General features: G+C 42.4%; 1 protein-coding gene and 1 long non-coding RNA gene across 3 annotated transcripts; one reads left to right on the top strand and one right to left on the bottom strand.

The window, feature by feature from the left end:
- Positions 1-42034: 42034 nt before the first annotated feature.
- Positions 42035-44483, bottom strand: LOC143269610 (uncharacterized). Its single transcript, XR_013046157.1, has 2 exons — positions 44395-44483; positions 42035-42641 (listed from the first exon to the last, which is right to left on the bottom strand). It is a non-coding gene; the product is annotated as an uncharacterized LOC143269610 (long non-coding RNA).
- Positions 42437-62134, top strand: Mc2r (melanocortin 2 receptor). Of its 2 annotated transcripts, XM_076555425.1 has the most exons (3): positions 53439-53970; positions 55457-62016; positions 62113-62134. In XM_076555425.1, the coding sequence occupies exons 1-2, from the start codon at positions 53941-53943 to the stop codon at positions 56444-56446; spliced, it is 1020 nt and encodes a 339-aa protein (XP_076411540.1). In that variant the 5' UTR covers positions 53439-53940; the 3' UTR covers positions 56447-62016; positions 62113-62134. The 2 variants fall into 2 exon arrangements, with proteins under 2 accessions (XP_076411539.1, XP_076411540.1); XM_076555424.1 differs by lacking the exons at positions 53439-53970; positions 62113-62134 and adding an exon at positions 42437-42580 and having other exon boundaries at positions 55457-62076.
- Positions 62135-72089: the final 9955 nt, after the last annotated feature.

Raw genomic sequence — 72089 nt, 5'->3', positions numbered from 1 at the left:
CCTGTGAATACATTGTAACAGGTGTCAGCGAGGATGATGATGGCTCTGCCCCAATTGTGCTCTACAAGGTGTGCACTGTGAAGGTGTGCACTGTAAGGATGGTGTGCACTGTGAAGAAGGTGTGCCCTGTGAAGGTGTGCTCTGTGAAGAAGGTGTGCACTCTGAAGAAGGTGTGCACTCTGAAGAAGGTGTGCACTGTGAAGAAGGTGTGCACTCTGAAGAAGGTGTGCACTCTGAAGAAGGTGTGCACTCTGAAGGTGTGCACAGAGAAGAAGGTGTGCACTGTGAAGAAGGTGTGCACAGAGAAGGTGTGCCCTGTGAAGAAGGTGTGCACTGTGAAGAAGGTGTGCACTATGAAGAAGGTGTGCCCTGTGAAGGTGTGCTCTGTGAAGAAGGTGTGCACTCTGAAGAAGGTGTGCACTCTGAAGAAGGTGTGCACTGTGAAGAAGGTGTGCACTCTGAAGGTGTGCACAGAGAAGAAGGTGTGCACTGTGAAGGTGTGCACAGAGAAGGTGTGCCCTGTGAAGAAGGTGTGCACTGTGAAGAAGGTGTGCACTGTGAAGAAGGTGTGCACTCTGAAGAAGGTGTGCACAGAGAAGAAGGTGTGCACTGTGAAGAAAGTGTGCCCTGTGAAGAAGGTGTGCACTGTGAAGAAGGTGTGCACTGTGAGGAAGGTGTGCACTGTGAGGAAGGGGTGCACAGAGAAGAAGGTGTGCACTGTGAAGAAGGGGTGCACAGAGAAGAACGTGTGCCCTGTGAAGGTATGATGTGAAGAGGCCATTGGTCTGGCTCAAGAACCAGAGAAACATCTCGTTGGTTAGTCTAAGTTCAACCATCAGGCACTGGGTTCCTTCCACCACAACCTCAAGAAGAACATGAAAGAAAGGCAAGGTTAATGAGAATTCCTCACCACCATAACTAGCATAAGTCTATTGAACAAGGTGAAATGTAATTGTGCAACTAGCTGAATCATACACTAGAGCCCTGCAAGGAAGACAGAATGCTTAGAAAGGTAACATACGAAGTCAGTGAGAGTCAGTGTCATTAACAATTCCTTCCACCAATATATGCCAGACATAATTCTTTGTGGGAGTAGACAACAGAGTCCAAGCTTGGGAGAATTTGGGCCCTGTTATTGGTGAGAGAAAAGCCAGATGCCATCCTCCAATTGACCATTGAAAAGGGAGAGATAACCCCACTGTCTCTTTGTTGTAGAATTGCCCAGTGATGTCCCATGTCGATCAAGTGCTTTGAATATTAATCCTGTGAGTTTGAAATTATAGAATCTAATCACCCACCCCCACAGGGAGAACATGGATGGTAAGAACATAGAATGTTAAGGTAACAGTTGTGAGAGGCTTTCCTCCAGGATGGAGGTGTTCCACAAGTGGTGAAAATCAGGTAAGATTCAGCCTCAGCACTCAGCCCATAGTCGGCTCAGATCCCACTCAAATAAGGATGTCTGACAGGTCTTTATTGAGCCTGCATACCAGCTGCCTCTTGGGTCATGGTAGAGGCATATTCCTGGAAGATCTGCTTTTTAATCCTAAATTTTCCTCAGTCAAACTATTCTAGTCTTTCCCACCCTCCCAGAATAGTAAGGCAACTTTATACCTATCTCAGACACAGAGACCTTTTCTAATGAGTGTCTCTTCTCTAAAGTGGTCCATTCTCACTGGCTCACAATCCCAGACCCCTGCCAACTTCCCTGAGCATGTGAACCCATGGGGATTGAGTTTTGCAAATTGATTTCTTTGGGAGGTTATTAACCTTTTCTCCTTTTCCAGATGACTGGGGCTGCCAAGCCCAATATAGATGATATTGAATTCCCAACTCTTTAGTGAGACCCTGAGTTATTTCTGCTTGAACGTGGGCCTGTTGTCACTCTGGCGACTTTCAAATAGCACAAATTTGGGGGTTATTTCGGAGTGTAACATACTGATTGCTTCTGTGACTTTTGCTGTTTTGCACAGGAAAGTTATAATCAAAGTGCAAGTGTCTACCAAGACTGGGGTATATTTGGAATTATGTCTACCGGGCATGGGAGTGAAATCCAATTGCTAATCTTCCTTAGGGTGGGTTCCCTGCCTTTAAGAGCTTGGAGTTGGAGACACCTGTTTGAGGAGTTATTGTTCTAACATTTATTACCTGTTGGACTGTCTCCTTTAGGTTCTGTCCTGTAAACACCCTTTTGCCAAAATGATTCTTTTCCTGTCCAAGGTGATACATCATAAGCTTTCCATTGTAGAGCTTTTGGTAGAAACAGCTGCTCGGTAGCTATTAGCCACCATCCTCAGGAGTCCAGACAACACCTGATCTTAAAGGCAAAGGCCATTTCTTTTGAGGAATAGTGGAGTCTCTGGGAGTAAGAAAGGATCCCTCTCGGGTGTTCTGTGTGAGCAAATGCAATCCTTGTGGCCGCAGAGTCAACCATCCCAGATCCCTTTGTCATTGGACTTTCTTGTGCCTGGGACATGGGATTGCAGATGCTTGAGGGGGCAAAAAGACTCAAGAATTTTCTTGAGAATGCTTTATAGGAGTCCCAGCATTAGTTAGGAGACCTCTTTCCTTCCATTAGGAGGCCTCTTTCCTTCCAATAGGAGGCCTCTTTCCTCCCATGCAGCTACGTGGCCATGGGGGATGAGGAAGACATGTTGGAATCTGTCCAAATGTGGATCCTTTCGTGGGGCCCTGCTTCGGGGCTCAAATGAGAACTATTAGCTCATCCAGTTGAGCTTTTGAGTTTCTGGGTTTGGGTCCTGATTCTAGCACAACAGAATCATCACTGCCATAAGTCCTGCTTATCAAATTCCTTCTTCCATAAAGGAACTTCTGTCTGCACAGGCGATCAAACTAGGTTTTTCCAGGGGTTGATCTGAGAGACTAGGATTGGCTGCATAGTTCTCCGTGAGAAACTGCTCACGGGAGTGGAGAGCTTCCCCTTCCTCCTCTGGCGGTAGGGATCTGTGTTTAGGTTTTGACGAATCTGAAGAGTAATTTTAGGTGGCTCCTGCATGAGGGCCTGCTATTTAAAGAACCTGCTGTCAATCAGACTTAAGTTTCCCTTAGCATTCAGACTGCCCCTATGTCATGAGGCATACAAACCACAAGGGGGCGTGCAAGAGTAATCTTTTGGCCTCCAGGAATGGGGACTGGCAGTTCCATCTTCCTGCAGGCATCTAGGCTATCCCTTTGCGGCAGGCTGTAAAACCTTACTTAGGTATCCTGCAGACTGGGGAGAATGGCCTGTGAGCTGAACAATTACACCCCGAGTCACGTGCTGCCTCTCAGTTACACACGGTGGGAACTAGGCTGAGCAGTCAAGCCCGAGGAAGGAGCCTCAGTTAATGCTTCTTTTCTGGAATGCCCCTCGAGAGACTCAGGGATTCGATTTTTGGCGGGTCTTTGACACTGGGCCTCCTCGAGGGTCTCTATAACGCTGACAAATTTCACAACAAGACTGGGTCTCTCGAGGAAAATGAACATTCCTCTCTATTGTCCATGGCAAAAATAGGCAACTTCATGGCTGTATAGAGGTATCAGAGGTATAGCTACTTCTGCGTAACCAGAGATCCAAATTCTACCATATTCCGTAACTCCTGGAAATGCCCTCATCTGCTTCATGACAGGAAACAGTTGTCACTCTTGTGGGACCAGGGGCGAAGCGTCATGCTGAGAACTGTACTCCTGCATCAATCATGAATTTGACCTTCTGGTCCCCTATAGTCAAATTCCCCGGGCTGCCTCGAGATTGACAGGCACAGCTGGAGCCAGTTTGGGAGTCCATAGGACCCATCAATTGTGAGGAAGATGTTGACCCAGGACCCAGTTGGCTTCAAGGGTATTGTTATTCCCAGTGATTTCCCTTGCAGATAGAGGAAGGTGCGGGGCAGGGGGTGGTGCTGAGGGCATCCTTGACAGAAGCGGCCTTCCTGTTACAGACAAGCAGCTTACAGGTTTGGCTGCCTCAGGGGGAGTAGAAGCCTCATTAGGTTGGCCATCTGTCAAAGAAGCTACCAACTCCTCATCTCCCAAGGCATCTTTCCTCCTCTCTCTCTCCTCTCCACCTCCCACCTCCTCTCTTGGTCCTGCTTATAAAAGTAACTTAATTCTGAGTCTGTCTGCTGTTGTGCCCAGTATCTTTTGGGAAAACAAGAGAGACAAAGGAAATATGAGGAATACAGGCATTTAGCAAAGAACCAAAGTCGTGGTCTATCCCTAAGCTGACCATTGCTATTCACGAAGTTGCCTATCTTTGCTATGGACAATACAGAGGAATGTTCATTTTCCTCGAGAGACCCAGTCTTGTTGTGAAATTGTCAGCGTTATAGAGACCCTTCTTGGATACTAGTGGGTCAATATAAACTCTAGACCAGAGTCTGTGAGGATCACCTCATACTGTGTGAAAGTGGGTTCCGGATCTTAACTCCCAGGAGGAGTTTTCTCAGATTTTAATTTGCCTTCTTTTTTTCCTAGTTATTTCTAGTTTTAGGCCAGTAGGGGGAGCTAGCCAATCTCTACTCACAAGGACGATGCCAACTGCCATCCAGGTTCCTGGGATGGTTGGTTTTAATGTCAACTTGCCTCAAGTTAGAATCAGCTGAGTGGGGATCGTCCAGCTAAAGAATTGTTCTGATTGTCTTAAATGATGTAGAAAGATGAGTCCTAAGTGTGGGCCACACCACCCGGGAGCAGCCCAGATCACAGGAGGGTGGGAGAAGGGAGAAGATTCCGTTTACCTGCTCAGCGGTCTCCTTTGCTGCCGAGATGAGCCGTCCTGCTGCTGATGCTGATGCTGTTCCCTTAGCTGATGCCAGCATTTCCAGGCCACCATCACTGACTAAGGACCAGTGCCTCTCCAGGAACCTTATGGGGCTTCAGACTGGGATAGCAGAGGCAACCAGCCTCAGGGACTTAACAACGACAAGGCTGTCAGCCTCTTCAGAAAGAATGGGATGACTCCAGCTGCAGAGGCAACACCAGGAAACTCCCAGATCCTAAGCCTCTCGGATATGAGACAACTGTTGTTGCTATTTTAATGGAATTTAATAATATTTTATTATATATATATATATATATATATATATATCAGTTCTGTTCCTATAGAGAATCCTGACTAATACAGTTACCAAGTGGCTTAATTTGTTTCAAGAGCCCTCATTTGCATATTATTAGATGCTTTCTCAATGGCCCCTTTCATTTGGATTTAGACAGGTAAGATACGCACAGAGATGAAAGATAAGACACTGAAAAAAAAAGTCCTACTGCTAATCAGAAGCGATTATGATTAACAGAATAAAGGTGAAAAACTCAATCTCATCAGGAGCAAAACTCATGAAGTCTCCCTGGAGTCAGATATCAGTAATTAACTCCGAATTTGTGGGCCTCGGCTCCAGGGCATGGTTGCCAGCCTGAGGTTTCTGTCTGAGCTCTGTGAAAAAATTATCTTACTCATTTAACATTGGCATTATAGCTAACATCTAAAGAGACTTCTCCCTATCAAAGAGAAGTGAGAGATAAAAATCACCCATCCTGAAATTTCTATGTTGCCTAGAGCGTGCTAGGGGGAGGCTCCCATTCCATGATGAGGTGGGCGGGGTGCCAGCCACGGGATGGTTGTACCTTCCGGTCCTTTCATGGTTTGACTTGGTCTATACTGAAGATAATTAGTTGGTGGTCCTCCAAAGACATCCTGGATGACTGCCCCCCAAATGTTGCTTTCTGGGTGTCTGAATCAGCTTCATTCCCTCTGCCAATTAAAGAACTAAGATGGGGGGGGGCGTTCACACAGCAAGCAGCAAGAGGCAAAAAACTTTATTAAAAGGGAAGGAACAGAGATGGGGGAGGGAGGGGGAGGGGAGGGGAGGAGGGAGGGAGGGACGGGGAGAGGGAGGGAGGTAGACACACAAAGACAAAGAGTCTCCACAAGGGGATTCAGAAACCAAACTCCAAGCACCCCAAGAAGGCTTGAGTAAGCATTTTTGTCGGTAGATGACAGGTTCCCTCCTCCATTTTAGATTAGCAAAGTTAGACAAGAGACTTCCAGTGGGCCCAGACTTCATGCAAGCTTATACATGTTCATGACTGGCCTTGAACACATCTGGATCAGTCTGGACCAGAGAGCTAGAAGGGGCAGTCTTGCTGTTAGAGGGGAAAAAAATAAATGCTCAGCTTCCTCTTAGGTAAGGAGGGTAACAGAATCCAGAAGTTTGCCATCTTTGCAGTCTGTCTGTGGCCCTTTTCCTTACCTGTCTGTCGGGGAGCCGTCTAACTACTAATCCTTCACCAGGTCACTGTGAACCAGAATTCTCTCAGGCTCAGGGCCTGGTCACTGTGAACCTGCACGGACCTCCTAGGCTTAATGCTGAGTTGCTGTGAAGCCACATGGGCCTCCCAGGCTCCATTCTGCATCACTGTGAATATGCATTGGCCTCCCTGGCCCCATGGCTGGACAGTGTGAATCCTCATGGACCACCAAGCAAAGTGCTGGTCACAGCACACCAGTGCTGCATTCCGTGCTCAGCATTAGACAACGGCAAACCTGCATGGATTTTCAGGCTCAGTGACCAGTAACTGAACCCACGTGGCCTCCAAGGCTTAGTATGGGTTCACAGCAGTCCCCCAGGGCATTCCAATCTTTTGCTGGTTCACTTTGGAAACCCCTGGCCTCCAAGCTCAGATTTGTACAATGTGAGCCCACTCAGGAGTCCCAAGTTCAGTGTCAGGTCACTATTGGCCTGAATTGATCTCTTAGACTCAGTGCCTGGTCACTGTAAACACATATGGGCCCTGTACCCCGAGACTCAGTTCCAGGTCACTATGATTCTATGTTGCCTTTCAGGCTCAGTTCTGCGTCACTGTCCGCATGGCCTCCCAGGTGATATTAATTGTTCTTCTGTTGCTATGATATAACGCCATTACCAAGGCAACTTAGAGACGGGAGGGTATATTTGTACTTACGGTTCTAGAAGACTAAAAGTGTATCGTCGCTAGGAGGAATAACCACAGGTAGGCACGGAAGCAATAGCATCGAGGTGAGAGCTCACATCCTTAGCTGCAAGCGTGAAGCGGAGAGAATTGGGAATAGGGTAAGATGATAAAATCTCAAATTCCAGCCCCATTGATGTACCCCCTCACACACTCAAGGGTCACGCGCCTAAGCCTCCCCAAACAGTACCATAAACTGAGTACTAACTGTTCAAATTCTGAGCTTATGGTGGACATTTCTCATTCACACCACCAGACAGACTCTGGGACCATTCCCTGGGCAGAGCTGTGGCCTCTAACTCAGTGTCAGATTCCTGTGAACCTGTGTGGTATCCCAGGCTCGCTGCCAGTTCACTGTGAATGACATGACCTCCCAGGCTCAGTGCCAACACACAGTGGACCTCATTGCCTCAAGGTTCAGTGCCACGCCATTGTGAAGGCGCATGGCCTCCCAGGCTTAAATGCCAGGTCACTCCATACCCACACGAGTTCTCAGGCTCCTCCGTGTTTGATCACTGTGCACTAACTAAAATTGCTTTCCCAGTCTCAGTGTGGTACCTCGGTGAACCCACACCACTTCCCAGGCTCACTGCTGAGTCCCCCTGAACTCATGGCCTCCCAGCCTATGTGCAGGGTCACTGTGAACTACATACAGTCCCCAGGATCAGTTCCAGGTCACTGTGAACCACACGAGTCTCCTACATTCACTGTGAGATCACTGCATAGAATGTGCCCTCTGGGGACACTGCTAGGCCACTGTGGAGCCATGTGGGCCTCTCTGGCTTACTGCTACATGGCTGTGAATCTTCATGGACTCTCAGTGGATCACTGTGAACTCCATGGGTCTCCTTGGCTCAGGGACATCTCACTGAACCCGCAGAGCCCTCCCAGGCACAGTGCAGGGTCACTGTGAGCCCCAATTAATATCATAGTTCCAATGTGGCGTCACTGCTAACTCACATGGCTTTCGGTCCCAGGTCACTGTGGACACCTATTGTGGAAGTTTGGATAAGGAAAAACAAAAACAAAACAAAAAACCTCATAATCTTGGGCATTTAATCACTTGCTCCCATGGTTGGTAGTGCTGTTTGGGGGAAGGTTGGATGGTGTAGCCTCCCTGGATGAAGTGGAGGTGGGCTTTGAGATTAAAAGCCTCACACCATTTCTAGTTCTCTCTACTGCATGCTTGTGATTGAGTTTAGGAACATCTGGCTGTTCTGGCCATCATGTCTGATACTTGCAGTCACTCTTCTCTGCCATGACGGACTCTTAATCTTCTGGAACCTTAAGGGCAAACAACCCTCTCTCCTGTAAGTTGTGTTGGTCATAGTGCTTTAATACAGCAACAGAAAAATAACTAACAATGCCATGGACCTACCAGGTTCTATGCCAGGTCCATGAGACCCACGTGGGCCTCCAAGGCTCAGTGGCCATTTCACTGTGAACCACGTGACCTACCAGACTCGGGGTAGATCACTGTGAATTCCCTTGGCCTCCCTGTCCCACTCTATTCCATTGATCCGTCTGTCTTTTTTTTTTTATACAAGTGCCATGCTGTTTTTATTAGTATAGTGTTGTATTATCACTTAAAACTGGTAGTCCTTTTATTGTTCAGGATTTTTGGCCGCCCTGAGTTTTTTGTGTTTCCAAATGAAATTAAGTTTCTTCCATTTCTGTGAAGAATTGCATTGAAATTTTGGTGAGTGTTGCATTGGACCTATAAATTGTTTTTGGTAGGATTGCCTCACAATACTACCCTACCCATCCAGGAGCATGAGAGGTCCTCCATCCCGATCTCTTCAATCTCTTTTTTCAACACCGTCAAGTTTTTGTTTCACAGGTCTTTTACCTCCTTGGTTAAGTTTATTCGAAGATTGTTTTTAGGCTATTGTGAATGGGATTGTTACTCTGATTTCTTTCTTGGTGTGTTTGGTCTGTTATATAGTAAAGCTACTGGTTTTTGTGTGTTAATTTCTATCCTGCTACCTTTATGGATGTGCTTATTAGTCAGAGTTTTCTGTTCAGGGTCTTTTACTTTTTCCTTTCTTATTTGTGTCCCATTTATCTCCTTCGTTTGTCTTACTCCTCCAGCTAAGATTTCAAGCACTATATCGAAGGGAAGGGTGGAAGGGTGGATATGCTGTCTTGTACCTGCTTTTATTGAAAATTCTTTGAGGATTTTCTCATTTAACATGATGTTGGCTGTGACTTGCTGTATTGTCTTTATTATATTAAGATAAAAATCTATATCACTAGATTCTTCAATATTTTATCCTGAAGAGATGCTGGCCTTTGTCAAAGGTCTTACATGCATCTGTCAAAATTAATGCATGATTTGATTTCTCTTGAGTCTGTTTATGTAGCAAATTATACTTATTGATTTATGTATGTTGAATCATCCTTGAATCTCTGGTATGAAGCCAATTTGATTGTGGTGGATAATCTTTTTGGTATACTCTTCAAAGAGATTTGCCTGTAAGTTTCTTTCTTTCTTCTTTCTTTTTTTTAATCTTTGTCTTGTTTTGGTATCAACACTACTAGCTTTATAAAGAGAATGTCGTGGTTGGGGATTTAGCTCATTGGTAGAGCGCTTGCCTAGCAAGTGCAAGGCCCTGGGTTAGGTCCTCAGCTCCAGTAAAAAAAAAAAAAAAAAAAAAAAAGAGAAAAGAAAAAAAGAGAATGTCTTTCTTTTCTATTTTAAAGAATAATTTAAGGGGTACTGGGGCCAGTTCTTTGAAGGTCTGGGAAAATTCTCCCCTGCAAACATCTGGTACTGGGATTTTTGTGTTGGGAGATTTTAATTACTTGTACTATCTCACTGGTTGGTGAGGGGTCTATTTAAATTGCTTTCCTCACCTTGATTTAACTCTTTTAGGAGTATATATCTATAAAGTCATCCATTACTTTTAGATTTTTCAAGTCTAATGTAATATAGATTATTAAAGTATATACCTACAATTCTCTGAATTTCCTCAGTGTCCATTGCATTCTTTCCCTTTTCATTTCTAATTTTATTAATTTTGGACTTCCCTGAGTATATTTTGGCTAATTTTACTAAGTTCGTCGATCTTGCTGACCACAATACTGTATTGCCAGGAAACTATGGTCTAGAATGCTTCCACTGTGCCTATCTGTACCAGCCAAATCAACTGAGCAACCATGTTTTGCCTTTACCTGGGTAACATGGGCTTCCTAAAATGCCTTGAGTGTGTGCTAACAGAAATGACCACTTGTGCAGCAGAAGGGTGGACCAGAGAAGTCCAGGTCTGACACACTGACGTTGTAAAGGGAATGTCTTGCTCTTAAACATACTTAAGAAACGTCTAGGAGACTTGGAGTCACTGCCACGGGAAGTCCAAAACAACTAGCCTGATTTTCTACCACTGCTCTCCCCTCCAGAGGGTTTTCTTAGCCAATCAGCAAGCAAATCTTGCCTGCTCTTGGCCTCCACCATCATGTGCCTCCACATACCCCAGTAACTGACTGTAGGTGACGACCGAAGCTCCAAGAGTAGCAAACCCACCTGAACCCAGAAAAGATCAAAGTACAGGTATGTAGGCAAGGCGGAGAGGCACCAAGAGAGCAAGGCACCAAGGAAGAGGCGCAAACTCTACCTCCTAATCCTTCCTTCATCTGTCTGTGATGCTCCTGGCTTGCAGAATGCAGCCTCAGCACCACTTCACACTGACAGACTGACTCTTCTGCCCGGTCTCTTTTGGAATCTCGTGGCTATTGAAATTCTGCGACATTAATTTGACATATCAATTCTAGTGACAATGAGGACCTAGAACAACTGTGGCTGCTAATGTGTTTGTAGGAAACTCTTCGTGCTTGAGAAAGATAAAGGATATTAGTGCCTTTCTGATCCCAGTGAATGTTTTGTAGAGATAAGAGGTTGAGAAGAATGAATTGGGGGAGGTGGGTAGAAAGAAGGTAGGGGAAGAGAACAGGAGGAGAGGAGGGAGGAGAAACTGTAGTTGGTATGGAAAATTAATAAAAAAGTGAAAGATCAAAAAAATTTTAAAAACGTTATATTTTTATTCAAAAGCAGAAGTTGAGAAGAAATAAAACTATGCATAGCATTCCATTTGTATACTCCTGAGTGACTTTTGCACTTTTGTGTTCAGTTATAACACAAATTATGGTCACTGATGTTGAATCCATTATGTAAATAAACAAGCCAGAGCAATGTATTCATTCACTCCTAAGGAATGAACAGGCATAGTCGGGGACCGTGGCGAAATAGAATTAAACTTGATCACCCCCTACACAAGGCTGGAAACGCCATGCACAGCTAATTGGGCCACCTCTGAGTTGGTCTTCCATCAGAAATGTTCATCAGAGTTCTAGAGACTTTCCAGTAAAGTACCCATGACTTGGGAGGATAAGAGTATCTCAAAGCACATGCTTCTTTTCTCAAATCTATAAAAGATAGTCCCAAATGGGAGTCCATTTTCAATAGTATAAAGGACCACATCCTGAATTTTTTCTTTTGTTGCTGGCCAGGGTTTTCATTTCTTTTCTTTCTTTCTTCCTTTTCCTTCTTCCTTTCTTTCGTTCTTTCTTTCTTTCTTTCTCTCTTTCTCTCTCTCTTTCTTTCCTTCTTCCTTCCTTCCTTCCTTTCTTTCTTTCTTCTTTTAATTTTTATTTCCTGTGCATTGGTGTTTTACCATGAGTGTCAGGTCCCCTGGAACTGGAATTACAGACAATTGTAATCTGCCGTGTGGGTGCTGGGAATTGAACCCAGGTCCTTTGGAAGAGCAGTCAATGCCCTTAACCACTGAGCCATCTCTCCAACCCCCTCACATCCTGAAATTTTAAGACAGCTTCTAAGAGAAAATAAAAGGCAGAGCCAAAATAACGTTGAAGAGTTGCCAGGTAGGAATAACCTCTGGCCAGCCTGAAGGTGTATATAGGAGTTTTCTGGGGCCTCTACAGCAGCGTATAACCAACTGGGTGACTTTGATCAACACAAATCCCTTCCCTTCCAGTCTGGTGGCCAGCGTTCTAAATCCAGATGTTGGCAGAGCCACCTTCCTCCTGGGGCTCTGGAGAGAAAGAAGCCTTCTATGACTTCGAGATTCTGGAGGCTCCTGGTGTCACTTAATCACAGCTGCATCTCTCCGACTGCTATCTTCCTGATCACATGGCTTCTCTTCTGGACCCATGCCTCCTCTTCTTTTCTTACACAGACACACGTGGCAGTGGGTTTAATTAGAGCAGATTCTAATCCAGAAGGACTTTAAAGGCCATTTTCCAAATAATGTCACAGTCTAAGGGACAGAGCATGACCCACCACTCAAGTCACAACAGTAAAACAAGGCTAGAAAGCCAGCAGGACAGGAGTTCCCCATAGCTGTGGCCTCCTCTTTTCTGCTTGTATTTGGTCTACAGTCAAAGCCTACACTTGAAAGAAATTATAAAAATTCGCTTATGCTGATAGTTCACAAAATTAAAATGTGCTTTCCCAAAGTTCAAGAGGCTTTATTTACATTCATCTACAACAGCATTTTCCCAAGAGCCTGTTTCCTGTGTGCTGCTGGAGTCCATCAGTATGACAGCCTTTTGAGGGAACGGCTTGACAGAGGCTTCAAGTCCCTTCCTGTGTCCCTAGCCATGTGTTCCACCTCCCATTTACATACCCCATTGCTTAATGCTCAGTTCTTAGAATCATTCTTGAGAAATCCACCAAAGCACTTGCTTAAGGCATTGGACATGTTCACGCTCTGAGCCCTGAAGTCTGTCTATCAGGAGCACCAAGGAGAGAACTCGCACAATAGGAACTCAAAAGATTATTTAAAAGAAAAAACTTAATCTGGACAAGCCCATTATGAAATATGAACATAATAATTGCCTCAAATAGGTAAAAGATGCTAATACTGTCTTCTTCCATTTGACCCAGGCTTTGTATCCCAGAGGCGTATGTAGAGGTTAACATCTTACCCTTATCAGATGTCAGGGAAAGAACAGAAAGGCATCAAAATGCCAAAACTTCCTGTAAAGTTAGAATGCTATTGTTAATATTTCACCATATGGTCCTTGAGTAAAATGAAAAATAAAAAAAAAAGGTAAGGGTGTATACCAGCAGTGGAGTATTTGTCTGCCATGAAAATAGGTAAGAGTTCATCCCTGGCACTGTGTAAAGAAAGAAAATAACTTAGATAGGTTTATTAGGAATGCTATAATTTGGATCTAACATTGTTTGAGTGTGTCTCCCAAAGGGCTTTGGTTTTGGTTGTGGTTGTTGTTCCAAAGTATCAATCCTGTTTGAGGCAATATTGATGAAGTAAAATGTGTGGTTTGGGGCCAGGGGGGGGGGTCTCTGTAAACACCACAGCCAGCAGAGTATCGATCTAAGCAAGGCAAGAGGGAAGTCCCATTCAACAGACTCAGTAGCTGGCATTGGTTCAGACTTCAAGAGTCTGACCCCAGGCAATTTATTTCAGCGATATTTATTCATAACACAATTCATTTTTTAAAAAAGGAAGAAGTAGTTTCCTGATGATAATTAACTCAATCCATGTGTACAAGAAAGCTTTTGACAGGACTACAATGACACTCTTTGTAAAGTACAGGTGACCTCTTCAGTAAAGGTGGGTTCTTTAGAGTGACTGAGAAACAGTCTTCAAGATAAGGCTCTGGGGAGGATGTCTGAGACAAACATAAGAGTCTGGAGGAGCCAAGTGTGGCCTGGGCATTCAGGTAGTGCAGAAGTCACCAGGCAAGCACCTCCCTTCCCAGCCGTCTGCGTGGGAAACAGGTTCTGCATCTCTTCCTTTGAAGAGGACCTCTAGGTGTCTAACATTCCTGTTTTCCCTAGTGCTTGTCTGTGAACACAAGGACCCCCGTGTCTCCTACAGTAGACATGGTATCTGCTGCAAACTGGTTAGGTTATGAGGCTCAGTAGTGACAAGGAATCGGGGCTGGTCTCACAGAGAATTATTAGTTCTCAAGAAGGTAGATTCATATACGGACCAAGGAGAGTAAGTGCCTGCTTTGCGAGAATAAAGACCTGAGTTTAATCCCAGGAGTTTGATCTATATTTTATATATATTATATTTCAAAATTATAATATAATTACATCATCCCCCCCTTCATCTTTCCTCCATCCGACACCATCCAACCCCATTGTGTTCTCTCAAATTCATAGCTTCTTTTTCCTTAATTGTTGTTATATATATATATATATATATATATATATATATATATATATGCATATGTATTCCCAAATATGTGAATACCACCTTCCCAGGCCCTGTAATGGTACCTGTTTGTATATGACCTCCGGGATGAACACTTGTTATTGGATAAGCAGTTGGGGGCAGGGAGTGCTATGAGATCGCGTCTCTTAGAAATACCAGAGAGACTGTACCCGTTGAAGTCTCACCAACGTGGCTGACTAAGCAAGACCTGAACAAGGATGACACTGATGGACATGCTGACATGGAAAGGGAAAGCCTTGCGGCCTCAACCCAAGACCGTGAACTACAGGCAACCGGGGAAGGCTGAGAGGGAAAGAAATGGTCTTCCTTAAGGTGGAGTCTCACATTTTTTAAAAAGATGGGTGCACTATTGTGATTTTATGAGCCCAGCATTGGGGAAATGAAAACAGATGGATCTCTGGCTCATTGGTCAGTCAGCTGCCCCCCTTGGCAAGTACAGGGCCAGTGAGAGAGCCTATCTCAAAAAAAAAAAAAAAAAAAAAAAAAAAAGATAAAATTTTATAAAGAGAATGATGTCTGAGGAACAAACTCTAATATTGCCTGGCCTTCTAGCTGACATGTGTACTCACAGGTGTGCCCAGAGCTGCACAAACACACCTGAGCACACGTGGTCATGCACATATACACACACATCAGGCCGGTTTAAATGTAGACCACTCCAAGACTATGGCCCCTTCTGTACATAGTTCCCTTTCTGTTCTCCATCAAGTTATGATAGACCCAAGGAGCCCTTACTAGAATGCCAGGTTGTTTGGATCTTCCATCTACCATAGCTGTACTCCAAGAAAACCTGTTTATAAAGTATCAACCCTCGGGTGCATTGTATAGCAATAGAAAATGAACCGACGTGGGGTAATTTGTGATGTAAAGATAAATTAAGAAGAGCAGAGGCTATGGGAGAAAAGCCAGGTAGGAGCCTGCTGAAATCATCTCTGTGGTATGCAGAGGAATGAGCAATGCTAACGCCAATGGGAAGAAGAAAATAAACAGTGGAGGAAGGGAAAGGCTAATAGTCCATGCTGAGATCCTTTCACTAGCTTCAGGGGTACCTGACAATTTGATGCTGCTTTGAGATCGCTTGCCAATCACCCTCCAACACTGACCTAAGGAGTTGTTAGTAACTAACTGCACTCAAGATAACCAAGAAATCAACTGAGGGTTGCATGTCAGAAAAAAAAAAAAAAAACAACAACAAAAAAAAAAAAACACCTGTACCACACTGTCAAATTACTTAGTAATACAAATTGCTGAGATGCAGGTGCTCATAGAGTCAAGGGCAGTTGCATGAACCTTTGGGAATTCTAACATGCCGGGTGTAAAGATGAAGGAGGTCAGCTAACAGCCCAGAGCTCAGGCTATGATCACATGCTGCGCTTCACCTCTCACTCATGTGCAGGGAGACTGTGCTACCGCTGGGCATCAGCCTAGGCCTAGAAGGCTTGAGACCTACATTGTGCTATCAGGGCTTGAGCTGAGCAGCTTTTAGGCCTGTAACTTACACAAAACTGGTGAAGGAAATGCTTGTTGTGTCTCCTAAGAGTAGTCTGTACCTGAACTATGTCTGATAGGAAAGGTGGACAGGCATTGAGATATGAAAAAAGCATGCTAAAGGAAAAGTGGATAAAACTCACCTATGGGTTGGATGGGTATCAACAGGTCAAAGGTTGCATGGAAATTACTGGAAGAGTAGTGATAAAGCTATCTGATAAGATAGTGGCCTGTAGGATACCATCTCATTAACTCTGGCTCATGTCTACTGTGAAATGTTGAGGGTGACCAGATCTCATAAATGAATAGGAGCTGAAGACATGGAGTAGAAAAGTGATGAGGGGGCCAGGCAGTGGTGGCACATGCCTTTAATCCCAGCACTGGGGAGGCAGAGCCAGGTGGATCTCTGAGTTTGAGGCCAGTCTGGTCTACAGAATGAGATCCAGGAAAGGTGCAAAGCTACACAGAGAAACCCTGTCTTGAAAAAAAACCAAAAAAAAAAAAAAAAAAAAAAAAAAAAAAGGTGAGGAGGGTAGCCTTGAAAGAGCTCAGCTGTGAAAAGGATGAACAGAGAAGCAAAGATTAACCTTTGAGCAATGCTAGCAGAGGACAAGAAGAGGAAAAAGGAGATACAGGATACAAATATTCTACTCTTTTGCTTTTGATAAATAATTGAGCTGTTAATAGACACCTGTGAACATTACCATATCATTGTGGAATAATCGTTTGGAATGTTCTTGAGTTGCAGAATGATCCCTGGATAATCAGATAGTCAGTGGTAATAGATAATCAGTGAGGCCCATGCTGGTGCTTTCTTTTGTCAGTTTGTCACATGCTAAAGTTGTCTAGGAACAGGCAACCTTAGTTGAGAAAATGTCTCCATCAGCCTGGCCTGTGGGCAAGTCGATAGGACATTGTCTTGATTGATTATTGATGTGGAAGGAACCATTCCCATCGGGGTGCCCTATCCCTAGGCAGGCAGCCCCAGATTGTGTAAGAAAGCAAGCTGAGCGAGCCGTGGGGAGCAAGCCAGGAAGTAGTGTTCCTCCATGGTCTCTGCTTCAGTTCCTACTTCCTGGCTCCTGCCCAGGCTCCTGCCCTGACATCTTTCAGTGATGGATTGTGACCCAGAGGTCATAAATGAAATAAACCCTTTCCTTCCAAGTTGCTTTTGTTCATGGAGTTTTACCACACCGGTAGAAGCAAATGAAGACCTCCCCTCCCAGAGAAGGGTATACACATATCACTGTTTCACAACTTCTGTTGGCTCAACAGAAAGTCCTTGAAAGCTATCCAGAATCATCACAGAAACCTACAGAGCCCTAGGGTGAAACCTATATTCTGAGGACACTTGGAGGCTAGTTTTCCACAGTGCTTTTGACCAAGCCTCTCCACGGGCCTAAAATGCTCTCCTTTCTCCTTTCTGCCCTCCATGACAATACCCATTGCCAACCCTTTCTAAGCCTTGTAATGATCCTACTCTAAAATTGCTTCTCTTCCCAGAGTCCCCTATTGTAAATACATGCAGCTCTGGATTATCATGAGAACTCCTTGCTTTTCAGAATACACATTGTATAATATATCTTCTTAGTTTTTAGATGTATCAATGCCACTTCATTCAATTATCATTCCCTGTGTACCTAATGACTTTTAAAAAATATCTATTTCAAACCAGCAAATTCCTTAAAATTCGCTTGCTTCTCCTTTTTCTTTGCTGGCATTTCATGTGTATTATACAACACAAGCCCCACCTTGGCCACTCTAGAAAAAGAGTTCTGGTAACTTACTCCCAAAATAGCTTTTAGGAAGAAAACGGAAACAAGTAGAGAAAAATCACATCTCTTTTAACAACAAACAGCTAGTGTTTAGTTAACTGAAACATGCACACATCATTTTTATTTCTATACGCTAGCAGAGAAACTGAAGCATATAGATACATTCTGTCCCATCACAGATCTACGAGACTGTCTCAGAAGAAACACTGATGTAAGAGAGGGGCAGACAGCATGAGAGGTCCCAAAAGGAAGGCCACAATACAAAGAGAATGCTTGCTTCATACGTAAGTGGAATAAAGGGCTTGTAAAATCTAAATGACCTAAGTGTCTGACAGAAAGACACACAGGTGATTCCTTCTGGTACATAGAGACACAAGTGACAGGCTCACCTTAACTAAGCCTACCACAAAAGAGAACAGCATTGACCACTGGGATTCAGTGAAGCCATCATCTAACTAGTCTTGATGCACAAATGTAGTAAACATGAACATAGAACACACTGTAATGTTGTAATGATGTTCAGTAGGTAGGAGGCAGAAGTGTCTCCTTGACAACAGGGCCAAGACAACTGATAAACACTAGGATGTTGTTGTTTAATGTTTGCAAGCCTGATTCTGTGTGAGGACCAGAATATCTACTACAAGCATGTGTTCAGAGAACACAGCGTACAGATTCCCACTTTCATATGCTTGAACCTAAACATAAACTAGGGGTCACAGTTAGATCTACCATTTGTGGTGCACAAACACACATGCAGACAAAATATACATAAAATAAAATGAATACATCTTTATAAATTAATTTTTTAAAATTGTACAAATGGCCCAGATAGTGCCTTTGGGTGACTCTCAAACTTCCTCCTGAAATTCCACAAGCCAAACCTCCATTATCTTCATTTCTGTCAACATTATCTTCCAAAGTTCCATAGTGTCTCAGTAAGCACTGAGAATTCAATGGCTTCTCCAGCCCAAAGGTCCAAAGGCTTCCACAATCCTACCCAAGACACCACGGTCAAGTCCATCACAGCAACATCTCACTCTCTGTTACCAATTCCTTGTTTACATCTCTGTTAGTGTGATAAAACATAATGACCGGAAGCAACTTAGAAAGGAAACGGTTGATTTAAACTTACAGCTGTCCAGCATTGAGGAAAGCTAGGGTGAGAACCTATAGGCAGCAACCAAAGCAGAGACCATGGAGGAAGGCTGCTTCCTGGATTGCTGGTCATGGCTGGATCAGCTTGCTTTCTTAGACAGCCAGTGACCATTTACCCAGGGATGGCCCCATCAATAGCGGGCTAGGTCCTCCCACATCAATCAATGAAATGTTCCACAGGCCAATCTACTGGAGGCAATTCCTCAGCTGAGGGCCCATCTTCCAAGGTGACTCTAATTTGTATCAACTTGGCATGAACTAAGCAGCACAACAAGGAAACAGAGAAATTCAGTAAAAGGTTGTTTTTATACACAGCTCAAGGGAGATGTGATAAGAAAGGGTACTTAGTGAACAATGGGATATTATACTCCTCAAACTCTAAAATGATACCTAGATGATGGCTGAGATTACTCATTTATGCCTTACCAAATGTGTATATACTTTTAATTTTTAAATTATTTTTATTACTTTGTGTGTTTAGGTGTTTTGCCTGTATGTATGTCAGTGTACCATGCATATATCTGACCCTCAGAAGCCAGAAGAGGGCAGAAGATCCCTTTAGATTGAAGTTACAGATGGTAATGAGCTACCATGGGGGTGATGGGGACTGAGCCCTGTCCCCAGGAACAATAGCCAGTGTACTTGACCACTGAGCCATCACCTCAGCCCTAAGCATACACTTTAAACATCACTCTTACTACATGTGGGAAGATTTCTATAGCTTATCACAGTGAAGGAGAGAAGTCCCGGCCGGGCCGTGGTGGTGCATGTCTTTAATCCCAGCACTCAGGAGCCAGAGGCAGGCAGATCTCTATGAGTTCAAGGCCAGCCTGGTCTACAGAGTGAGTTCCAGGACAGGCTTCAAAGCTACACAGAGAAACCCTGTCTTGAAACTGCCCCCCCCAAAAAAGTCCCTGAATATACATCAAGCATATTACCTGAAAAAATAGATTTCTACCATGTATTGAATAAATAGATAACTGTTCCCTTAACAATGTTATTTGTGAGATAGGATCGAACTTGTGGATAAGTAAAATTTCACAGTACTTTTCTCATTCTCAAGATTAAGAATGTCCAGGGTCTCAGTTGGCCTGGAGACATTCACCTTTGGAAAAATAATTCACAAATTGTCATCATAATCACTGACCCTATATCTGTCTTGAAAGATCAAAATTCCCCCTAGTCTTGATTAATCCTCCCTGTTAGTTGTTTGGAATTAATGTTTAAGATTTACAGAGATCCTGAATTCATTTGTAATCCCTTCTTTTATATTTATAAAAATCAACTAGTATTTCATAACTGCAAGAGCTTGAGGTAAACAATATGTAATTAAGTACAGCTCTTGGCAAAATAAACATTCTACAAAGGGGCAAAAAGTTTCAATCAGGACAGTTGGAAAAGTTGTCACAATTGGTGGTAGGGACAGATAGTTTGCTGCTCCACAATAGACCCCAGTCACGTGAGCCTGCTTATAAACTCAAAGACAAGATCAGATTCAAACAGGACAATGGCTCCTAATTGCTCTAAACTGTGTGAAATTGGAACATTCAGATGACTTTGCATTGTTAGAAATCTTGAGGAGAAAGAGATGAGGAAGAAACAGGGCTTTTTGTTATTTCATCTTATTCTGGAGAGTTCCTTTCAACAAAGCAAGGAAAGGCATCAGTAATGAAGAGATGGAAGTGAGTGGGAGAGGTACCAGAGATGGATTAAAACATGCTCATGCCAAGTGAAATGAACATATTACACCCACATACACTCCACCTCTCCCACTCTTTCTCAGTTTGGACACACCTACTCAGATCAGCAGCTTTCCCTTTCAAATTCTTTATCATCATCATCATCATCATCATCATCATCATCATCATCATCATCATTATCATTATTATTATATGCATAATGTGGGGAGAGTGCACAGGAATGGGCGTCAGAGGACTTTTTGGGATAGGTTCCCTCCTTCCACCTTAGTTTGGGTTCTAGGGATCAAACTCACGTTGCCGGGCTTGCCAGACAAGTGCCTTATCTATTGGGTCATCTTGCCAGTACCACATATTAGCAAAATGTTTCTATTTTTCTGGTCATGGGTTAAGCCATTGCAGAATATGAATCCCTGTATGTTTTAGTTATGTTTCACAGGGACACTGGTAGGTAACATTAATATATAATGTTAACAGACACCCTCATGCCACACAATTTCATATTTCAAGGATGTACTCTGGCACAAATCAGTGTGTTTATAACCAAGTGAACAACAGCTTCTGTTTGCTAGGATTCATTTTTTTTTCCACCATTGTGGACCATATCACATGCAAATGGGACAAGGTGCTCATTTTCAGTACTGAAGTCCAACTTTACCAGTCCCTCTCATTCTGTGGGTTTGTCATCCCTACATCACACTCCATACTTTTTTATTTCCAAATTACAAGATATTCTATTTAAATAACAAAACTTCCATCTCCAAAGGATTTTCCTTGGAAGCAGATCAGAAGTCTCAAATTAATCAAGTTCAAGTTCTACAATTATATATTCAAAACTTAAGACCTCTAGAATTATTTGGTTCCTAAAATATACTCAAAGTTCTTCTATGTGCTCCCAATTTGTTGGTTGACTTTTATTTTTAATTGATAGTATTATACATATTTGTGGAGTCGACAATGATGTTCCTACAAAAGAATAAAATCCTGTCACTTGAGGCAATATAAATGGACGGGAAGATCCCATGAACAGTCAATGAGGGTTCCCTTTCCCACACAACCTCCTCAGAACTTGTCAGCTGTTTTCTTGACCTTAGACATTCTAGCTGGGGTAAGACAAATTCTCAAAGTAGTTTTGATTTGCTTTTGCCTAATTGTTACTGATGATGAACATTTTTTTCTAGCTATAAAGCCTAAGAATCAGAAAATTATAACACAAATCTTAAGAGGTCTTATAAATAAAAACCCCAGAGCCAGATGTTGGGATGAAAGCTGAAAGATCAGAGGGATAGAACAAGCTAGCCACAAGTTCTTACTGCTAGGAAATCCTCAGCCCAAGAGAGAGCTACTTCTCACACCTATATACCTTTCTGTGCCCTGCCATCTTACTTCCTCTCTCTGCCCAACTACATCACTTCCTCTTTCTGCCCAGCTCTATCACTTCTTGTCTGTCTGTATGGACCTCCAGACCTCTATGTTTAACTAATGCTGGGATTGAAGGCATGTGCCACCATGCCCGGCTCTGTTCCCAGTATGGCCTTGAACTCACAGCGATCTGATGAATCTCTGCCTCCTGAATGCTAGGATTAAAGGCATGTGCTACCACTGCCTGACCTCTATGTTTAATATAGTGGCTGGCTTTTTCCTCTGATCCCCAGGCAAGCTTTATTTGTTAGAGCACAAATAAAATATCACCACAGGAAATGACCAGCCAGGCAAGATCTACCCAATGTGCAATAGTGACACTATTGGTTATCTTGAGGATAACCAACCGCTGTCTAATTAGACTCAAGGTCTGCTCGGTAAGAAGGGATTTATGTGTGTGAATCTAGCCAACCACCCTTTGCTGGAATAGTCACGTACCCTAGCAGAGAACCTACTACTGTCGCCTTCCTAAACTAATGTAATTTCTAGCTGTATTTTAAATACTTATCATTATACCCACAAATAAGTGTAGCACTCACCTTTCATCAAAGAGGCTTCCTTTTTACACCAAATGTAGACTATTACAAGATTCACAACCGATCAAAACGCAGTGGTCACGGGTTGCTCAGCCCCAACTGACATATCTACATGAGTACAACAACTCCTACACTCAGGGAACATTGTGGAAGATGGACTGAAAGACTGTAAGGACCCAAGGACGGGGATGCCTGCTGCTAGGTAGATGTGTCTTCTAGACATGACAGGAAAGCTGAATCCATGAAATCTCAACAATATGCAGAATGACACCATCCGCTGACATGCCAACATGGGTGGGAGATATCACAAGGCTCCATTCCTAGATGAAGAGCTATAGGTGATTAATGACTGAGAGAGGGAGGGTCTGTTTTATCCAGGGTCAAGCTCCCTTATCCACATGGGAACAGGAACAATATTAAATGGACTCAGTGGGATATATATGCATATTGATATAAAAGAAGAGGTTATGAATTTTAGAGGAAGTGGGAAGGACATGGGAGGAGCTGGGGGAGGGGAGTGCAAATGATATCAATATAGTACTCATTAATGGAATTCTCAAAACAAAAAAAAAATGTAAATAAAATAAAAGCATACAGGTGACCAATGTTCCACCCTGTCTTTTCTTGTGCAGGCCGCTCGCCTAACAGGTGATGTTGAAAACCAGTCCTTGAAAAGCAGTGTCCACAAAATCAAGTGAAGAGGTATCACTTTCCCCATTCAGTTAGAGGAAACGTCTGTCTTCTCTCTCCCACTGAAAATATGATGAATAACTCACGCTGCAGAAGATAAAATGGAAAGGAATCTCTCCAGTCTGACCCAAACAAATTGGTGTCAGCCAATAGGAAAGGAGGAAATAAAGTGCCTAAAAGGGAAGTGACTAAAAACTCCAAAGCCAGAAGAACTGCCTAAGAACAGTGTGCTTTGTGATGTGCTAAGACGCCAGAACCCAGGGGACTGCCAGACACACAGTGAACCTCCAGCAGAGGCCAAGTGAACAAACTGCAGTCTGGCACCAAGCTGAGCTTCTGTGCTGCCAGGGTGTTCTCGCTTTCACAAATCCTCTGTGCCTCATGATCCCTTGCATTGCCAGAGACTGAGCTCCAAACAGGAGTGGGGCAAAGCAGTATGGGAAAGGTCAGTCAGCCTCCAGGCAGGACCAATGTTCCAAGGCAAAGGTGAGGTGCCAGCGACACCAGTTCCCGCATTCAGAGGCTGGAGTAGCCAACACGAGCTGGTTACAAAACCCCCGGCAGTCGGGTAAGGCTTCCAGATCATCGCAGAAGCACAACCTGAGCAAGTTCATTTTTATAGCAAACAGAAGAGAAATTAGGACTTGGATGAAATGTGTGTGGTGTGGGAGAGACACCCCAACCAATGGACACTGTGGGAGTCATTTCAGTCCATTAGCTCAATGTCTATATCTGTAAGTCATACTTTCTAAGTCAATGGGTCTCCAAGTGCCCTTCTAATCCCAAGAGCCTAAGATTAGCCAAAGGTTTCCTACTGGATGGAATAGTGATTGGTCCTATGCATGTGGGCTGCCTGAGTCAACACCAAATATTTTATTTTCAATTGTGAGGAAAAATTCTAAAACCAAACAAAATTGATAGCAAACTGATCCCAATCCAGATAATTATTAATAGTTCCTCTAGCTTCTAAAGTTCTTGGAACCTAGTTCTTTTTTTTCCATTTGCATTAACAGAATTGGGCTGTTCTGTGACCAATGAAACCTCTCTGTAGTGAAGACAGGGTGTGCCAAGAGATGTAGTTCAGGAATTGGTTCCAAAACAAAGATGAGGTACCAGGTGTGAGAGGAATATCCCAGGATGCTATGTGAAATATGAAAGCACTGCTCCATGCCCCCATCTCCCAGGAGCACAGAACAACCTCTCCCCATTGAAACCCATTTAAGCACTACCCACAAGGTTAAGCCATAAGGACTACATGGGATGCTTTTGCTACAGAGCTATTCTGTCGCTGTGTAATAAGGGAGCCAACACAGCACACATCACACTGGTCAGACACACAGCTGAAGATAGCATTCTTACAGGATTAATGAAGAAGAGACTTGTATCATGCCAATAGAATCAATGGTTGTAAATCTCCTGGGGTTTGGAAAATCGGTCCGTTTCTAAGTTCAGTGTAGTTACACAGCACATTGACCAACTGAAAAACTAAACAACTTCATCCCGGTTTGAGTCAGTCTGTTGGGTCACAATGCAAGAGTTTAGGCACTGTGGGATGTCGTTTTGTATGCTGTGAATATGTGTTTCTCTGATTGGTTGATAAATGAAATCCTGGGATTGGCCAGTAGCCAGGCAGGAAGTATAGGCAGGGCAGCAGAGAGGAGAATGCTGGGAAGAGGAGGGCTGAGTCAGGACTTGCCAGCCAGACACAGAGAAAGCAAGATGACAAGGTAGAACTGAGAAAAGGTACCAAGCCACATGGCTAAACATAGATGAGAATTATGAATTAATTTAGGTGTAAGAGCTAGTCAGTAATGAGCCTGAGCTAACAGGCAAGCAGCTATGATTAATATGAGCTTCTGAGTGATTATTTTATAAGCAGCTGCAGGACCACAGGTGAGAGAGCTTTGTCCCAACCACGGGCCAGGCAGGACACAGGAAATCTTCCAACTACACTTAGGCAAATCACTGGATTTCTGGAAAATTATTGAGCAGTTCAGCAATGTCTTACCTACCCCCACCTCAGTTCTCCTGTATATTGTCTCCCTTGGCTCTGAAGTCCAAGAGGTCAGCAACTAACCTGTTCTCAGGCCTCTGATTGGAGTAGAGGGTGTTATCTCACCTTCTGCTAAGGTGCCCTTAGATCCAGGACTGCTAGTAAGCTCTGCCACGTCATTTTAAAGCGCTCTTTTGTTTAACTCTTTCTTCTCAAATAATCCAGGCCGAATGAGCCTTCTATTCCAGGATCCTGGGTGTTACTATGTCTATGTAAGCTCTCATTTGTTGCCGGAGGGCTTTTCTCCAGGTTCCACCAAACCCCGCAGTCCCACAATCCACTTATAAAATAATCACTCAGACGCTTATATCACTTATAAACTGTATGGCCGTGGCAGGCTTCTTGTTAACTGTTCTTATATCTTAAATTAACCTATTTCTATAAATCTATACCTTGCCACATGGCTGGTGGTTTACCGGTGTCTTTACATGCTGCTTCTCCTGGCGGTGGCTTCAGTGTCTCTCCCCTCAGCCTTCCGCTTCCCAGAATTCTCCTCTCTCCTTGTCCCACCTACTTCCTGCCTGGCCACCTACTTCCTGCCTGGTCACTGGCCATCAGTGTTTTATTTATATAGAACAATATCCACAGCACTCATTTGTGAGACAAGTGAGAATACTAGGAAAGCTCGGGAAAATAAACATAGACAACTGATGGTGGGAAACGGAGACATGGCTGTTAGAGAACAGACAGGGAAATTCAGATGTCAAAATCCTGATCTCTCCATGTTGATTAAGTTACATACAGCGCGTAATAAGACTTCACTTAGCAGACATGGATGAAAAGAGGAGTCCAGGAAAAGAAGAAAGTTACAAAAGCACATCTTTGAGGTCTGGTAAGAAGCATTGCTTTAAAAACAGTTAAAGAGGATGGGCCACACTTGTTCCCTTTCTTTGCAGAAGAATCTCAGCCGAAAGTAGCTCCTTTGCCAATAAATCAGAAGAGCTGAAAGCCCACAGACGGAGAAGCACTTGCCCACCTCCCTACCCCAGCCAGCTTCTCACCATGCTGTCTCTATGTCCTTAGCTCCACCAGCTAACACATTGTTCTGCATGATGGGGGTAAGACACAAACTATTATCAGAGATGCCTACCACTCTCATTGTCCAATCAGTGTGCCTCATCTTGTTAGGAGCATTTCAACTTGAGAGAGAGTGACTGGCATCATCCCTCCCACTGAAGGCGCTCAGAGTCACTCACACTCTTCCCTACTCACTAGTCAGGAGCATCTGTGATTATGACACATCAGGAAAGCAGCAAAAGCAGCCCTCGCTGAACCTTTACTATGTCCTAGGCGCTTCCTTTACTCTTTCTGCCCACAATGACCATATTTACCTACTGTCAATGTGTTCCTCTATTGAGAAGTTGGGTTTCCAAAAGCTTTGACCCATTCATTCCTGGTGCTGGGATCTTTATTTGTTAACCTGTGGTGCCACTGTTGCCCTGTTAGAGAGCTGTTCCATCTAAACTATATTTACATGTGTGTATGTCTGTAATTTGGAAACTTCCGCAGTAATAGTTTTTTTATATGGCATTTTGAAAGGTCTTTTATGTTAGTTATCCTTCCCTGTATCCCTTCTTCTACCCTGCCCTCTCACCTCCCAACCCATTTAGTGCTTTTTGTTCCGTTTTCCCTTTTTAACCTTTTATACCACTATGTTCTCTGCCTTCCTTCCCTTGAAAGTTTCCCTCATGGTCCCTTCATAATTTTCTGACCTCTATGGGTAGTCCAAACAGAATACATATGTCAGAAGATTCACAGTTAACATCCACAAGTGATAGAAAACATGTGACATTTGTCTTTCTAGGTCCCAGTTACCTCACTCAGAATGATTGCTGCCAACTCTACCCATCTACCTGCAATTTTCATAATTTCATTTTTCCTTTGTATAAATGTACAACATTTTCATTATCCATTCATCAGTTGGTGAACATCTGGCATTGGGAATAGAGCAGCAATGACCATGGAGGAGCAGTTGTCTCTACAGTAGGCCATAGAGTCTGTGGTAGCATAGCTAGGTCATGTGATTAATCTATTCTAGCTTTTTGAGGACCCTCCTCAGTGATTTCCATAGTGGCTGCATCAGTTCATGCTCCCACCAGCAATGAATACATGTTCCCCTCCCCTACATCCCTGCCATCATTTCTCATCATATTTTTATCTTACCCATCCTGTCTAGGTTAAGACGAAATCTCAAAGTAGTTTAATTTGCATTTCCTTGATGGCTAAGGACATTCAAATACTGTGCATTTTAAAAATATGTATTTCTCAGTTGTTTATACTTCATCTTTTTAGAACTCCTTTTTTAGTTCCACAGCCCCATTTTTAAATTTTTTAGTGTATGTGTTCGGGTGTTTTGCCTACATGTACATCTGCACCATGTATGTGACTGGCATCTGAAGAGGCCAGAAAAGTGTACCAGATCCATGTCTCATTTTTAATTGAACTGTTTGTAGGTTCTTGTTGTTTAGTTGTTTTTTTTTTAATTCTTTGTATATTCTAGATACTAACCCTCTGTCAGGTGTATACCTAGTAAATATTTTTCCCATTCTTTAGGCTGCCTCTTCACTCAAATTATGGTGTGTCCTTTACTGTACAGAAGCTTTCTAATCTTGTGTGGTCTTATTCATAAATTGCTGGTCATAATGCCCGTGCTATTGGGCTCCTGTTCAGAAAGTTGTTAGCCAGCAAGTTCCCATAGACCCACAAACATTACAGACTACTGTCAATGCTCTTGACTACCTTACAGAACTTGACTATAGGACTCTGTTGCTGAGGGAATTGCATACTTGAGCCACAGAATATGGAGAAATAAAGCTGCTATGTACCTGAAGCTTCAGCTCTACAGACTAGCTTTCCCAGTGCTGGAGGGTACCATGCATCCCACTGCAAGAGAAAAGTCATCATCAGCTTGACCCAGCTCTGAATCCTGTGAACACAATAATTACCAGCTGTCAACGCAGGTCCACTGGTGCAATAATGGCACAAATGTCATGGGAATAACCAACCGCCTGCTGGTTCGATTTAAGGTCCACTGATCAAGTTGCACCCCATACCTGGTGTGTTACAACTCCAAGGGGAAAGGCTTTCCCCAGCTGAAGGTTATAGCTCTGAGGGGATAGTTTCTCCACTTCAAGTGTTATTGCTCTGCTCTGGGGGAGAGGGAGATGTTCTCCAATGCAAGCATTATAGCTCTGAAGAGAAAGGTATCCTGGCAGTCGAGAGCCAAGGAAAGTCATACCACACAACAAATCTCACACAAGAGATTTATTGGAAGAGAAAAACCCAGGATGGTGGCTGTCTTTGCCTGGGCAAGAAGCAGTGGAGGACTGAGCAGAAGACAGGGTTTATACAGGGTTTCTTGGGGATGGAGATTTCCAGGGTAGGGATTGATTGGTGGATTTTCAAGTCCAGAGCTTAGCCACCTGCATCTGGAGGGGCTGGATTCAGCTGTTAGGGTGTTCTGTGTGTAGAGCCTGGCAGGTGGGGGTTTTTAGGGGTGGGGTCTGGCCACTTGTATGCCTCAAGGGGCTTACACCTGGCATCAGTATCAGGGGCAAGACAAGTCACAGACTATGGAAGAACCTACTACAATTATTCTGCTAAATAAGCAGTATTAAACTGATTTCTAATGACTTAACATTATACCCATAGATTAGCACATCTCTCAACCCTCATCAGAGGAGCTTCTCTTTGAAGTAGACAGCAATTAACACGGAGACCCACAACTGGTCAAGGCACAGAATATAAGAGACAGAAGAACACTCATCTCTGAATGGGTCATCTATATCACAACCCATCCTCCCAAGGCTCAGGGATGGTTGCAGAAGAAAGGGCAGAGAGATTGTAAGAGCCAGAGGCAGTAGATAACAGCAAGGAAACCATGTTTTATAGAAACAACAGATCAGTGGTACATCCGAATCCATAGCAGTTGTGACAGGATTCACAGGAACTGCACAGGACAGATCCCAGCACTAGGCAATTGGCATAAGTCCCACTTTTGGCTAGAGACCTTATAGCATCTGAGGACTGTGGGGAGAGGAAGAGTCGGTTTTAAGGATGGGGCCCCTGGTAGGTCAATCATGCTGCAGTGCAAAACCACACATCTGATAGTATGTAGGCAGGACAGATTGGACTGGAGGGGTCTAAAAAAGTCACAAAGTTCATGCATTAGGGGAGTGGTGTTAAATCCAGGAGAAGGGTGAATATGATCAAAATGTAGTACATGAAATTCTCAAAGAAATACTTTTAAATGAAAAAGAAAAAATTTAAAAAAGATTGATCTATCTAGAATTATATCAATGTCCAATATTTTGACCATGGTTGTAACTATATAGCTGTTTATAGATGCTGAAATTAATAAATTATACAATTATCATTTATTTGTACATTTTGTTAATTATATTTTAATATATTCTGATTACTTTAGTGTCATAGATAATAAAGTAGAATAAAAGTAAAGACTTAACATTTTTAAAGTTTTATTTCTGTGCTAGAGATGTGATTTGGTGGTTAAGAGCACTGGTTACTCTTACAAATGACCAGATTTTGGTTTCCAGAGCCATAATGGTGGTTCATAATTATCTGTAATTCCAGTACCAGGAGATCCAATGCCCTCTTCTGACCTTCATGGGTACCAGGCATGTGTGCAGTACACTTACATACATGCAGGAAAAACACTCATACACATAATTTCTTTTAAAAATTGAATTTCATTAAGTCATGTAAGTCTCCTTCCAATGTAAGTTATGCGGTTAAGTCATTCCTATAACCATCTCCCACACTCTAGTCATGTATACAAACTCTCATACAGCACTCACCATGTGCCAGGTGTTATATGGCTGTGGAGCCAAATGATCCTTGTTGTAGCACTGACAGGTTACAAATCATTGTCGTATGGGACGCCAAGTTGCAACAGGACATTGACAAAATATCAGTGTCTCAACACTCAAAGTTGCTGCTCCTCATAGATACAATGTGGGTCCTAGAGCGCTCTGCTCCACCTTGCGACTCAGGAGCCAGCCCAGGCCGCAGAGGCTCTTGTTGCTTATCATACAAAACGTAAGAGCCACCAAGACCCTGCACAAGAGAAAAAGGAAGGGGAGGGAGTCACACTCAACCAGTGAGCTCAGAATCAACACCTGTCACTCTATACAATCCCCTGGCCGGAACCAGTTTCATCATCATTATTAGCATGATTATAAGAGAAACTGACAACAATGACTATATGCAGTGGGGTCTGAAAAGAACAAAGAGAACATGACAATTGGACAGGACGAGATGGGAGCAGTCTGGGAGGAAGTGGAGGCATAATGAGGGATTGATATGATCAAATGCATTGCTTACATGTATAAAATGATCAAAGAGGGAATGAAAAGGAGGAAATAGAGAACTTAGAGTGTGGTAGTGGATGACCACAGTGCTTCTGCCATAGACAGGAAGTGCAGTGTCCTTTTAGAGAAAAGGGGAGGGGTAAAAAAGCGAAGGGCTGGTGAGGAGGCCGGGTCAGTGGATCAAGAGACACAAGCACCCAGGCTTGTATCTACGACTCACACCCACGCCGTCTGCCTCTGCGGGATGTCCTGTCGGTCTCCATGATAGGTTACTATTCCCTTCACCCCCTCCACTCACTCCCCACCCACACCAGACCCAAATGAAGGCTTTCATCATTTCTTTCCTTCTTTTTATGGATTACTTTTTTCAATTTTATTTGTTAGATAAAATACTATACACCCTTTATAACATAACTTAAGCAATATAGGAAGACATCCTTATACAAACCAGATGGAAGAGGAGGTACTTTGACATCTGAATTCCCCAAATATACATACTTTGGATATAGCACCACCTTAGTTTGCCTCCATGTTGCTGTGATAAAACATTGACCTAGAGCAATTTACAGAGGAAAAGGCTATGCCCGCTTACAGATTTACAGTCTACCACCAAGAGAAGCCAAGGCAGGAACTCAGTGCAGAAATCTGGAGGCAGAAATTGAAAGCAGAGACTGTGGGGCAATGCTGCTTACCGGCTTGTTCCCTATGGCTTGCTCAGCAACCCACAGCTATTTGCCCAGGGTTGGCATCATTCACAGTGGGCTGGATCTTCTCACATCAACCATCAATCACAATGATGCCTCCCAGACATGCCCATGGGCCAAAATAATGGAAGCATTTCCTCAGCTGAGGTTCCTCTTCCCAAGTCATTCTCGTGTGTGTCAAGTTGACAAAAACTAGCCAGCACCAGCAATTATTATCTGTGTGGAGTGTTTAGTCATGGGTGGCCCTTCTTTTCAATGTCAAACTGAACTTTTCTAGGTTAGAGATTGTGTCCTGCAAATCTCAGTCCCCAGAACCTGGCACAGTGTCAAGACAGGGTTCATACACATTAAATGAAAGTTAATAGAAAGATCTTTGTCCTGCTTCTTCTGTGTTTAAAGGTGTGGTGAAGGATGAAAGACATCAAGGAAATGTGAAAATGCTGATCGACAGTAGAACTGAAAGGAAGTTAGGAATGGAACAAGAGTCTGGTTGATCCCCCACACTGCCAGTCATTATTGCTGGGCTAGTTATTAAAGTGTGGATGTCCACAAAGGTATTTTAATATTTTTTTTAATCCTGGAAGTAAGATCAAAGGAAATCTAACAGTTAACAAATATGCTTCTTCTGGTTTTGTAGGCAGAAGCTAATTTTCAATCTGGATGATATGACTTACTACATATTTCTAGTTCAGTGGTTTATAGCTCAAATATTTGTAGATCAGACTAATGTATCATTGCCTGTACTTCTGTGAGAAGATGAACAACTGAGCAAGCAAGCCTTCACCTTCTACTGAGAGGAAACCACAGAGAGAGAGAGAGAGAGAGAGAGAGAGAGAGAGAGAGAGAGAGAGAGAGAGAGAGAGAGATGCTTCAACATAACATCCTGCATCTTTCCTGTTCCACAGCACTCAGATTCATCCTTCCCTGCCTTCTCAACAATGCCCATGTATCTCATAGCTGCTCCTGCCCTGTCACTGGCTTGCAGCATCTTCTCTCTGCCAACATCTTCTAGTCTACCAACATACCTTTTTACCAAAGAAATCTTTTGGACAAGTATGCTGCCCTTTACTCAGTATCAGGACTCCAGACATGAAAAACAGAAATCCTCTGTGCTCTGTTCATATTTTTTTTCTGTAGAATATCTTTAAAATCTAATTCAGAGACTAGAGATAGTAGGTCAGTTGCAAAAGGCTGGATACAGAGGTTTTCAATTCTGTATGAATAAGCTCTAGGAACCTAATATAAAACACAAGAAGATACTTCATACTACTATAATATACTCTTGAAATTTCCTGGGGGGTTGGGGGTGCTCATCACAATATCCCAGCCAGGTATTCCCTAGGAACCCTCAGGCCACTCCAATGAGGAAAACAGGTAGGCTAGCTGAAGATCTTCACTCTCATTCCCCTCCTCCAAATTCAACCCCCAGTCTCATCTCCAGCTCTGTGGCAGACCACCTGCTGTGGCCTTCCCATCTTCTCTGTCCCCATCTGTCCCTCCAACCTTCCTCCCCACTCATCCTGTTATCCCAGTTCCCAACCCCAGCAGGCATTCCCTGGGAGCCAGCCATCCAAGCCTACCAGAGAAGCAAGTAGGCCAGCAGAGCCGGTGAAGAGTTCCAAGTCTTCACTCTCTCCAAAATCCAATCCTCTCTTCATCGCTAGCTCTGTATCAGAGCACTTGCAGTGGCCTCTCCTGACTCTCTGCCTCCATTCCCAGGGAACTTTGCAGATCCTGGTGGCACACTCTACTTCCTCCCTCCCTTACTGGCCCCTCTCAAGCCCATCCCCATTCCTAAGTGTCATCTCCCAACACCTAGAAACAGGTTTTACTCAAAATCCTCAGTGACCAAACCTAACTGGATCCCAGAAGAATTCCCTGCTAAGCAACACACAGCCACTACACCCTTCTAAGAATCAGAGAGGGCAATAGAAACCAAGGAATGGAACATACCCCGCAACAAGGACAAGAATAGATATTAGCACGTAGAATCATAATTAACTCAAACCCAGATGACTACACACCAATGTAAAAATACAATCAATTACAGCCAGAAGAGCTTGTCTCCACTAGAACCCACCCACCCTACCACAGTAGGAGGCCCTGAAAATTGCAACACCACTGAAGCACAAGAAAAAGACCTTAAAATAGCCTTTATGAATATGATAGAGTTGCTTAAAGAGGAAATGAATAAATCCCTTAAATAAATCTATGTAAACACAAATGAGCAGTGGAAGAAAATGAATAAAACAGTCCATTGCCTGAAAGTGGAAATAGAATCAATAAAGAAAACTCAAACTGAGGGAAATCTGGAGATGAAAAATTTAGGAAGTCAAATAACCTCAGAGATAAGCCTCACCAACAGAATACAAGAGATGGAAGAAAGAACCTTGGGCACTGAAGACAAGATAGAAGAAATAGTTACCTCGGTCAAAGAAAACCCTGGAACAAAACCTCCAGAACATCTGGGCCCTGCCAGGGAAGCAGGTAGGCTGACTGCAGATCTTCATCTCTCCCTCTGGTCCTCCAGACACAATCCCCAGCCTCACCCCCAGTTCTGCAACAGAACATCTGCTACAGCCCTCTCCCCTCCTGCCCCCATCTCCTATGGATCCCATAGACCTTTCCTCCTAAACTCCCTCCCCCAACTCGTGGCTTTATCCCAGTCCCCAACTCCACCAGGCCCTCCCTGTAAACACACCAGCTGAGCAGGCCAGGGAAACAGAGGAAACAGAAATCAAGGAACAAAACACCCACCCAATAAAGACAAGACCGGATATCAGCACCTAGAATTACAATTAACCCAAGCCCAGATGCCTAGATGCCAGTGTAAAAAACACAACCAATAACAGCCAGGGCAATGTGTCTCCACTAGAATCTCACAAGCCTACCACAGCAGTCCCTGATTTTCCAACATAGCTGAAGCACAAAAAAAAAAAAAAAAAAGGCCTTAAAACACTTGTATAAAGATGATAGAGGTCCTTAGAGAGAAAATTAATAAATCTGTTAGAGAAATCCAAAAAAAAAAAAAATGCCAACAGTGGGCAGAAATGAATAAATCCCTTAAAGAAATCCAGGAAAACACAAACAAACCATGGAAGAAAGTGAATAAAAATGCTCAAGACCTAAAAAAAGGAAATATAATCAATAAAGAAAATCCAAAGTGAGGAAATTTTGGAAATGAAAAATTTAGAAATTCAAATAGGAACTAAAGAGACAAACTTGACAAACAGAGTACAAGAGATGGAAGAGAGAATCTCAGGCATTGAAGATACAATAGAAGAAATAGATATGTTGTCAAAGAAAATATTTAATCTAAAAAGATACAGACACAAAGCATGACAAGAATTCTGGGACACTATGAAAAGACCAAACCTAAGAATAATCAGAATAGAGGAAGGAGAGGAGGGGGGAAAACCCAGCCTAGAAATTATTTTCAACAAAATCATAGAAATAATTTTTCCTAACCTAAAGAAGGAGATGCCTATAAAGGTACAAGAAGCCTACAGAACATTAAATACATTGAACAGAAAAGAAAGTCCCCTCAGCACATTATTAAAACACTAAACATATAAGAAAGAAGGAATATTAAAAGCTGCAAAAGGAAAGGATCACGTAAAATATAAAAGCAGACCTATTAGAGTAACATCTGACTTCTCAATGGAGACTCTATGAGCCAGAAGATTCTGGACAAATGTGCTGCAGACTCTAAGAGCCTATATATGCCAGCCTAGACTATGATACCTAGCAAAACTTTCAATCACCCTAGATGGAGAAAATAAAATATTCCATGATAACATCAAATTTAATCAGGATCTGTCTACAAACCCAGCCCTATAGAAGGCACTAGAAAGATAACTCAATCTGAAGAAGTTAACCACAACAAAGAAACCAAATTTAAACAATAGCTGAATAGAAGGAAAACTCTAATGTAAGGAGGTTAACTACAACCATAAAAACGCAGGGAATAAATAATCCCAGACAAACAAAATCAAAATAAGGGAAGCATACACATACCACCAACAACAGCAATAACAAAATAACAGAAATCAACAATCATTAGTCAATGGTACCTCTCAATATCAGTGGTCTCAATTCCCCAATAAAAAGACACAGACTAGCAGAATAAGTATGGAATTGGCATGAAAACAGACACCAATAGGATTAAATTGAAGACCCAGACATAAATCTAAACACTTATGGATAACTGATTTTTGATAAAGAAGCCAAAGATACACACTGGAAAAAGCAGCATCTTTAACTAATGGTGGTGGTCGAACTAGATGGCTACATGTAGAAGAATGCAAATAGATCCATATTTACCACTCTGCACAAAACTCAACTCCAAATGGACCAGAGATCTCAGCATAAAACCAGGTATACTGAGTCTGATAGAAGAGAAAGTGGAGAATATCCTTGAACTCATTGGCACAGAAGACTTTCTGAACAGAACACTGATAGCACAGGCACTAAGAGATCAACAATTAATAAATGGGACCTCATGATACTGAAAAACTTCTATAAGACAAAGTGTGGTGATATTGTGTTCCCCAAAATATTGTATACCTTAATAAACTTATCTGGGGTCAGAGAACAGAAAAGCCACTAGTTAGGCAGTGATAGCACACACCTTTAATTCTAGCATTCCAGAGATAGAAATCCTTCTGGATCTCTGTGAGTTCAAGGCCACATTGGAAAAAGCCAAGCATGGTGATTCACACCTTTAATCCCAGAAAGCCAGCCTTTAATCCCAGAGAGTGGTGGTAGAAAGCAGAAAGATATATAAGGCGTGAGGACCAGAAACTAGAGGCATTTTGGCTGGTTCAGCATTTGACTGGTTAAGCATTCAGGCTTTTAAGCAGCAGTTCAGCTGAGAGCCATTGGGATGAGAACACAGAAGCTTCCAGTCTGAGGAAACAGGACCAGCTGAGGAATTGGCAAGGTGAGATATCTGTGGCTTGTTCTGTCTCTCTGGTCTACCAGCATTGACCCCAATAACTGGCCTCAGGTTTGATTTTATTAATAAGAACTTTTAAGATTCCTGTAACAACAAAGGACACAGTCAATAGGACAAAATGGAAGCCTACAGAATGGGAAAAGATTTTCAACCAACTCCACATCTGACAGAAGGCTAATATCCAAAATATATAAAGAACTCAAGAAACTAGACATCAACAAACCAAATAATCCAATTTTAAAAAATGGAGACCATCTAAACAGTGAATTCTCAACAGAAGAATCTCAAATGGCCAAGAAACACTTAAATGTTCAACATCCTTAGCCATCAGGGAAATACAAATCAAAACTACTTTGAGATTCCATCCTACACCTGTCAGAATGGCTAAGGTCAAAAACACAAGTGATGGCTCATGCTGGCAAGGCTATGGAGCAAGGGGAACACTCCTCCTTTGCTGGTGGGAGTGCAAACTTGTACAGCCACTATGGAAATCAATATGGCAGTTCCTCAGAAAATTGGAAATTGACCTACCTCAAGATCTAGCTATACCACTCATGGCACATACCCAAAGGACACTCCATCCTACCACAAAGACACTTGCTCAACTATGTTCATAGCAGCTTTATTCATAATAGCCAGAAACTGGAGACAACCGAGATGTCCCTCAACAGATGAATGAATAGAAAAAATACAGCACCTTTATGCAATGGAACATTACTCAGGTGTTAAAAATGAATGAAATCATGAAATTTGCAGGTAAATGGATGGAAATAGAAAAAATCATGCTGAGTGAAGTAAACCAGTCCTAGAAAGACAAATATGGTATTCATTCACTTATATGGACATGAGCTGTTAAGTCCATAACTGAGCTACAATTCATAGAACCTCATAGGTTAGGTCCAGAATGTAAGGAACTAGGTGGGACAGATAGATCTCACTAGGAAAGAGAACTAGAATAGATAGATATGGATGGATGGGGGCACTGGAATAGAAGGATCAAGTGGGGAAGAGGGAGATAAGGGATGGAATATAGGCAGAGATAGCTAAAATTAAGGGTCGCTTGAAGGTATATATGGAAACCTAATACAGTGGAAGCCATATATATATGGAATTGATCTACATCAAGATCCAGCTATACCACTTGTGGTATATACCCGAAAGACACTTCATCCTACCACAAGGACACTTGCTCAACTATGTTCATAGCAGCTTTATTCATAATTGCCAGAAATTGGAGACAACCTAGATGTCCCTCAACAGATGAATGGATAAAGGTATATGTATGTATGTATGTATGTATATATATATATTTGTGTGTGTATGTATGTATGTGTGTGTGCATATTCACATATATACATATGTATATATAAAGGCAATCTAAATGAAATTGCCAAATAATGGGGGAGACAGAGCCTCAAACAGACATCTTTCATCACCAAATGAAGCTTTCAGAACCAGAAATATATTACATTGAATTGAATTGTTGGCCAAAGGGGTCCCATGGGAACCCCCAAGCAACACTGGCTATTGCCAAGAGTATAGGCTGCTTTCCACAGACTGACAGCAAAGCCCCATTGCTAAAAACAGTACCCACATAACTCATTGAACATGGGCGAGCTGGTGCCTATATAGAGCCTGCACCCCTATGTTCCAGTGTCTTTGGTACAGGAAGGTACCAAAAGAGAAATGTAACCACAAAACCTTAATTTACAAACAGTCATGCCTGCGAAACATGCTAGGGCAATGGTGGCCTGAAGCTTATAGGTGTAACTAGCCAATTTCTGATGTGACTGAAGGCCTACTCCACAAGATGGAACCCAGACCTGACAATGCTTGAGTAACCAAGAACCTGAGACTAGACAGCCCGAGGACCGAAGGTAAAACCAAATACTGCTGCTCTACTAAAAGAACACAACAATAAAACGACTCCTAGTGACCCTCTGCTGTACTCATAGATCAGTGCTTTCTCGGCCGTCATCAGAGAAACCTCCTGCTGCAGTAGATGGGAACAAATATGGAGACCCCAAAATGGACAATGTGCAGAGATTGAGACTCCTTGGAACATTCAGCCCCAAACTGGGATACATCTGTCAAATCCCTACCCTTAGGGCTCACAGAACCCTGCCACAGGGAAGGTGGAAAGAGTATACAAGCCAGAGGGGATGGAGGACACTGAGAAATAAAGGCTGTCTACACACAGGAAGGCTGATGTGCATATGAACTCACAGAGTGCACTGGCACTCACAGGGCCTGCATGGGTCTGCAGTCGGGGTCCTAGAGCTGCAAGGCGAAGTAGACACATGCTACCATCCCTAAACCAGAAGCTCCAACTGATCACTACTTGCAAATGAAAATGTAGTTTTCTCCAATGGATTCTCCCTGGGAAAACAAATGATTCTTGTGTAGGCCTCATGCCCAACAGTAGAAGGCCAACAGAAATGAACTTAATGGCATCTTTAGAGGTTCTTCGTCTTGCTTTTTCAAAAAAAATTTTCTTAGTTTATATTTTTATTTTATTTTATTTGTGTATTTTCTCTCTTTTGACCTTACAGGTCCTTTGAATACATTAGCACGGCTTCCGGTTTAGTATTTTTATGGGATTCCTGTGTGTGTGAACGAGTTGGTGTCTTTGTATCTGTTTCTTGTGTCTTTTCTTATCTCTTTTTCTTCTGTTTGTTTTGTCCTATTCTGATGTGTTAGTTTTTGTATTATCTTTATATTATATTTTTACTATCCCTTAGAAGCCTGTTTGTTCTCCAGTGAGAGACAGAAAGGGAGTGGATCCGGAGGGGAGGGGAGGGGAGGAGGAAATGGGAGGAGTGGAAGGGAAACCATAATCAGGATACATTATGTGAGGAAAAGAATCTAATTTTAATAATAGATTTTAGTAATTAAAGGAAAAAAATAAATAAAAGCCAAACAAAATTTTTAAAATTAAAAATATTAAAGAAAAGGTGACTGTGCACGATGATGAATAATTTGGTTGCTTCCTATTATAACCAGTTTATCACGTATATGTATATCAAAACATCATGTTGATATAATGAGAGAGATAGTACTTCAACTAGACCTCATATGCTGCCAAATAACCACCACCCAGCACCAGGAATGGGTTCTATCTTTTGGAGTTATCGGCCAAAGAGAGTCTGTCTGATTTTCTACCCTCCACAACTTGGAAGAAAGACCCTATTACTGAAAACACCACATACATATGGAATAAAACATGGAGAAATGTAACTGGTACTCAACTGGAAACTTCACCTCTACTGGCTAGTGTTTATAAAGCTGGAATATGCTTCTGGAGGAGAACATCATCCTCATCCAGTTGGGAACCCTTTGAGCTATAATAGTAACCTGCACACAGGAAATATCCACTCATGGTACAAATGTTAAAAGAGTAACCAATCACTTTTTAATTTGATTTTTTAAGACCCACTCCATGAAGTAGAATGCATACTTGATATTGTAAATGAGGCTCAGAAACTGAGACTAGATAGATCACAGGCCCTAAGGGAAAACCTACTACCATTATTCTGTTAAATGAAGATAGCAGTAAAACAACTCGTACTAATGTATTGCTGCATCCGTAAATTAGCGAATCCCTCAACCCTCATCAGAGAAGCTCTTGTAGTGGATGGCAATGAACACAGAGATCTACAACTGAACAACATGCAGAGAGTGAGAGACTTTGTAGTAACTCAGCCCCGAATGAGATGTCTTTTTCACGCCCCTCCCCTCAAGGCTTGGGGACCAAGGCAGAAGAGGGAACAGAAGGATTATAAGAGCCAGAGTGGTGAACAACTTGAAGGAAACAGTGTCTTTCCATACGGAGCAGGACGCACATATAAATTCATAGAAACTGGGACAGCATGTACAAGATTTTCTTTTCTATGAAGGTAGCTATGAAGTCACCAGGGAGTAACCACCCATTTGAAAGACATGTGATCAATTAATTACTCCTTCTATCTGGGGCCCTGAATAGGACTTCACGAGACAGGTCTCATCACACACCTTCCATTTACTTTCATCTGGTCCCTATTAAAGGCTTTTTTTGCCCCAAGGACAGAGCACTGGGTTATAAGTTGGGGCAACCATTAACATATGTTTGGATTTTTCAAAGCATAAATCAGAGACATGGTTTTCTTTTCTTTTCTTTTTTCTTTTTCTTTTTTCTTTTTTTTTCTTTTTAGAAAGAGAAAGAGCATGGGTTTGCAGGGCGGATGGAGGGTGGCAAAGAATGTGATGAAAATATACAGTATTACATTCTCAAAGAATAAATAAACACATAAGAAAAAAAACACATGGAAAATGTTAACACTCCCAATTTTTATTTTAAATATTTGCTTTTATTTTAATCATGCATCTGGATGGATGGATGTACACATGTGTATAGGTGCCTGCGGAAGCCACAGAAGAAATCAGATCCCCTGGAGCTGGAATTTTAATTGATTGTAAACTGCTTGACTTCGATGCTAGGACGCTAGCCTCTAACTCTGTGAGAGCAGTACACACTCACAACTATGAAGCCACATCCCCAGCCCTATCTTAAAAATAAAACTTCATTTTGAAAGGCTTATGTGTGGCCTCACTTTCCCATTTCCCATTCTCTCCCTCAGCATACCCTACAAAGATTCTACCTCTACTGCCGTCCACCTCAACTTTTTTATCCCGACCATGTATCCTCCACAAGCAGTCAAAGAGATACTTTTCACTGAATTAGGTTGAATCACCCACTTTCAAAAGCTGCTGAGGTGTCTTCTCATCCTTAGAAGAAAATCAGAACTGTTTATCATGGTCTCTGCCTCATCATAATAGGCGGTAAAGTTCACCTCACACATGTTGCAAGAGATTTAAAAATCTGATGCTGCAGATCAAATTCAGGAGATTTTAAAAAGGTGGTGCTGGGGATAAAATTCAGAGCCTTGCCTATGTTGGGCAAGCATCACTGGATCGTACCCCCAGCCCCCATGCTATGAGATGAAATGCTCACACATGCAAAACCTTAGACAAACAGTCACAGCTAGAACATAGAAAACACTGTATAAATTATTGTTGCCTCAACAGCATATTTCAGCAAAAACATTTGTTAGTTACATTCTGACGCCCAGGATTCTGTCCGCTGTTAAATAGCATGGCCCCCTCTCATCTCCTCCCTCTCCCTTTGTCCCTGTGGTCTCTACTCTAGCCTTTCCCTGTCTTCCTCTCCTCTCTTTTCCTTTCCCAGGAGGAAGAGACTAACTTTAAACAGGGTGGTGAAAAAAAATCAACATGCAGGAAAGCCTTGTGCACGTCCTGGCTTTCTCTTGTTCCATCCCATCTTGAGAGTGAACGGGAATTAATTAGAAGCAAAATAGTGGTGCCGTTGAAACACAGTCATAGAGCTCATCTACCGCATCTCAGTCTATAAGGCCAGATCCAACCAAAACTTAACCCAGTCCACATTTAAAATTCAGGTTGGGCCTGGGCATGTGACTCCTGGTAGAGTTCAGACCTAGAATTTGTGAGGTCTGGGATTCAGTCTCTAATACACTACACACACACACACACACACACACACACACACACACACACACACACACACACACACCACAAGTCGATGTCCTTATATCAAAAGCAGCCCTTCCCTGAAGATCTTGGCAAACAGAAAATAATGTTGCAGTCCCCTAAACTGAACAATTTTGCTTTGGATAACAAACTATTAATAATGGTTTTCATAACAGTTTGAGGCAGAGAAGAACTGGAAAAACAGAAGATTTGGGGTTTCTTTTTTATTTTGGCCCAAGCCCCACAATGTGCCCTTGAGCATACAAGTCCTTTTGCCCCATTATTTGTCTTATGAAATATGGATGATAGGGTTATTTTCTTATTCTCAATGAGGTTAATGAATCAAGTGTTCACAAGATGAAGGTCTTGGGAGGTTTACTTGTAACTTTAAAACAATCGTTTCCAGAACAATTTCCTGAAAATCCCAACTTATGAACTAACTCCTTCCTTGAAAAAATGAAATGCACCAGGCAGTGGTGGCACATGCCTTTAATCCCAGCACTCGGGAGGCAGAGCCAGGTGGATCTCTGTGAGTTCGAGGCCAGCCTGGTCTATAGCGCTAGTCCAAGACAGGCTCCAAAGCTACAGAGAGAAACCCTGTCTCAAAAAAACAAAACAAAGAAGAAAGAAAGAAAAGAAAAGAAAAAAAAAGAAAATGCAATCCTAAGATGATGTTTTAAAACAAAGATTACAGTTCCACAATCTGCTACAGACTTTGTCAGGATCAGTGAAAAGAATCTCGTCTATCTAGACCCAGGAATACTGCCTTCATCAGAGTCTTTCCTTTGGCTTCTCTAACTCTGTGTTACCAGAAGATTGCAGTTCATTTCAAGTGACATTTACTCAAGGTTATGACAACAAGTAGCTGTCTCCCAGTGATGCATTTGTTCCGGCCCTTTCTGGTCCAAGAATCATTTGCTTGCTCTTCTTCAGAGCTCAAGGGCCATTTGCTTCCTCTTCTTCAAAGCTCATTCCTTCTCAGCCATCTTGGCCAGAAAGATCCTACTTCAGAGCTGAAGGTAAGCATATTTTGTACAAATTTCTCAGCTTCTTAAGTGCTTTGAACCCTGAATAGAACAGCTAGAAAGAAAAAGTTACATCGCAATGCTTCCAAATCCTCTTAACTATGGTATTTCATCCTTCTTAAGGAAGTATTTTATTTTTAATTAAAATGTGAAAATAAAATCTATTCTTCATCTAACTGAAATTTTCCTCCCTACTAATGAATTTATTAGTTTCTCTGTTAGTCTTTGAATTATTACCAAACTCCACTCAAGAATTAGCAAGGCTTTGCTAATGGGACAAGGGATGAAAATAAAATCACTCACTTTCACCTCTTCCTGAATCATCCTCTTACCTGGTTAACCTTTCTGTGTTTAGAAACAGGAGAGTTTGTCTGCCCCAAGACCAGGGGAGTCAGCACACGATGGCTCCCTGCCACTCTGACCAACTCTACCGCTGGCACACACACACACATATATGACCATGTGGCTCATGCGCAACTGCTCTGCTTTTCAGGAGTTCTCTACCTTGGGGAAGCAACTGGAGGCATAGAATAAATAAGAGCTAGGCATATTGATTGTCACATGTTCCCCAAAGTGACAATCACTCGGAATCCGCATCCACTCACCACCTGGTTTGAGTGGCTGTCCTACAACGTAAGTCCAAAAGGGATGCCAATGGGGAGGGGTACCCAGAGGTGCTGAGAGCAAGGCCTGGAGAGAGACTAAAGAAGAGGCCTCCTCCTCTGCATTCCCAGGAGTGAAGGGTTTCTGCTCACTCATTCATGCATTGAGCAACACTGTTGCACTGTTTCCCAAATTCCTAGTTACAAGTTGAAGTCCGAGTGGGGAGCCCCCAGAACAAGAACATGTTGCTGACAGGAAACTTCACATCCGCTCCAGCAAAGAAACGAGTCTGTGAGGTTGCAGAGAGCCGCAAGCCTTTTTGTAGGGGGACCCTCCTCAGGCCAGGGACAGGACAAGGGAGGGCAGAAACTGGGTGAGTAGCTTCAAAAGGCAGTGCGCCTCTCAGTTGCTTCTGCATCTCTCCTATCAGAGAAAGAGATTTGCTTCTCGAGTCCTTACAGTAACTTAAGACAGCTTTCTCGTTCTTTAAGACCCCACAGAGCCTTCTCATCAATATCTCTAGGTTTGTTTTACTCCGAACATTTCATTGAACTGACTTTTCATGGCATTTTTCTAAGCAGTGTCACTTGGTATTCCTTTCTCTGCACCAAGATTTTTTTTTGCTTTGTGCTGTCTGGGCTTGAGACTAACAGGGCAGCTCTTATCAACAGGAACACTTGTCGGAGCTGGCAATTTGCAGATGTCGGAGCTCCGCCTGAAAGTAGCTGGAGGGCTCCGTGCCCAGAAATATCGCCCCGTGCAAGGTACACAGAGGCACAGAAGCAAGACTCCCTGGGACCCAGAGGGACCTGAGGGCTGGGTGGGATGGGAGTGGGGGAGAATGACAGAAGCCGCAGTGGCATCTTTTGTCCTGGTTGTGAGGAGCCTGGTTAAGAAGATTCATTTTAAAGTAAGTGTTCAGCACAAAGTACTAGCAATAGGTGAATGGCGTGGAATCCAACATGGCGGGGTGAAAGAACATATGAGAACAATTAAGACTTAACCTGTACTTGCCAGCAGAGCTGGTACTTGATGAAGCCGCCAAGCCCAGCAGGGAGGAGGTGAAGTGCCTGACGCTGGTCAGGAAAGCAAGATCAGCAGGGGGTGGGGAGAGTCTAGACAGCCAAGGTTAAGGTCGGCCAAGGCAGAAAGGGTTAGTGCAGGGGCTGTCCTCCCAGGAGAAGCACCCCAGCTCCCAGAAGTACCTGGGCTCTTGGTCCATCTAGCAGTAGAAAGGGAAAGCTTGGCTGGCCAGGCACACTCATCTCTCACTCCTGTCCCGTTTCCCTGGTCTTGCTGCCTGCTAAGCTGTCCTGCTCTGCCCAGTGTGGTCAAATGCTAAAACTTGCATTCCTCTGACTGTGCAGAAAGAGGCTCCCTTTAAAGCCTGTGGTGGAGATTTCCCCACAGAAGTCAGTGGGTGTGCGCTGGAGTCAGAGTGTGCAGCCACTCCTTGGGGCTACACGGAGCTTTTCTGCAAAACCAAGGAGAGTAGACATGAGCTAGTCCCAGGAATCCTGGACCCAGCAAAGGAAGCAGTAAGCCTGTTAGCAGGGCATCCTTCTACTTCTTTAATAGTCTTCCTTAATACTATCTACAAGTATAGCTCGGCATGGTGGCTCATGCCTATGATCCCGGCACCCAGGAGATCAAGGTAGGAGAGCCAAATTGCAGATGGAATTGGGCCACATATCAGGACCCTGTCCCCAAACAAAACAAAAATAATCCCATTACAGTGTGATATTTTACTACTTCAAGATTTATGGATGAAAGCTACAATTAGACTGGGTAGTTCTGAAGAAATAGAGCAGAGGTAGACCCACACGAATATAGCCAGATGATTTAAGCAAAGATACAAGAGAAATTAGGTTTAAAAAAAAAAAAAGACAGACTTTAACAATCGGTACTGGAACAACTGGGTATTTTAAATGGGAAAGAAATAGACCTAGACGCTGACCTTTCACCTTACACACACACACACACACACACACACACACACACACACACACACACACACATTCTAAATAAACTATGCCATTTACTTCAAGACTTGCACGTCTGTGGATTTCCACATCCATTAGGGATCCTGGATCCAGTAACCCACTGATAGTGAAGAAGGCTGGAAGTACCTATTTCATGCAAAATATTGCAAAATTTCCTAGAAGATGTACATTAAATCTTAGTGGTGTTAGAGATTTGGCCTTTCCTTTCTTGATTTGATACCCAGATAACCATTCTTACAAGAAAATCAGACAAGTTGGGCTTAGAAAAATACAAGTGGAAGCCTGGGGAAACAGCTCGGGTACTGAAATGCTTGCAGCACAAGAATGAGGACCTGAGTTCAGTCCTCAGCACCCACATAAAACAGGGTGGCGCATGTTTGTAGTCACAGCGCCATCTTACAGTGGGATCCTTGGGACTTACCAGCCAGCCAGCCTAGCCTAATCTGCAAGCAAGGATCCCAGCAAGAGAGACTCTCTGGTAACACAAGGTAGACAGCTCCTGAGGGATGAATGGAGGTTAATCCTTAGTCTGCACATGCATAAGCATACACATACATACACACATACACACACACATACCTGTACACACATACCTGTACATACACACACACACACACACACACACACACACACACACACACACACACACACACATTAAATGATACCCCATTAGCAATAAACATACTTAGAACTTGGTTCTAGTTTTCTCACATCCATCTCCAATGGAAAAAAACAGCAATTCTAGAAGTTACTAGGGGTGTGACAAGAAATAGTAATATGAGCCTGGAGTATCTTGGAGTACTGAGTAAATGCTCCAAAACCCCACAATGATGAGGGTGTGGCAAAAGGACAAATATGCCAACTAAAAGAATATTCAGTAGCAAAAGTTGAATATTTTTAAGCAACAAAATAAGTAAAGTTGTTTTGCATTATAACTTAAAATATAAAATGAATAGCCATATGTTCAAAGTAATATAAACAAGTGATTGAAAGAATATGTAAGTAAGATATGATAGATAAATCTCTCATATACATGCATTCCCAATAACTTATATAGATCCTTGTCTTGGCCACTTTTCTTGGGACTGTGACAAAATACTCCAACTAAAGGAACTCAAGGGAGAAAGGGTTTTTCTGACTCCCCAGCTCAAGATCAAGTCCATTCTGGGAGCCAAGTTAAGGTAGATGGAGCAGCTAGTCACATCACATACACAGTCAAGAAACAGCAAGAGTACTCGCTGGTGCTCAGCTCTCTTTCTGTACTTTATATAGCACAGGATCTTCTGCAGGGGAATAGTCCTTCCCACAGTAAAGATGGGTCTTCCCACATCAATTAATGTGACCATGATAATCTACAGGTTATGCTAGAGTTTGTCAAATGGACAACCTTAACCAGCCTAATCCTCTACTCTCAAGTAAGTATAATGTTATAGTCCATCTCTGAAGAATGAAGTGTGCCCAGTGACTTCCTTCTAAAGAGTACCCTCTGGAAATGGTAAAGAGGGGAATAAACACACAGTGTGAAGTCTGAAAACTCTATTCTATTTAGGTCGTATGACCTACATCAACACTGAAGAGTCTTGTTGATGGTATGTCGTTTGATACAACGTGATGGCAATGATGCTTTACCACTTATGGGCTTCCCTCTCAAAACCATAACCTCAGTCCAACTATTAGAAAAACTTTCTACAAAAAAAGTTTGGCAACTTCTACAAAAGATTTTACTAGTAATCCATAAAATTATCAAGTTCATTTTAAAATTTTAAAAATTTTCACAGCCAAGAGGAGCCTAATCAACATGGTGAGTAAAGGCAAACTATTATACTGGATGAGAGATTCCAGGACAGAAATTTGTAAACCACGAAGGAAATGTAAAACTCAGACTTTAGGTTAATAATAATGTTATTCTATTGGTCCATTAATTGTGACAAGTGGATCATAGTAATTGAAGATGTTAATAACTGGAAACTAGGTGTGGGCATATATGAGAACTCAATGACATCCATATCTTTCTATGAACTCAAAACTTTTCTAAAATAAAATGTTTTAAAATAACTCATAATTCTGCCAATCAGCACTAATCATTATTTTTTTTTCAGTACTAAGGCTCAAATACATAGCTTCATACATGCCAAGCAATTACTCTACAACTGAGCACACACCACTAAGATTTAATGTACATCTAGGAAATTTTGCAATTTTTGCATGAAATTGATATTTCCAGCGTTCTTTACTATCAATGGGGTACTGGATCCAGGATCCCTAATGAATGCAGAAATCCACAGATGTGCAAGTCTTGAAGTAAATGGCATAGGATTTCTCTAGAGTCAATACACACCCTCCTACATACTTTACATTGTCTCTGGATTAATTCTAATATCTAATACAATGAAAGAGCTATATCAGTAGTTCTTATGCTCTTTAGGGAATGGTAATAAGGAAACATGTCTACATGTTTAGTATTGTTGCAACTGTTTTTTAATATTTTCAATCCCTAGCATATATAGAATCTAAAAACACCAAGGACTAATTTTGTGTGTATATGCATGTGTATGTGTGTCATACATACATACATACATACATACATACATACATACATACATACATACTCTATACCACAGAACTGGTTTTAATCATAACTACCTTATAGATCTGGCAGAATTTAATCTATCATTGATGACAAATTACTAGTATTTTAATTTTATATGATTATAAAAAAAAATCTAAATGAATATTAAGTGCAAGCATTTTTGTGCACATCCTTGATTATTTGTTTAGGAACCTTGAGTCACAAATCAACCAGGGTTTTAGGTCTTGAAGGTGGGTAGTATCACAGACCTGTGGCTGTCAAGTTCTGTTGACTTCTTGCTCCAGACTTTTAGTGATAACAAATTTTCTAGTTAGGAGGTTGGAAGTAATATGTTTTTAAAAGCTTTTATGCCTTTTAAAAATTATATATAATGTCTAACTTTCATTGATTAGAACAATATAGTGATTGTTGTTTGGAATATTTCACAGATATCATGTTTTAAAATGTACTTCATGTAACCTTTGAACTCACTGTGTTACCCAGGCTGGTATCAAATTTGTGATTCACTGACTTCCATCTCGAAGTGTTCATTGCTGGTGTTGTTTTAAGACAGGGCCTCGTGAGGCCAGACTAGCCTCAGACTCGCTATGTAGCTGAGGATGGCCTTGAACTTCACATCCTCCTACCTCCATCTCCAACTGCTAGGATTACAGGCATGTGTCACCACGCCCATTTAGGTGGAGCTAAGGGGGGAAATCATCACTTTGAGTGTGCTAGGCAACACTTTACTAACTGGGCTACATGCTTGCCCTGTGTCCCAATTATTTTTAAAATGAAATTTTGTTCTGGAAACAAGAAGAACTCATGAAGAATAATAGCCTTTCAAAGAAGATCATTTTATACATTTTGTTAATTGTGCAAGCTACAAATTTAATTTTTATGTTGACACTAAAGTTAGTTTCTTCATAATAGTTTTTATGCATGCATAGCAGTGGTGCATCTTTATGGGAAACAATGTGATGATTTGATACATGCAAATGCATTGTGTGCAGAGCTCAAACTTGGGTAATCAGCATATATATCAACTTAAATATTTATGATTTCAGGACAAGAAGAATCAAAATTGGTTGCAGGATTGCATGGTGGGGAAGCTGCAGAGTGGGTGGGAAGGGTGGACCCAACAATCAGAGGTGATAAGCCCCAGGTCCTGTGACAGAATCCCCAAACACCTGAACAGAGTGTGCCAAAATGCAGGATCCTACTGATTTCCTAGATGTTCCAATGAAGGAGGATCGCCCAGTGTTTGCAAATACACATTTGCTCTCAAGACCTCCAGTGCCCCCAGGTCTCCAAATGCCTCCAGGCCCCCTAATGCCCCATTACCTCCAAATGCTCCAAAGATCCCCATTACCTGCAGGTCTAGAAATGCCTGCAGGACACCTAGTGAACCCAAGTTTCCAGGTTTGCCCATGTCCCTCAGATCCACCTTGTCTCCCAGTTCCCCAAGTCCCTCCAGGGCCTCAAGTTCCCCTCAAGGCTCCAAGCAAGGAACAGAGTGACCACACCACGTACACCAAGGAACAAGGTGTGAGCTGGAAGCATATCTCAGATTCAGATTCTGAAAGTTTCCCACTTATAAGCAATGTATGGAGCTGGGGCAAAGGATTGCCTTGAAGGAGTACTAGCTCCAAGTGTGGTTGACAGAGTGTACCATTAAGGAGACAGGGAGAAATCTGCAGCAAGGGAAAACCCCAGGAACTCTCAAGATTGTCTCCAGCTAAGACTCATAGCAATGGTGGAGAGGGTTTTTAAACTAGCCTTCAGATTGGTGTCTACCCTAATTGTCATCATAGAACCTACATCCATTGACTGATGGAAGCAGATGCAGAGACCCACAGCCAAGTACTTGGCCAAGATCCTGGAGTTCAGTTGAAGAGAGGGAGAAAGGATTATAAGAGCAAGGGGGGTCAGAATCACAATGGGAAAAACCACAGAAATAGCTGACCCAAGCTAGTGGGAGCTCAAGGACTCTGGACTGACAGCTGGAGAGCATGCATGGGACCAAACGAGGCCCTCTGAATGTGGGTGAAAGTTGTGTGGCTTGATGTGTTTGTGTGTTCCCTGGCTGTGGGACCAGGACTTATCCCGGGTACACAAACTGGCTGTTTAGACCCGTTCCCTATGGTGCGATGCCTTACTCAGCCTTGATGCAGGAGGGAGGGGCTAGGTCTAGCCCCAACATGGTATAACAGCCTGTGTTGACTACCCAAGGGAGGCCCTACCCTTTATGAGGAGGGGATGGGGGGAGGATGGGGAGAGGTGGGGTGAGCGGGAGAAGAGGAGGGAGGGGGAACAGTTTGGTATGTAAAAGGAAAGAAAATATTTTTTCTTTTAATAAAAAATTATATATATATAATTTATAAAAATAGATATAATTTTTAGAACCAGAAGGCTAGATACTCTCAGGAACATCTCCAAGGGCATCTAGAAATGCAGGGAATCAAGGAGGGGCAGCCAGCTGTCAGTGCAGCAGAACAAGTGCTCTGTCCCTGTCAATGCCGCTGCCACTGGTGGTCCTGTGTGCCCAGGCCTATCTATCAGCTGTCAGCTCTCTCCTTCAACTCAGCTCCTCCAGTATCTCCCCAGACCTTCTCCAGTCTTAATGGGGCCTGGGGAAGTTCTGGGTGTGGTGCTGACTGCCCAAGCCCAGGCTTCAGCAACCACTAGCCCATTTCCATCAAGAAAAGCCACAGACCCAGTTCAATCTGTAGCATTTGAAGATACAACAAACTCAGCTCCAGCAATAAGACCTAGTGCCAGCCAAATCTCTAGTCCCACCCACCCACTTGTAGATCCAGCGGCAGCTCAGGCTCCCACCAAAGCTGCAGCCTGTATCCACAATCACAGCCCTCCTTGGAGATGAAAGCTTAGAAACACACACACACACACACACACACACACACACACACACACACACACACACACACACATATATATATATATATATATATATATATATATATATATATATATATATATTTAGAACCAGAACCAGAGGGCTAGATACTCTCAGGAACATCCTCAAGAGCATTTAGAAGTATATATAAACATTCAAAATCTTTTCTTCTGGCTCTTTTGAAATATGCTATTGACAATCATAATACTGATACACAGTCACCTTACCATACAATAAAATGCCAGAACATGGCTCTCTATTTAACTGTAACCCATTCCAGATCCCCTTGACCAAGCTCTCTTCATTCACTTCCCTAAACCACTGTTCTGCTACCAACTTCTCTGAGCTCAACCTTTTCAGAGTCTACGTAAGAGTGATAGCAAATGTATCTATAACATTTGAAATGTCTACATCATCTCATGTATGCATTCTATGAAACTTCTGCAGTAGTGGGTTGCCACACAGCTTTTTCAAAATGTCTTCAGTGTTCCTATCACCTCCCCATATTCCTTCCTCTGTTCTGCCCTCCCATTCCCACTCATCTAGCCTTTCTTGCTCCATTGTCCCCATGTATCCCTCTATACCACTGTATTCTATCCCCCCTCTCTGGAAATCCCCTCCAGGGTTCCTTCCTAATTTCCTGAGAGCTCTATGTTATTCTGAATGGAACATATAATATCTGAAGATTCAAAGTTAAAAATCCACTAATGAGAGAAAATGTGTAAAGTTTGTGTCTTCTGGATTACCCTAAATGATTGTTTCCAGTTCCCTTCATTCACTCATAAATTTCATATTTTTTTGTTTTTCTTCACAGCTGAACAATATTTCATTGTGTAAACGTTCTGCTTTTTTTTAAATCCATTCACCAGTTGATGAACATCTTGGCTGTTTCCACTTCTTGGCTGTCGTGAATAGGGCAGCAACAAACTTGGATGCGCAGGTGTGTCTTTAGTGGGACTTAGAGATGTTAGAGAATATGCCTGAGTGCTATAACTGAGTTGTGTGGTAGATATAGTTCTAGCTTTTAGAGAACTCTCCACATTGATTTTATAGTGACTGCACCAGTTTGCACTGGTACTAGTGATGAATAAGTGTTCCTTTTTCCCCATACTCACACCAGCGTCCATCATCATTTGGGGTTTGTTTTGGTTTGTTTGATCTTAGACATTCTGACTGGGGTAATATAAAATCTTAATGTAGTTTTGCATTTCCATGATTGCTAAGGATGCTGAACATTTTTAAAAAGTTTCTCAGCCATTTGTATTTCATGTTTTGATAAACCCTCTGTTTAGTACCATGCCTCATTTCTTAACTGGGTTGTGGGTTTTTTAATGTTTAGGTTTCTTCGGTCTTTGTATATTCTACATGCTAATATATATACACATATATAAAGAAATTCAATGGAATTGCCCCATAAAGGGGCAACAATGCCCCCACTGGGTACCACATGCTAGCAAATAAAAAGCCCAATGTTGGGAATGGATTACCTCTTTTTGGAGTTGTTGGACCATAAGGTCCCATAGACTGTCCTCCCAAATATTAAAGGTTATTGTCATTGCTATTGGCTAGGCTCAAAATTTGACAGTAAGACTCTATTGCTGAAGACAATATATACTTGAGTCAGCAGAACATGAAGAAATCAAGCTAGTGCTCACTTGGAAGCTTCATCCCTACCAGATAGCTTTCATGGTGCTATAAGGTGCTTTGTATGCTACTAGAGGAGAAAACTGATCACAAATTTTACCCAGATGTGAATTTTGCAAGGTACAATAATGACCAGCCAGCATGGCATGATATGCCCACTGGTACAATAGTGGTATGAGGATCATAGCAGTAACCAACCACTTTCTGATTAGTTTTAAAGCCTCCTCCATATATTGAAACCCATATTGGCACCATCATGCAAGCCAACAACCTATGGCTAAACAAACCTGCTAAATGGGAATAGTATTAAGCCATCCCCCTAATGCACCCATACATTAGTACATCTCTCAACCCTCAAAGGAGAAGCTTCTTTTTGCAGTAGATGGAGATTAACACCCAAGACCTCTAACTGATCAAGGTGCAGAGAATGAAAAACTAAGGAATGTTCATCTCTACATGGGACATCTATATTACACCCCCTCCTTCCAAGGCTCAGGGATCATTGTGCAGGAGGGAGTAGAAAGACTGAAAAAGCCAGAGGCAGTAGATGACTACAAGGGAATGGTGTTTTTCAGACACAGCATGGCAGTTGCACATATGAGCTCATAGTAATTATGATAGCATATACAAGACATAAATACACAAGCTCAAGGCAGACTAAATCCTAACATAGAGAGGGAAGTTGCACATGAAATCCCATCCCTACTTGAGGAGCTACTGACAATAGATCACTGCTGAGAGAGAGAGAAAGAGAGAGGGGGGGGAGAGAGAGAGAGAGAGAGAGAGAGAGAGAGAGAGAGAGAGAGAGAGAGAGAGAGAGACTGTTTTTCTTTAAGGGTGTGGCCTCAATATGCCAGCAGATGATCCCGTAGAAGGCCATATGTCCAAGGGTACCTGTGGAGCACCAACTGTGCTGACTAGTTTTTGTTTTTAATTAAAAAGAGGACCCAAGGTGGTGTGGGTATGGAAGAAGGGGAAGGATCTGGGAGGGGCTGGGGAAATGGGAGTAAATATGATTAAGATGCATTGAACGAAATTCAAAGTCCTAATTTTAAGATGAGAAAGACAACAAAGAAAATGTTGAAAATTTCCATTTTGTTGGTAATTGCAAAACTTTCCCTTAGCCAGTGAGCTCGTTTTTCAAACTTGGGTGACCGAGGGACAGGGCATTATTGGAAGACGTTTTGGTAGCATGCCTGATATTGGTGCCCCCAAGGTCCTTCTAAGTCAGATAGGACAATCAGCTGCTCAATATAAATAGTCATGAGGCTGTAAAATAGAGAAATCATGAAGCTTCAAGTCAGAACTCCCTACATTTCATTGTAGCAACAGCCACAATGGTAGGAAATTCACACTACTGCCTTCTAACATCAGCACTAGCATCCGTACAGGTCAGCTTGTTTACCCCCACCCCCCCAAACTCACCCCAGTAGAGAGCAATACACGGCTTCATTTAGGCTCCTCTGTCACTACAGAGATATGGACTCCACGTGTGACACAGGAGTAAATCGAATTCGAAGTCGAGTCAGGTGGAGGTTTGCTCACCTTCCTTCAGTGGTTTCCTGTCTAATAAGAAAAGCCTAAGAGCAGAAATGAAGACGTTAGTTGAGGATCCGAAATGCTGAGAGAGCCCCTTGTTCACTCAAAGGTAATTTCAGAAAGCCTCACCCCACCCCTAACAGGCACACATTCCTTTCTTCATCCTTGCCTGGCATATTTGCCAGCCTGCACAAGCCACTTCAGTCCTGTTCCTGGGAGCCTACACGGGCTCTGTGTCTTAGGGTTTCTATCGCTGTGAAGAGACACCATGACCACAGCAACTCTTATAAAGGAAAACCTTTAATTGGGCTAGCTTACAGTTTCAGAGGTTCAGTGCATTACCATCATGGAGGGGAGCGTGGCAGCATGCAGGCAGACATGGTGCTGGCTAGATCTTGATCAAAAGGCAACAGGAAGTAGACTGAGACTCTGGGCAGTATCTTGAGCATATATGAGACCTCTAAGCCTGTCTCTACAGTGACATACTTCCTCCAGCAAGACCACACCTCCAACAAAGCCACACCTCCTAATAGTGCCACTCCCTACGAGCTGATGGGGACCAATTACATTCAAACTACCACACTCTGTAAGATAGGGGCACAAAACTGTCAGCAGTCAAAATCTGAATACCTGATAAGAAGTCACTCAGCCATGCAGCACAAGGAAATCTAGTTGGTCTCCAGAGGAGCAATAAATCAGAAGCCTCCAGGCCACAGAGGAATTGCTACATACCTTGACTGACCTGGAAATGGTTAATCATTGGAAAGATGCAACGGAGCCTGAAAAGCACAGAATCTAGCTTTTTTTTTTGGGGTGGGGGGAGTGCAGCTAGAGGCATTATGAAAATTATTAGATGTCTCCAGAGATACCAATCACCCCAAGAGATCCTTGCTTGTTTTCTGTTTCTTTGTCTTTGGGTCTTGCTTTTGCTTTGAGACATTCTCTTTCTGCTACCCAGGCTGGTGTTGAAATCATGAGTTCAAGTGATCTTCCCACTCTGGCTTCTTGAGTGGTTGGGACTACAGAGGCACACCACTAAACCCAGGTCCTAAGAGCTTCTGAAATTGAAGTAATAATATATATTCTATGGTCATCTTTTGGGACTGCTCATTAACACCTTCGTTATTATCACACAGACTGTACAGACAGGCTGTGGCTCAGAAAGATAAAGAGATGAAAAAGAAAGGATCTCTACAAGTCACATCAGTTCACAGACTCCATCATGACCTTCAAGGTGGAGAAGATTGTGCATTTTCCATTTTCTCCATGCACCTCTCCTTCCTCTCATTCTTCTCTCATCCAAGGGCTTACTGGCATTTGCTCACATCTATCATACACAACTACATTCATAGGATAAAAGGGAATGGAGAAAGATCAAGAGATGCTTTTTCATTCATTATCTTAGGACTCAAAATTCCACTGCAGATGTTACTCATAAGTTGGTTGATACAAGGGCTTAATAAAACGTTGTATTTAAATTACCACAGTATAATAGTTTATGGAAGGAATATACTTTTCCTAAAGCTTATGCCACTTGTTTTTATTCTGTAGTCTTTCTCAAATGCATGTTTCTTATGTCTTCTCTTTAGCCTCAGATCTTCTCACCCAAAGAAAATACTCTGAAGAACCAATCAAGATTTCTGTCTGGTCAGGTCCAAGCATCATCCCTGTCTGAACCCCAAGCAGGAAAAATGAAGCACATTATTAATTCGTATGAACATGCCAATGACACGGCAAGAAACAACTCAGACTGCCCTGATGTGGTTTTGCCAGAAGAGATATTTTTCACCATCTCCATCATTGGAGTTCTGGAGAACCTGATTGTCCTCCTGGCTGTGGTCAAGAATAAGAACCTCCAGTCTCCCATGTACTTCTTCATCTGCAGTTTGGCTATTTCTGACATGCTGGGCAGTCTGTATAAGATCTTGGAAAATATCCTCATCATGTTCAGAAACCGGGGTTATCTCAAGCCTCGTGGCAATTTTGAAAGTACGGCAGATGACATCATCGACTGCATGTTCGTCCTCTCTTTGCTGGGCTCTATCTTCAGCCTGTCTGTGATTGCTGCTGATCGCTACATCACCATCTTCCACGCCCTGCAATACCACAGCATTGTGACCATGCGCCGCACCATCATCACCCTAGCGGTTATCTGGATATTCTGCACGGGGAGCGGCATTGCCATGGTGATCTTCTCCCACCACGTCCCCACAGTGATCACCTTCACATCCCTCTTCCCTTTGATGCTGGTTTTCATCCTGTGTCTCTACATTCATATGTTCTTACTTGCCCGCTCCCATGCTAGGAAGATCTCCACTCTTCCTAGAGCCAACATGAAAGGTGCCATCACACTGACCATCCTTCTGGGAGTCTTCATCTTCTGTTGGGCCCCCTTTGTCCTCCATGTCCTCTTAATGACCTTCTGCCCAAATAACCCTTACTGTGTTTGCTACATGTCTCTCTTCCAGGTCAATGGCATGTTGATCATGTGCAATGCAGTCATTGACCCCTTTATTTATGCCTTCAGGAGCCCAGAGCTCAGGGATGCATTCAGAAAGATGCTCTCCTGCAACAGGTATCAGTAGAATTTTTGATCTCTCATTTCAGTATTGTAAAGGAACCAAATGGCATGATGGGCAAGTGCTGATGCTTCTGACCAGCCTTTCTTTCTTTAAAAGAAGGGGATGATCCCACTGATTAGTGTTTCCCTTAGCTGGCTTTCAAATTAACAGTCTTGCTGCAGCTACAAACTTTATATTGTATCTAGAGAGATGAAATGATGGGCTAGAAAGGACAGTATACAATGTATACATAGCAATACAAATGTGAGGACTTCGGGTTAAGAAGATACTTGTTCTTTTGTGGGTACCTAGCAAAACTGTCCTTGGAGGCCTTTCCAAGCTGGAAGCCAGGGAAACCAATTCTCTAGAAGTTAAAGTACTTTTTAAACTTCTAACTATCTAACTAAATGTGTTGGTTAGATTTCTATTTCTGTGGCAAATGCGTGCAATCGATCAGCTTTGAAAGAGGAAAGATTTATTTCTGCTCATAGATTGAGAGGTTTTGGTTCACGGAACCTGACTGTTGGTGGGGCCTATGGTGAAACACACATCTCAATGGAAGCATGTAGCAAAACACTCATGGCATCCAGAAACCCATGGCAAAGAGGAAAAGATGGGTATCTGATAATCCTCTTTATGGTAAAACCTCAATGAACTAAGATTTCCCACTAGACCTAACCTTTTAAAGGCCACTTTCTGGTCGCAGGAAACTACAGACCAAATCTTTAACATATGAGGATCATTTACCTAAACCGCAATAGAGAGTGACTCAGTATAGAAACTATAGTTAGTGTTCTTATAAGATGAAGATGCTAATTGCCACAGCTAAACAGCCCATCGCTTATGTAGCCAGCTTTTGAGTTTCTAAGAATACATGAATCTTCACTATGAGTCTTCTTTGCTTACTCAGAATCCCACTTACTCTTAAAATCTCTTCCTGCTTCAATCTCCTCAACCTTTAAAAGCAAAAATTTCAAAGGATGAAATCAAATTTTAACCTGTTTGAGTCCTATTCAGAAATATATAATATGTACGGTATTAGAAAAAGCATGGCCAAATTGGGAGCATCTGTCCAAAAATACGAATAACACCTCTCAAAATGTATTTTATATCAAAAGAAGGAAGAGAGGGTAGGAAGCATGGAGGGAAAGGAGGGAGGAAGGAGAGAGATAAGGGATGAAAGAGAGAATCGGAGTCAGAATCATGTTTTTGAGTATGGGAAAACCAAGACCATTCTCCTGTGACCCCGTGTGCTGGGCCACATTGTCTTTATTCGTTGAGCATCTGGGTTGGTTCAATAAATGCTGTTGTAAATAATGCAGTGATTAAAAACTTGATGGGCAAGTATGTATGTGACAGGTTGACTTGGATACTTCAGGTGAATACCAAGGAATGATATAGTCAGGTCACAAAGTATATGTATTTTTAGTTTTTAAGAATCTCTGTATATACATATATATGTATATGTATATATATGATATAGATATAGATATAGATAGTTTCACAGGGGCTAACCTACCTTATACTGCATCTGGCTTATACTACCTCCCAGTAGTGAGAATGCCTGTTTTTCATTGATATGTGTTATTTCATTGTATGAATTAATACTTTGTTCTTTTGTCACTGTCTGCTAGTTAGGTTTACCTAGATTGCTAGTTATACTAGTGATGCCTCTATGAACATTCCTGTACGTGAACATGCAAAACAGTTTCTTCAGGCTATGTTCATTGAATAGACACACTTCAATTTAACTTGAGAATTGAAAACCATTTTCCAAAATGGTTATGCCAATCCACATTCTCACCACTGAGGTGCAGAAATTCCAGTGTGACTGTATCTTCACCAATTCATTATGCTCTCAAAGTCTTGGCGAACTGACAGGTGTCTGGTGCCCATCTCTGACTACTCATGAAACTGAGTAGATTTCCTACAGTTCACTATTTGTGTCTCGTGAAATCTCGCTCATGTGTTTCACTGATCTGCCTTGGAGATTCCTAGGTGAACACTGATAAGTATTTGCAAGTAGAGCCCTTATTTTCCCCATCCTGTTCTCTGGCTGGAGTCCACAATACAGTGATGAAAGGAAACAGAGATTGAGGGATTCTTTATGTTTTTCCTAAATTTAAGTAGAAATACATTTTTAAAATTTTCCAATATGGTGCTTATTTTTCTTAAAGTTATGTTTTACCAAAGTGAAGCTATTCTTTCCCTACATAGTTTCCTAACAGTGCTTTTATCATAAATGAACATCAACCTTTTAATGTATCTTCAGCAACAGCAGGTCATTTGTTAAATTATTAGTGGAGTATATTATATTAATTAATTTTTTAAAACTGATCAATCTTTACAAACTACAAAAAGTATGATATTATAGAAATTATAAATAAAACTAAAGTACGTCATTTGACAAGACTTATTCTGAATCATACTTTTATATATTCAAAGATTTTATACTAAAATGATTTAGTAAATATTTTTAAATGGAAGATAATGAATTGTAAGGAATAAAAAGTAATAATTATGGAAGAAAAGGTCATGAATTTGAGAGGGAGCAGAAATAACATGAGAGGAGCTGTAGGGAATAAGGGGGTAGAAATGATGCCAATGCAGTACTCATGTATCAAATTCTCAGAAAAAAATTAAATTTATATAAAAAATGAATAAAATGCAAGATCTACTCTTTCCACAAATGTATTTTTTATTAGAAAGAAAAGGAAGAAATTCTATTTGTTCTATTTATATGGCTACTTCTTAACCTGTAGTTAAAGAAAGGATTTTCATCTATTTGGCAGTGAGCCATATCGGCGGGAGACCTTCACTCTGAAGGTGCCAACATCTGCTTCTCTGACTCTTGCCATTAAAGAAGTGGCAAACAACTGTCTTGCCACCATATGAGGGGGAAAAAGCAACATTTTTTTTCTTTTATTAGTATAAGTACATGTTGGTATCAAACAAAAACGTTGAATAGTTTGTTGGGCACACCTCCCAAAGCCTGTACTATCCATCTCACCTGGTTTGAATGTAACTTCAAATCCCTGTATCAATTTGGTTGGCAGCTACTGTATCCAACAACCACAAGAGGCACAGACAAGGGTCCCAGTAGGGACTGCACCTGCCCAGGTCTCCTCGGGTCACCTTGATCTCTGGCATCAGACTGCCAGCAAGGATTAAATGACACAATAATGATGTGAAAGCTAAAGAGCTTCACTACAGAGAGGCTCTGGGGCACAGGTGGAGCCAGAGCAGCCTGGCAGCTACGAGGGACAGGACCGGGGCACAGGTCACTTGAAGTTAGAGGTAGATGCTTGACTGGAAGGCAAGAAGCCAGTGAGTCAGTCAGAGCAGTCTCTAAATCTTAAGAGTCTAAAAAAAATTCTTATCTCCAGCCTCAGGCTAGATCCCCTTAGGTGCAGTGTAAGATTTGAAACTGTGTCAAGGGAGACAGAAGAAAGTTGAACATGTATTTGAGATCGGATGCCCAGGTAGCATAAGGCTACAAGCATTCTACTCCCCGTGACACCTTGAAAGTATATTTCTTCACTTTCTCTAGTAGCTCAGATTTTAACCATTTTCTTCAAAATTCTGTTGAAACAAGGAGAAATGGGTGCAGGAGATCTTTTTAAAGATCAAGAACACCCTCCAGAATAGTATTTCTTTTGTTTGAGTTATTAATAAACTTAACTAACTTACTTCTTTTTTAACTTTATAAACTTTATTATAAATAACTTGCAAATAAAAAAAATCACACACCAAAATTAACGAGACCCAAAGTCTACACATTTCAGAGAACTTCTATATAATTGGAATAGCTACTTGAAACAGAAACTTTGTAGCTTCATATTGGAGTTTACACTTGCCACTTTTGCATATATATATAAAACTTAAGCCTATATATATATATTTCTGATATATATATATATATCAGAAATGAAAAATCCATGACAGAGTTATAACTAGAAAAACAGTTGGTTTTATGTGCTCTGTCAGGAAATGGGCATGAGTTATGAAAAAGGATAATTTAGCTATTTAAGAGAGTTTTATTTTGGTAGAAGCTGTACCACATATTGAAGTAATGAGTTCTAAGCACTCGTATATAGCCTACGAAGAGTCTTTTTTATCTGCCCCTAATTTATCCTTCAATTTTCTAGAGGATTTAGCAGTGTGGGATTTTTTTTAAGCAGAGATAAAGACTTAGGCTGTAGCCTCTCCCAAATGCTGTCTTCTACTTACCTATAAAAACCTGCCTCTTTGGTGATAAGTAACCTAAGAGAGTTGGGACAACACGAAAAAAAATTATCCCCATGGCTAAGATGACTAAATAATTTGATTGTGTCTAGACAGCAACAAGAACTTCCCCTTACAGGCAGTCAACAAAACTGGGGAAAATATTGTGATAAGAGTTTACATTGTGATTAAGTATTTAGTGTAGAGTAGCAGTTCTCAACCTGTGGGTGGCAAGCCCATTACTGTTCAAAACAGTAGAAAAATTGCAGTTATGAAGTAGCAACAAAACAACTTTATGGCTGGGGATCACCACTACACGAGGAATTGTATTAAAGGATAGCAGCATTAGGAAGGCTGAGAAGCACTGGTGTAGAGGACAGAGCCAAAAATAAAAGAAGTTCCTGTACTTTCACAATCTTACCCTGTCCACTTGGAACCCGCCCCCCAGTGACAAGTGACATCACTTGCAAACATCTACAACCTAACTCCTAATGACCCACGGAACCTTATCCTGATGGCCAATGTCAAGGAAGACAAATAGTGCTGTGCATTTTGCTACTTAACAAGCTAGTGAGTGTGATGCTCGCTTATCTGTCTGGATACAACCGCATACAGTTGACACATAAGACCAAATAACTTTTCTTAGCTGCTGTAAAAGTTCTCCCATACTATTCAGGGAGGTAATTCTCTCTCAGAATTTACCCACCCTTCCCACAGAGTATTCCCTTTATGAAAACACATTTATAGCTCTTCTAGTCTGGTAAACACTTTTACCATCAGGCATTTGGACAGTCGGCGTTGTTCCCATGGTGACACTTGGATGGTTCGTGTAATTCTCTTTGCTTCCATTGGCTCTGCTCCCTCTTCCTTCTGACGCTTGTGGTGGTTGGCTGATCGCTCTGTGAACAGCTGAAGGTCTCTGGCTGCAGCTGCTCTCCAAAGAGAGCTGAAGGTCTCCTGAGTTGTGATGCCAGGCGACGTCACCCGTCAGGATGCAAGCTAAGGGGCGCCTTTCAGCCTGCCGTGGCGCCCCTTGCTTTCTGTTTGCAGCGGAAGGACCCTGGCCAGGCTGCCTTTGGTAGAACCCAACAGCAGGATAAAAAGGAGAACAGTCCACAACAGTTCATCAGGATCCAGTCTGCCTTCCTTCTGGGAGGACCTAACTTTTAACAGGTGACATGACTGGCAGTGTCAGCCTATCTGGGGGAGACTCAACACACATTCTGTGTGGTCTTTCTTCCCTCCCGTACTCGCTGCTTCTTTCATTTTCCTGGCATTTGCCACTGCTCTCTCGAGTAGAAGGCAACAGCCTGTGGCTGATGGTGTTCATCCCCCCTGCCTCCTCTCAGTCTGATCCAATAAACCTACAGGTAGCCATGCTTTCGCATTCTTTGAAGCAATGAATGCTCCATTTCCCTCATGACTGACTCCTGGCCAGTTTCAGTTTGCAAAATTTTCTATTTTAGGTATGTCTGGCCTGACCAACCAAATGGGTTTGGCACTGCCTGACTTTTACCTCCATGAGTTGAAAGAATAATTATTTTCAGGAGTGATCCCAACAGACCTCAGGTGAGTCAGTGCAGAGAGTCCAGGTCTCATATCTGACAGCCAGAGAGGTCTTTTACCCTCAAAGGTGCCCTCTGGGTGAACATTGCTCTTCCAGTAGGAGCCACAAAATGGGTCCCATGTATTTATTCCCTCTAATGGAACTGTGAGGTGTATTTTCAAAACTTGGTCTAAATTAATCCATAGACTCTCAAAAAGAAAAAGGAAAAATTTTGTAATAAAAAGTTGGCCCTCATGCCCACTATCATGCCAGGAATACTTGCACCTTGTGGCACATTGAGCTTTAACTGCATCCACTAGTTAGATAACTTTTATAGTCATGTAAAAACGGACTCTGGTTTGGGAGGCAGCTGTGCATTGGTGCCAGGTCCTGGGCTCGTTGCATGAGTTGGCTGTTTGAATCCTGGGACTTATGCAGGGACACTTGGCTCGGTCTGGGAGGGGGGAATGGACCTGCCTGGACCGAGTCTACCAGGTCAACCCTGGTCCTCGGGGGAGACCTTGATCTGGAGGAGGTGGGAATGGGGGGTGGGCTGGGGGGAGGGGTGGGCGAGAGGGGGAGAACAGGGGTTTCTGTGGCTATTATGTTGAACTGAATGGTGTTATAAAATAAAAAAAAATAAAAAATAAAAAAAAATAAAAAAAAAAAAAAATTGCAGCCTCTGGCTGGGTTCAAGAACAGCTTGTGCCAGCTCCCACCAGTCCTGTGGTACAATCCTATTATATGTTGACCAAGAGTTTAAAAAAAAAAAAAAAAAAAAAAAAAAAAAACGGACTCTGGGATCTCTTATAGCCTTGTCACAGACTCTGAACTCTGAGAAAGATGTCCTGTTTACCATCTACATTCTCTTACACCAGCTCATCTCCCCCATGCTCAGCCACAGATGCCATCATTAATGACTCTTCTTTTGTGCAGACTCAAGCCCATTCCCAACCACCACCAACCTCTCTGTCATTAGCCATCCCTCACCTGGTAACTCTGCTCCCACCCATCTCTTTCTTCCCCTCCTCCCCCTTCTTCCTTTCTACCTGCAGATCTCTTTCCAACTACCCCCTTTACCCAGACAAACTTTTCACCTCACTCACTCTGGAACTTCATAAAGCAACTCGGGAAACAAAAGCCTCTCTCCCTCCGAGAATACCCTTCTCTTTCACAAGGTAGCTATGAGGTCTTTTTCTGTGTATCTGTCCCCTTCCCTATGTCTGACCTGTCCCCAACACAATTCAAGCTAGAGTCATTTATCTAGAATCTATCTTTGTTAATGACTTCAAAAGGCTTTTGACCTAACCTGGTAAGACATCTGTATCATCCTAGCCACCTGCAAATGCATGCAGAAGAGTCCCTCTTTAGTGTGTACCTAGGTTGATAACGTTCATGCTTGTCACCCATTTACGGCCAGCTTAGGCAGCATTGATGCACATAAAATGGAGCCCTACTGAGCATATCTGAGCACAAATGCAGGAAATGATGAAAGAAAGACTCACTGAGACTATATAACCACCTTTCTGTGAAAAGGTCCTTTATCAAACACATGAACTATATAGCAAGTTATGAAAGATAACATGGGAAACTTCTGATAACCCTAATGCCTTCCCATGTAGGCTACCTAAAATCTGAAGAAGTGTATGAACCTGAACACCAAGAGTTGGGAATACCAAGCTCTTCTGGCTATGCAACCTATTAGTCAAGTCTCTATAGATATTAGATGAAAGCTTAAAAACTCAACCAGGAACATGGCTTCTTTCCCCATCTAATTAGACACAGATTTAAGATCTTTAATAAGCAGGTAAAGACCCCAATGGCTACAAAGGATGACCTGGGGAGGGAGGAGGAGGAATAAATTAGAAGTTCAGTGTATGACCACAGCATACTCTCTGCTCAAGGCAGAAAATCTGAGATCCTTATCTAGCAGCCACCTCATTGTTTCCACAGCAATATATTCAGCTCCTATTCCAAAGAACTCTTTGTGTTACCACTGTGGTTAGCCAGGACATTTTAACTAAGAATAGCAAAGCCAATAAGCTGTGCCTCTCCCTGGGAGCTATGTCCAATCTGCAAAGTTGAGACCCACTAGAAGTGGGAATATCCCTTTCTCCCTCAGGATGGAAGGAGATCTCAACCCAAGGACCTTTCATCCTTAGGTCAAACCTAAAGAAGGATCAATGCCCCTAATGCTGTTCCTGGACTCGGAGGAGTCCATCAAGGAAAGAAGGGCCTCTCTGATGAGGACAGTGTTGGATATTTTTTTTTCAACATGACACAAGCTAGAGTCACCTGAAAAGAGGAAACCTTGATAGATAAAATGCTTTCATAACTGGCCTGTAAGCAAGCCTGTGGGGATTTTCTTAATTAATGATTGATGTGGAAAGGCCCAGCCCATTTGGCTGGTGGTCCTGGGCTGTATAAGAAAGCAGGCATGAAAGGCCATGGAGAGCAAGCCAGGACAGCAGCATCCTTCCGTAGCCTTTGCTTAGGTCTTGCCTCCAGATGTCTGGCCTACTTGGACTCCTACCTTGACTTCTTTCAGTGATGATTTGTTACCAAGAATATAAGATGAAATAAACTTTTTCCTCTCCAAGTTGGCTTTGGTCATGGTCTTTATCACTGCAATATAAACCCTAACTAAACCAAGGACTGGTAGGGCCCTGAGGCTTCCATAGTTTCATCTGTATGGATAAGGAACAAATAACCCTAGATATGGAAGAGACCAGAAGTATATTCTTTATTGACACAAGAGTTACTTTTTCTGTACTGAATACATTGTCCAGTCTAGACTCCAGTTTCTAGTCTACCATACTCTGGTACTGATAGCAGTCTTTAATCAGGATGTTTTCATTCCTTTTAACCAGTATCAATAGAACTCCTCACTTGCTAAATTTCTCATTTCTTCCAGCAATCTCATATCTAAATCGTCTCCTCACTCTTGCAAACATCAACCTCTGAAGTCAGGCTCCCATTTGTATTAAGGTCCCCTCCCACAGGGAAAAGTACATACCTGTGGTCACCTTTTAATCATGCAACTAAGCAGTTAAGGCATGTGGTGATGTCTAGGTGGAAATGTAATTGGCCAGTCATTTTTTTAAAAGAGGAAATTGAAGTATGAAAGAAGTAGCTAGAATCCAAGACTATTTCAAGGAGGGATTAAGGATCAGAGATCTTTGTGTTGGACTAAAGAACATACACTAGATAGGACAAAAACAATCTCCCTCACACACATAATCACCTCTAATTCCAAGATAACATAGAGGTCTCAGAGGCATGTGCTGCCAATATATCTGACAAAACTCTTAAATAAAAGCTCTCTATTTAATCAAGCAAACCGCCTTACTTGTCCCAACCTGCCCCCTTGGTGAGATTATATCTTTTCTCCAAAAGCCCTTCAAGTTAGCTCTTTCTGCTATGACCAACAGTGGATTTTAATAGACCCCACAAAAGTCCTATCTATATTGGGAAAATAAAAGTCTTAACACCCCAATACCAAATCTTTTATCCCTCTTTGAAATAAGCATGGCTTATAGCTATTCTGTTCATATCTCAATTTCCTTTTTATTTAAATTTTTTTTAGAATTCCATACATAAGTGTGATATTTGCATCATTCCCACTTCTTCCTGTCCCCTCCCTGTGCTCCCCCCCATCAACTCCCCCTATGCACTCCTTCTCAAATTCATGAGCTTGTTGTTTTAATTAGTATTGTTAAGTATACACATAAACTACTTGGGTCCACTTAGTGCTACTATTATGAACATGTGTTCAGAGATGACTTCTTTTTAATAAATAACTCACCAGTGATACCCTATGTAGCTGGAGAGTTTTCTCTCCAACTCCCGCCAACCCCACCAGTTCCGGAGCCCATTTATAAAATAAACACACAGACTCTTATATTATTTAAACTGTTTGGCCTAATGGCTCAGGCTTCTAGCTATCTAGTTCTTTTATCTTAAATTAACCCATTTGTATTAATCTATAAGTTGTCACGTGGCTTGTGGCTTACCGGTACCTTACATTTTGCTTGTCTTGGCGGCGGCTGGCAGGTCTCTCCCTTCCCTTCCTGTTTCCTCAATTCTCCTCTCTGTTAGTCCTGCCTATACTTCCTGTCTGGCTATTGGCCAATCAGTGTTTTATTTATATAGAGCGATATCCACAGCAACCCTACAAACTCAACCCCAGGTAGGGGCCCCTAAAGTCAGCCCTCCGATCTACCCACCAAAAACAACTGTCTTACTGCCCAAAGAAACCATGGCGTCTCATGAACCCAAGGACAGGCAAGAATCCCCAGAACTCATATATCCACCTGCTTGCCCAGCAGTTAGCCATACCATTCACTGTGCTTCTCAGAGACCTCATGACATCCTGAGGCCCCAACCCCAATCAGGGATCCCCTGAACCTAGCCACCACCCTACTCACCAGGATACCAGGGTACTGCATGGCATCCTGTGCCCCAATACTAGATAAGACACTAAGCCTGTACTGTACCCCAACCACCTCTACCTGAGGACAGTTTGGAATTCTGTGCCTCACCTCTAGGGAGCATTGCCTACTCACACTGTGACCTAGCATTTGCCACCCAAGGACCAACTGTAGAACTCAGCACAGTCTCTACAGATATATGGAGACTGGCAGCTAGCATCTTCTAACCCTATAGAAAGTTTGTCCATAATCTTAGAAATTATACTTATTCCTAGCTGAGCTGATGCTATTTCTGGCACTCCATCAATACATCAACACAGACTTGCCCCAAGACTGCCCCCCAAGTGCCAATCAGCTTGTCCACAGTCTGACAACTTGTAGTAACAGTAAACTTCGAAACACTCATTCAACAATGGTGGAATCAGACATCCATACCAAGAAATAGCACCAATGACATAATTCTAAAGTCTAGGATCTATCATCAAAACACAAACAACAAGAATAAGGAGGGCAATAACGTTCCCTGAGAAAAGCCACTTGGTTAAAGCACAAGATAATGATTTCAAAAAATCAGATATAAATATCGAAGAATTCAAAGTGTATAAGTATAAATTCTAGATCTTGAATAAAATTAGAAAGCAATTCAAGATGCAAAAAGAGAATGTAATAGAGGTGGGATTTCTGAAGAAAACCTAAAATGGAATAAAATTTGAAATAAAATTCAGTTGGGAAAAAAAAAAACTCAATGGAAAGCTTCATCAACAAAATGGGTCAAGTAGAAGAAAGAATATCAAGCTTGATGCAAGGAAATAGAATTAGATAACTTCAACACAGAAGTGTTAAATCTAAGAAGATCAGAAATAGACTATGTAGAAACCAGAACACTATAAAAAGAAGCTTACTAATCATAGGTACAGAGAAAGGAGAAGGAACCTAGGTCAAAGGAATAGAAAATATTTCTAACAAAATTATAGAAGAAACTTTATCATCTAAGGAAAAATATGCCAACCAAATTGCAAGAGGCATACAGTACACAAAATAGAAAGGAACAGAAAAGAAGTTCCCATGTCATATAGTATTCAAAACATTACATGTACAGAACAGTGAAAAGATTTTGAAAGCAGCAAAAGAGAAAGACCAAATTTCATAGAAAGGCAGGCCTGTCAGAATAATGTATGGCCTTTCATTGTAGACCTTGGATGTCAGAAGTGACTGGACTGATGTTTTATACTCTCTGAAAGTCCAGAGGTTCCAGCCCTGGACAACAACATAAAAATGCAATCATTAACATCCAATGCGATATGTCTCCACCAGAACCCAGCAACCCTACTACAGTAGACCCTGAGAAATACACCATGACCATAACAACTCTTATAAAGGAAAACATTTCATTGGAGCTGGCTTACAGTTTAGTCCATTATCTTCATGGTAGCATGCAGGCAAACATGGTGCTGGAGAAGGAGCTGAGAGTTCTACATCTGGATCCACAGGAAGTGAACTGTCACGCTGGGCATGGCTGGAGCATCTATAAGACCTCAAAGCCCACCTCCACAGTGACACACTTCTTCCAACAAGGCCACACCTTCTAATAGAGCCAATCCCTACGGAACCACCACAGAACCTGAAAGAGGGTATGAACAGATTCCTTAATAAAGTCTGTGAAAACATCGACAGTGGCACAAAGTGATGAAATCAGTTCAAGACATAGAGTAGAAATAGAATCAGTAAGGAAACCAAAATTGAGATAAAACTGGCAATGAAAAATTGCCAGTAGGAAGTTAAAAAATCCTCAGTGGTAAGTCTTGCCAGCAGGGTACAAAACATTGAAGAGAGAATCTGGGGCTCTGAAGATAGAAGAAATGGATACCTCAGTCAAAAAAAAAATATACTAAATCTAAAAAGCCCAGGTGCAAAATATCTGAAGATCTGGGATACTATGAAAAGGAAAAACTTGCAATCACAATAGACCAAGAAAGATATTCCATGATAAAAACAATATTTAAGCAAAATCTATCTACAAATCAAACCCTACAGAAGACACTAGATGGATATTTTAATCTGAAGAGGTTAACCACACCCAAGCAACCTCAAGAAGTAACTAACCTCCAAATCACCAACTCAAAAGATGGAGGAGGACACATCATAACAACAAAATAGCAGGAATCAATAAACACTGCTCATTGATAACTTTCAATGTTGATGGCCTCAATTCCCCAATAAAAGATACAAACTAACAGATTGATATAAAAACAGGATCCATCCTTCTGCCTCATCTAAGAAACACATCTCACCATCAAAAATACATTCCTGGTGCATGAGCTGGCTTTTTGGAGCCCACTACCTATGGTGGAACACCTCACACAGCCTTGAGGCAGAGGGAGGGGCTTGGACCTGTCTCTAACTGAATGGGCTGGGCTCTGTTGACTCCCCATGGGAGGCTTTACCTTCTTGTAGGAGGGAATGGGAAGTGGGTTGGGGGAGGCTGGAGGGGTGGGAGGAGGGTAGAGGTATGTACCTCTGTGATTGGTATGTAAAACAAATAAAAAATTCTTTTTTAAAAAAAGACAAATGTGGTGTGTTTTATATCTGAATGTTAGCTTTTCAGCCTCTTTGATAGGCTTGTATCTACACAACCTCAGAAGTTAGGTATAGAGGAAGAGTTGGGGGGAAGGAGCTCCTAAGATAGAGGAAATAGGATACATTATTATGTAGAGGCAGGGGATGTGGAGACCAGAACAGGATGATTAAGTAGAGAGAGGGAAGAGACATGGGGGAAAGGGAAATATGAGGAGGAACAGCTAACACTAAGGGACATTTGAGGGGTTATATGTCAACCTACTACAGTATGAACTTCTTAAAATATAGACATATATGAAAAAAATCTAAATAGAATCGCCAAATAATAGGGAAGACAAAGCCCCAACTAGACCTCTCTTGCCACCAAGTGAAACCTCCAGTTCCAGGAATGAGTTACATCTAATTAAGTTGTTGGCCAAAGGGCCCCATGAAAATAAAACCAAATAACTCAGGCTATTGCCAAGGGTATTGGTTTCTCTTCACATAGTGATGGTAAGGCCCTATTGCTGAAGGCAACACCTACTATTTTCATTGAACATGGAGAAGTTGCTCTGGTACCTTCATCAGTGCCTTCTAGATACAACAGAGCCTTCCTCCCTACTGATGAGTGTTCATGGTTACTGGAAGGTACTCTGCATGCTACAAGAGGAGAACAGCAACCATCAACCCAGACATAATCCTTGATATCTACAAACACTGACCTGCCTGCACAACATGCTGGTGTGATAGTGGCATAAACGCTATGGGAGTAACCAACCTCTCTCTGATTGCATTTAAGGCCCACTCTAGGAGATGGAAGCCATGCCTGACACTGCTTGAATGGCCAAGAACCTGAGACTAGCTAGGCCATGGACATAAGGGAAAACCATAGACTGTCATTTTGCTAAAGGACCATAGCAATAAAATGATTCCTAACAACATTCTGCTAGACCCATAGATCAGTGCTTCTCTTAGCCAGCATCAGAGAAGCCTCCTCCTGCAGGAGATGGGAACTAATACAGAGACCCACGGCTGGGCAATGTGCAAAGAATGAGAGATCTTGGAACACTCAGTCTTAAATGGGATGCTTTCATCAAACTCTCTTCTCAGGGCTCAGGGAGGTATGCCAAAAAGGAGGAGGAAAGTTTCAAAGACCCATGGGGTGGAAGACATCGAGGGATCAGTGCCTTCCAAACACAACAGGACTGATGCACATGTGAACTCAAAGAGACTTCAGCAGCATGTGCAGGGCCTGTGCAAGCCCGAGACAAATGGGGTCCCAGAGCTAAGAGGGGAAGTGGACACGAGTCTCCATCTCTAACCCAGAAGCTATCTCCAACTGACAGCCACTTGCTAACGGAAGACTACTTTTCTCTAATGGAGTCTCACTGGGCATATTAACCACATGTACTTAAGGGCAGGCCCATGCCCAGCCGTGGATGGCCAACACAAAATGAACTCCATGGTATTTTTAAAGATGTTTTCTCTTATAATGCTTTGTTTGGGTATTTTTACTTTACTTGTTTTTTTTTGTTGTTGTTGTTTTTTTCTTATACATTATGGGTTCCAATTTTGTGTTTTTATGGGTTTTGCTTGTGTTATGTCGCACATGTATGTTTCTTGTGCTTATGCTATTTCTTTGGGGGAAGGGTTCTCTGTTTCTCTTTTTGCTTTGTTTTATTCTGTTCTTTTTTTTATTAAATTTATTTATTTATTTTACATCCTGATCGCAATTTCCCCTCCCTCTTCTTCAACCGTCCCCCCCATCCACTCCTTCTCTGTGTCTGTTCAGAAAGGGGCACGCCTCTCATGGATATCAACAAAGCATGGCATGCCAAGTTAAGGCAGGACTAAGCACCTCCCCTTGCATGAAGGCTGGGCAAGACCATCCAGTATGAGGAAAAATGTTCCCAAAAGCCAACCAGAACGGTAGGGACAGCCTCTGCTTCCTTTGTTAGGAGTCCCACAAGTAGACCAAGCTACCCAACTATCACACATATGTAGAAGGCCTAGGTCAGTCCCACACAGGCTCCCTGGTTGTCAGTTCAGACTCTGTGAGTTCCTATTGTGTCCAAGTTTGTTGTTTCTGTGTTTTCTTGTGATGCCCTGGACTCTTCCGGCTCATACAATCCTTCCTCCCTCTCTTCAGCAGAATTCCCTGAGCTCAGCCTAATATTTGGTTGTGGGTCTGTACATCTGTTTTCATCAGTTACTGAATGGAGGCTCTCTGATGACAATTGGGGACTATGAGTATAACAGAATATCATCAGGCATCATTATGTTAACATTTTTTCCCTCCTACCATATTTGGTTCTAGCTAGGTCTCTGGGTCATCCAACTTCTGGATCCTGGCCTTCCAGGCAGTGTCAGGGGTGGACACACTCTCACAGCATGGGTCTCAGGCTGGACTAGTCATTAGTTGGCCACTCCCACAATCTTTGTGCCACCCTTACCCCAGCATGTCCCATAGGCAGGACAGACTGTTGGTCAAAGGTCGTGTGGCTGGGTTGTTGTCCCAGTCTCTCCACTAGAAGTCTTGCCTGGTCACAGGAGATGGCCAATTCAGGATACATATCCACTATTGCTTGGACTCTTGGCTGGGGTCATCCTTGTAGATTCCTGGGAGTTTCCCTTGCACTAGGTTTCCATCTGTTCCCGAAATGCTCCCCTTTCCAGTCATTTCTTTCAGTACTCTCCCCCTCCATCCATCCCCAACCCAGTCCCTCATGTTCCCATCCCCACCCATGCTCAGTCCATCCCCAAATCTCTTCTATTTCCCCTTCCCAGAAAGATCCATGTTTTCCTCCTTGGGACCTCCTTGTTAATTGGCTTCTCTGGGTCTGTGGATTATAGCATGATTATCCTTTACTTTACAGTTAATATCCAGTTATGAGTGAGTACATACCATATT

The sequence above is a fragment of the Peromyscus maniculatus genome, chromosome 19 (assembly GCF_049852395.1).
Source record: "Peromyscus maniculatus bairdii isolate BWxNUB_F1_BW_parent chromosome 19, HU_Pman_BW_mat_3.1, whole genome shotgun sequence".
Classification (NCBI taxonomy): domain Eukaryota; kingdom Metazoa; phylum Chordata; class Mammalia; order Rodentia; family Cricetidae; genus Peromyscus; species Peromyscus maniculatus.
This window is presented reverse-complemented; position numbering and strand designations above follow the sequence as displayed.

Excerpts from the sequence above, each read along its gene's own strand:
- Mc2r (XM_076555424.1), top strand. The coding sequence starts at position 42,440 with ATGCATTTGTTCCGGCCCTTTCTGGTCCAAGAATCATTTGCTTGCTCT. Across the intron at positions 42,581-55,456 it reads ATCCTACTTCAGAGCTGAAG|ATCTTCTCACCCAAAGAAAA; the intron begins GTAAGCATATTT and ends CTTTAGCCTCAG.